Genomic DNA, 72,089 nt, shown 5'->3' with positions numbered 1-72,089 from the left:
TTTGAAGAATGTAGTAACTTTAACATTACCATGGAAAACTGTGTATGCAAATACTACAAATAATAATTCTGCTTTTTAAAGTACTATATTTTCTGGCTTTCTTTAAAGTAAGTTAGTTTCACAGAGAAATGCATTTTTCCAGAGTCCTTTAAAGTTTTAAATTAAGTTTTTGAAGACAGTCTCGACTATAATTTTTGTATTTTTACATGTAATAGTAATGAACTAGATGAGAGGGAATGGGATTACCATTTGCCATCACTACCAGAGCTTGACATCCCTCGATTTGTTTCATGTAAAGTATACCACTCTTCACGAAATATTTCTATTAAATACTAAGTCCAGATTGTTATTGGTCAAAACTTCACTGATGAAACAAGTTGATTAGCAGGATTTAAAAAATAAAACCAGGAACAAAGTCAAATTTCCAAACAGAGGAATTGATCTCTACCAGAAAGGCAGCCTTTCGAGATTTTTACAAAGAATTGGGTATCTGAGGCACTCAGCTTTTTCAGTTTGTTGAGCATAGCAGTGTCTGGTTGGAAGAAATAAAATCTCACCACAACACATTCATGCCTCATGTGGTAACCCCTGAAAAGCTCTGAAAAGTTTCTGCTGACTGTGGCAGTCTGCTGCGTTCAGCCTTGCTGCAGTCTTATGTAGTGGATTGTGTTTTATATCCGAAGACTTGTTTCTCACAAGCTATTTAATACCTACTTTGGCAGCTGCTACACTTGAATTTGTATATTGTTTTGGAGCAGTTGTCATCCAAGTGTGGCCTCTGGTCCAGCAGCAGCAGCAGTGTCACCTGGGAACTTGTCAGAAATGCAAATTCCCAGGCCCCACCCAAAACCTATTGAATCAGAAACTCTGGGGACGGGCCCTCATCATCTGGTTTAACCAGCCCTCCTGGTGATACTGATGCCTACTAGAGTTTGACAACCACCGGCTTACATTTTTAAAGTGCTTTCACTTTGGTATCAGGTAGTAGGGTACCGATTTTGTTTTACAGGGGAATCTAAAGCTTAGGGAAGTTGTTTGATATGCTCAAGTTCACTGTAAGTGACAGAATTTGGACTTGAATCATATTCTTCTTTGCTCCAGGTCTTACTATTTTTTCTATCCCCTGCCCTGCCCCCTCCTTGTCAAAAGTGACTCAAACTGTGAGAACTGGAGGTTGGAGAACAGACCCAAGCTCTTGCTGCACAACTTTGTGATGGTGAATGTTGTCTGGATTTTAGGAGTAACTAGCTTAAGGGGCAAAATTATTTTACTTCCCTTCAGTGCGCAGGTAGGAAATGTGCATTTAGTATAGCTGTGATTCTTGTCAAGTCCAAGGAATCAAGTCACGATCCCGGAGACACCAGCCTGGGGATGCCAGTTCTCTGGGGAGATGCCCACCACACTGGCCATGTTATTTACTTCCATGCACAGGATCTCCTCATTGCAGTGATGACAGAGTATAAGAGGCATTACCGCTCCTGTACTTAACTGGGTGGTAGCAAACACAGTGCAGAGCAGTTAAGATGAGGAGATTTAGTTTATGACATACAATGCTTATTTGGAAAAACTGATCATAATTTGCTTTCTGTGCTGAAGCCACTTCAGAAACAATCCTGAGAAATTCTAATTATGGCTCAGTTTCCCCAATTCTTCTTTCCTTTTGATTAGGGAAACCTTAAACACTAAGGGGAAATGTAATCAAGTTCCTCTCCTTGTAAAGTATCAATTAGTGTAAAAATACTTCAAAAAAAAATCTACATTATGTTCATGTGCCGTTCCCTCACTATTTTGCCTCCATAATACGTATCTTGAAATGTGAAAACCTGCGTTTCTGGAAGAATATTATTTTAGAATAGAAGCAGAGGACCAATTATACTAAAATTTAGGTCAAAAAGTATTTTGTTAGCATTTTAACCAGACTTAGTTTTCTCCAGTTTCCTATTCTGTAACTTCAAACCTAATTTCAGAAAAAAAATTAATACATCTGGAAAAGAAGAACATTTCTTATTCATTCTTTGCAATGTGATATCCAAAATGATAAAATAATTATGATATAATTTAGTATATGACTTTGAATTTTAAAATAATTTCCATCTACATGTTTTTATTTAATTCTCAAAATAAAAGTGTGATTTAGTTTTTAATTATGTCTTATTTGATAAGTGAAGATACTGGAGTTTAGGGGAGTGAGGTGAATTTTCAGACTGAGTTGTTATCCTGTTCGCTTTCTGCCATACTGAACCTACCACAAAGGACACAGTGAGCTGTGCTTATGGGCTGCAACTAATGGGAAATTATACTGGTAAATATATAGGGAAGTTCTTTCCATCTATGATAAAATTTAATTTAAAAATTATAAATAATCTCAGTTTAAAAAAACTATAGTATCTTGTTCCATTTTGTCCTTGAAATAGAGTAATCATTTTGTGGATAACCTTGCTAATGTTAAAAATCCTTGCAGTTTGAAAACTGTGATCATTTACCCAAAGTAAACCCAGTTCATTTGACTACCGGCTGGCCAGTAGGAAACAGAAGTGAGACACTTCAGTTATGAAGAATGGGAAAGCTTGGCAACTTTAATCTGAAGTTCTGAATGTGTGTGCCTGCTGCATTATCTGTGAAATAGATGTTAGTGTTTCTTTTCTCCTATGGGAAAATAAACACAAGTCATTAGTTTTCCTTTCTTATAGGGAGTTGTTGGAGTAGGTGATATTGCCCAAAAATGGCACAAGCATTATTGTTGGTCCCACGTGCTCTTCTACAACCTTGCCACCCCCATCAAGGAATGAGTTCAATTTCCCCTTCTCTTGAAATTAGACAGGCTTTTGTGAGACTCTCCATAAACAAAATGCAGCTGAGTGATCTGAATCAAGAGTGCATGACATCTCAAATGAGGTCATAAGAATGGTAAGGTTTCTTTCTGACTTCCTCCTTCGGGACTCTTGTCTTTGGAAACCAAATACCATGTTCTGAAGAAGCCAAGTATCCTCATGGAAAAGCCATATCTTGGTGTTCAGGCCACAGCTCCAGCTGAGTACCCAGCCAGCAGCCAACATCAACCACTAAATATATGAGTGAAGCAGTCTTCAGGTGATTTCTAGCTCCCTGCCTTCCAGTCACCCTATTTGATTCTAAGTGGATTAAAGATGAGCTGTCCCCACTGGGCCCTGCCTATGTTGCAGACTTATGAGAAAATGGGTGTTAGGATGATTTATTATGTAGTGATAGATAGATGGAAGACTGCATACTCCAGAAAAAATTTACAACAGCATTTCATAGAATTAAAGTAAGAGAAAAAAAAAATCTGTTGCACATATACAAAATACTTCTAAAAGCCAGATCTCATAAACGTCTAAAATTCCATCAGAAAATTATATATTAGACAAAGGAAGGAAAAATTGCCCCCCTTCTTAACATCTTTTTTTTTTTTAACTGTGTACACCAGTGCCCTATAATATCTTAAAGATCTTCACCACTTCCACTTCCAAAGTCCCAATTCCATCAGTCCTTTTTGGATTTCCTACAGGAAATTCTTGTTTGTGGTCTGGGTGAGAAATAGTATTTCCAAGACAACAGTTGATCCCAGGATGCACTTTCTGGAAGTCCAGAACTAAAAATCCTGTACCTAGATCTGAGCTAAAGTGGACTGAGAAGATGACCAAACTGAAACAAAGTTGCCTTTTCAAATGCCACTTAATTGTTTAAACCAATCAACCAAGCAATTTGGCTGGTTAGATGGCTTTATTTTTCTCTTTAATGTGAAAGGTTTATCAGTGGGTGAACATCTACCACAGTAGGGGTTAATGATTGTGAGGATTGAGAGTTAATTTATTTAAAGCACTCAGAACAGTCCCTGCACAGAGTAAACACTATTTGTGTATGTATGTATTATATAATTATGATTGTCAAATCTGTTATTATTTATTTAAATATTAAAGTGATGCTCACTTGTGATTCTCTGCTATGGATCAGGAGAGAATTAAAAAAACAAAGTAGTGCCTTTACTTTTCAGGTAATTAGAAAATAATTCCGTAAGTTCTCAAAGTAAATGAAAAACAGTCTAGGGAGATGGTTTTTCTGAAGTTGTGAAGCCCTGGCTTGCTGTAACCCTGGAGACACTGCTGACAGTAAGTTAGAATTTCTGGAAGTACCACACAGTCTTTGTAGCCAAAGACAGGATACACAGGAACCTTCTAATTTGGGGTAATTCTATTGCTCATTTAACTCCTATGTTGCAATGGCCTGAGAGTCGTGACTCCCTTAATCCCCTCCAAGAATCAGAGAAGCTCTGTACAGAGTTAGAGAACAGACCATTCTGATACCAACTGCTGAATTTGGGGGTTCAAAGACCACCCTTGGGTTTGCTAGTTCACTAGGAGGAGTCACAGAACTCACTGAAAACTGTTACACTCACAGTTACAGTTACAGGGAAAGGATACAGATAAAAATCAGCCAAGGGAAGAGATTCATGGGGCACAACCCAGGAAAGTTCCAAACAAGGATCTTCTGATCATCTTTTCCTTGTGCAGTCATGGGGAGCATTACTCTCCTGGTAATGACGTGTGACAGTACACATGCAGTACTGCCAACCAGGAAAGTTCACCTGTTCCCTAGTTTTTATTGGGATTTCACCATGAAGTTGCCTGCCTGAGTGTCTGACCTTTAGTATCCAGCCTCTCCAGAAGTAGGTGGATACCACATGGCCCAAAGCCTCCTCGTAAGTCACATTGCAGAATTTTAATCAAAACTCCCCAGGTTAACAAAGACACTATTCCTAGAGATCATGTCCCCTGAGAGAAAGGCAAAGGCTAGACCTCTGAGTGATGTTAATCCTTTCCTACATACTCTGAAGTTGAACTCTCTTAAGTGACTGAATATCTGATCCATTTTTTTCCTCTCTCTCCCTGGTAAGGAGAGGAGTTGGTCCTGATCACCTAGGAGATGTCACAAAATATGTGTTTTATTGCTTCCTCTTAAATAGTTGTCACGTTTTGGTGGTAACTTCCAATGTTCTATCAGTAAGGGAATGATGGAAGTGTGCAGCAGCTTGGGTTCAGCTTTTCAGTACATCTTGCAAGGTAAGTGTTCTGGTTCTCATGCAGGAACCTGGAGCCCAACACAGTCATTAAACTGTAGAGTTTTTCTTTGTCATCTGTGTATGACACTAGGCTTGTCCTTAGGCATCAATACTGCTTCTTTTCCTCCCCTGAATATTAGCATCTTCTCTGCTCTACCCACCGCTAGTTTAAGGGGGTACAAATATTGTTTAGAAAATAATATCTATATATGCCAGAATGGATTTGGTGAATAACTTGACTGAAAATTATTAGTATTGAATTCTTTGAACTGAAAGTTTTTGCCTTATCTTGTTCCACTCATTTATTCATTCAGTGTTTATTAATCTCCTGTGACGTGCCAGGTTACTGATATTCACACAAATATAGATTCAATATATCTCCTCCCTACAGTGGGAAACTTTGCAAAAATACACATGGCCTTTCTTCCTTTATTCTCTACTCTCTACTTCCTTGTGTATTCTGTTAGCTTTTTAGGATAGGGTAGGAAGTGCCTGGAAACTGAATGTGTATATACAAAGAGGTCTCTAAATGATTCACTCACCTCCTCTCCAACTACCATTAAGAACTGCTGTCAGAGTTTACAGTGTAAAAGGGGAGAGACAGAGATAAATACATAATTACAACCCCCCAGGTGAAATACTATTAGGGGTATGTTCAAAAATTTACTAAGAATATTACAATGTTTGGCTAACATTGTCAGAGTAAAGAGACAAAATAGAGGAAAGCATGTATTTAATTTTCCAGTAGATGACAAGATTTACAGGAAAACTGACTTAAAAGAGAATTGAAAGAAGAAAAAGACGTATTCACTTATTTTTGAAGTTTACCTATTTTTTTTTTTTGGTTCTCTGACTTGATGGTTGCCAGGCACTTGGTATAGGTCATTTTCATGGTTAAACTGAATGGCAAGTTATTAATAGGGATGGATGTTCTAACCATGGACTGACATAGTTTCAGAGAATAAAATTAGGTGGCTTCACAACAGTAGAAATTTAAATAATGCAATTGTTAATTGTTTAACACCTTTTATAGGCATTTCACTGTAGGCAGAAAAATAAACCTTTTTTTTGTTTCATTAGAAAGAAATCTATATAGATGTAGCCTGGAGAGGATGAAAGTGTCGGTTTTTACATTTAAGGATTTGTGCTTTATGAGCCTTGATATGTTAATGCTTCCTCTGGGGCTCTTGTGGATGAGCACATTGCACAGGTGGCCCATTGAATTTATAGACACAATAACTGAACGGGAGACATGAGAGGCCAGAGCGTTTGTGGCACATGGGCTGCAGCTGGCTTGGCCACTTAACAGCCGACATAAGTTTTATGTGACACAGCCACTTACTGAAACACCGGAGACACTCTTTTTTCCTGGGACCCCAACCCGCTGCTTTTTTCACTCTTCCCTTCCTCCAGCACAGATCGTGGAAAGCCCTGAGAGCTGCTTTGTCAAACTCTGAAATGAGCAAATTAATTTATAATAATTTATGAAGTTCTGGAGCTCCTTGAAACGAACATCTGTTAAATGCGACTTCACTTTGTAACATTCTAAAACTCCATGGATTAAACAGTCAGGGGCTTGGAAACTTGAAAAAGCTAAAGTGCCCATGTCTGAAGAAAGTCTGAAAAAGCCAGAGAACTAGCTTTTGCAAATTAAAATGTTTATCATCTAAATTAAAAATGCCACTTGGGGGTGGGAGATTCTTTGGCCAGAATATCCTCAAGACTATTGGAATATCTGTTGCCAAACACTGTTGAGGATAAAAAAGAAAAATGATTAGACGTACACGCACACCCTCGTCTAAAATTTAAAAGACATAAAATTAGTTGTGGGCACGTACTTCTAGAGACTCCTCTGCCGGTTTAATCTGAGTTAGTGCCGTACTCAACATGGAGGTGCTAGAACAGCACTCTTCAGTAAGGGATATGGGCTCCAATCTAAAGAGAGATGAAAACATGAGAGAAGTGGAAAGAAGCAGAGAAAGAGTAACATACGGAGCAAGTATAACTGAAAAGTAAGGAATAATAGAAAAGAAGCAAAAATACTGTTTTCCTTGTCTTTGCACATTATTTGCAGGCAAGATTATTTTATTAAGATACTAATTTACTTTTTGTTTTTCCTCTATTATTGTTCCCCAGGTCCCAACTTGTCACCAGACTCTGGTGCCCTCGGGAAGTTTGTGTAGAGGGCAAAAGTAGAAGTTATCTGAAACAACCTGTATTTTGGGGTTTTGTTTTCTAGAAGCTTGAACCTTTGAGGAAAGAGCTCGGAGCGGAGCAAGGACATTACTTGAGGCTGGGGTGGGCCTGGAAGCTCCCCAGCTGGGACGCAGAAAGTCCTTAGAGGGCAGTGCCTGCCGGAGGGGCCCTCAAGGCGGGCCCTTGGCCTCTGGTCTCCAGCCTCAGCTGAGATTCTCTTGTGTTATCTGTGGCACAAGTGCAGCAGGTTGCCAGGGCCCCATGTGAGCTCGGACAAGGGATATCTCTGCGTCAGCCAGCTTAGGGAGAAGTCCGAGGGGTCTTCCTGATGCACTAACACTGCATGGGTCTTCTGGGTCATTGCATTGCCTGTATGTGGTAAGGGAGTCCCCACAGTAATAACTGAGGGAAAATTCCCTGCCTTCCTGTGTGATGAGAGCTCGGATGAGTTTTAGTTTTGCGTTCCTTTCTGCTACATTTGGTTTGTGAACTTCGAATCTCCTTCTTTCAATAACTCCCAAGTCCGTCTTACCTTCTTTTGCTGTCTCATTTCTAGCAGAAGAAAATATTCACAGATATTTTAATCTATGTGTGTATGTATATATTCAGTTATTTTTAACCTGCCTTTTCCCACAAAGGATTTTAGACAATTTGTTTAGGAATATTATCAATTCAATCATAATCTCCTTCCCACACTGAACGATGAAATATAGCTAAAAAATCACGGACCAACTGATTTGAAACAAGAGCTAAATTTACATTTATCCATGTGATATTTTCATGAGTCAACATAATACAGCAGTTAATGAACTTGAGCTCTGAGGCCAGACATACCTGAGATTCAATCCCAGCTTTCCTTAATGCTATAATAATGGGCAAGTTAATTTATCTTTTCCTCAAATGTATAGGGTTATACCGAGGATTGACTGTAAATGTGTGGTGGAGCACTTGAACAGTGCCTGGCACAGAGTTGGTTTAATGTTTAATAATGCTAGCTGGGTTGCTTGCCACTGAAGAGCCCTGTTTCAGGAGCTTAGGATATACTCAGGGAAGGCGAATGACTGATATGTTCATAGCAAGTCATGATCCTTGATTCATTTAAGTTAGACTCCAAAAGTAGCAATGATTGCACTAAATTATTAACGTAATTTTTCCAGTTTTCCGTGTTACTTTTTTGTATTTGTGTGTGTGTGTTTGTCCCCATGAATGTCCACATGCACCCACACTCATGTACTTAAAGAACCCAAAGTTCCTTAATCTCAGTGGTTTGATGGATGTTGATGTTATCATGCTGGCCTCATAAGCATTATGCACCAATTTAAGACTAACCAATTCAGACTACATAGAATCCATGACAGGATTAGATAATGCATCATTAGAGTATTTTAATTCAATATGTGACATATGGTGATAGAAATCATTTTTCCTAAGGGGCATCCTGTAAAGGGTGATGCTTACATGTTCTGCAGGGTATTTTTTAAAATATGGTCTTAATTTGAATAATAATATAGCTTTGACTCATTCAGGATATTTATGAGAAAGAGGTATTTTTACTTGAGAACTTATTATAGCTCATAAAAATAGCTAAGAATAGTTGAATATGCACAATAGAGTGAGAAATGTACATTCTTAATTGACAGTTAATTAATCTGATTATATAGTTCACAAAATACAAATAACCAACAGGATTATTTGGTCCTTCCTCACTAAAATTGGGTGGCACTCTTGGCCAGATGGGGCTGGCAATATGAGCTGTTCGTTGACTGGTCTGCATTGGAAGATTTGTTTCCTTAGGTAAGAATTGCATACAAATTGTGGAAAGTAGTTTGGTGTCTCCTCCTGCAAGTGTTTAGAAGTCCTGTCTTTAAGGTTCTCTCTGTTTCCTGTTACCTTCCAGATCTAGGCAAAGGTTGGATCATAAGGGGATTTGCTCTGATGACACATGCTATTGGTGAAACATCTTCTGTTTATCTTGGAAATAATGACTCTTTTTTTGAACCGGTTTGTTTTCTATCTCCTGGAGTTTATGGCAGAGATAGGAGAAACTCAGCATGTTCTAGGTCAGGTTTTTACTGAAAAAAGATTTTTATTTTTTCTTGAAAAAATCATGGAGGGAAAAAAAGGAGAGGGATGCATAGTCACAAAGTAAATTATTTCAGTTGCAGGCCGCCTCGGTGTTTCCTTAATGTACACAGTTTGTGGCAGCAGAGATAGGTAATACATTATTCTGTTAGCGGGAATATCTGATTGCAAAAAATAATTCATTGATTAGCCCTGCTTTAAAAAGAGAGTTTAGTTATTGAGCAGAGTTAAATAATAGATTTTTCTGACTTCTAAGAATTTATCCCCAAACAAGAGCATATGCACGGATTTGACCACATCCTCTTAATTACTATAGCTTTATAGTATGTTTCACTAGCTGATGGAAATCATTATCCCAGTATCATTCTTTTTTATATGTCAATTATTATGTATTTATTCATTCAGAAAATCTGTAACTTGATCAGATTCTACCACCTTTACCGTAAGCAATATTTTAGTTTAAACTAATTAAATATGCAATTAAGTGTAGGAGAATTAAATCTGTCCAATTTTGAGTTTTTCATCTAAGAATACTGAATTATTTTTTAACTTTAAGGAAGTTCATTATATCTAGTGATGTTCAATTTCATGTGGTTTGGGCTTGTTTTTATGCCTATTAAGATAATTTTTTATCTTATGTTAACCATCTACCTAATATATATTAGATGTATAACCCAATCTGCTTAGCTTCAAAATTTTTGATGAGGTTGCCTTTATATATTCAGCAAAATAATTCTTAAAAAAGTGTTAACAGGACAGAGCCATGTACATAAGCCATATGATGTGCTAAATTTAATGGCATGGATTTCTGATCTGTTTAAGAGGTTTAAATAATCATTAACTGTTCAACATAAAAATTATATTTTAATATAGAATTTGACATATTTTTAATGTATATTTAAAAATATTTAAAATATTCAGGAAGTCTGAAGATCTTTATTATCTTCATATCATAATTTTATATGCTAATGAGTTTTATACCATTCGTATATAAAGGTGTTGATTATTGAGGTTAATGATTGGCAGAGTGCCCAATAGACAGATTTTGCTTCCTAATTACAGTGTGAAAACATGCTCTATATTCCTCTGCTTTTTTTCAAAATTTCACCCTCACTCAGAGGCTCTATTTAAATCTCTTCTATGTATCTGTTCCTGCTTGTCCAGTTTGTTCAGTATGTGGCATGGTTGCTGAGGCAATGGATGTCAACCTCTACTACTTATTAAGGACCCCTTAAGCCTTGCCATGAATAAGGGATAAGAAGCCACTCAGTCACTCTGTTATCCTCAGCTTTGAATATGGTCTTCATTAATTGAGCCCTGATAGTGTACCGCTTGCCTTTTTCCCAGCTAACTCTGTGTGGATCCCATGATTACTAGTTTGTAGTCCAAGTACTACCCAAAATGAAATCTCATCCTGAACATCAGGCTGATTTGGGCCCCCCAAAGCAACCCTCCCTGACACTTTATATCTTAGAAGTTGAATTCTGTATTTAACACTTAGTCATGCTGGCTGAGGCATTGCCTCATTCTATATTCTACCCCAGGTCCATGACACTACTTGCCAGGTGGGTATTGCCACTTTCCAGGTTCACATCATTATGACCCTGCCTTCTAGAATGCATCTTGTGTATTGTCAGTTTGAGTGGGGCCCCAGCTCATGATCCTCACCTTAGGCATTTAGTTTGGACTGTTGGTAATGATGCTTGGGTCCAACTCCAAACTCATTTCACTATTCACAAACCAGAATTACCCCAGTTCCAAATACTTGCTTTTTCTTGGCAGCCTACTGTTCAAGCAGCTGCAGACATTTTATCTGAGGCTACGAAGATCATGAAATTTTCATATCTTCCTGGAAAATTCTGGCTTAATTATTAAATTATTTTTTCATGGAGTTTGCAATTCAGTTTTAAAATTCTAAAGGTCAGAAATTAATGCAATATTTTTTCCCCATTTTTGTAGTAACTATTTTTTTTAAGAAAAGATCCAGATACATAATTTGATAAATTCTAGTATATTTGTAGGGTCAGAGCATGTACTATTTGAAATAGGACCTGACATTGTATTCTGAATATTATGCTCATCTTATTTCTAGCATGTAGTGTTTAAAATTTCTTTCTTGGTTAGTATGTATGAATGGTATATGAAATGTATTATTAGAAGCATTTTTTAGATTGTTTAAAATCATTATTATTCTCAGAGCACTTTTGAATGAATTCCTCTGTTGAAAATTTTCTGAAATTCTTAGCATTCGTATATTGTGTCAGGGGAACTTTTCCCACTCTGTGCATAGAATAGTCCTTTCAGTACAGCACCTGAAGGGGTCACTCATGCACAGGACAAATAATACTCTCAGTGGAGTAGACTTGATTTGAATAGTAAAATATCTTTGAGTGGTGGCAGAAACATTTTGTGTCACTTCTGAGGGATAGAGTAGTTGAATTCTTTCTAGAAATAAAGGTTGTTTTCTAAGGAGTGTATTGAAATGTAGGAATTCAAGGGCTATTCTTCTTGTCAATTGTAAAAAGTTTTTATTTCTTTGCCATTTTCCTAGAAGCTTGTTTTAGGAATAGGAGTGAAACACAGAACACATAAGCATTAGCAGGATTAGACTTTCAAAAGCTTTGAAGGAAATGAGGGCACAGTTTTTTGTTTTTTTTTTCAGACTTTACCCTCTGTTTTTTTCATGGAGAAAGGATTTTTTTAGGAGCAGGAGTAGAAAGGGTTGTAATTGCATAGCATATTGGTTTTTTTTTTTCCAAATTTAAATTTAATTGTATTTTTGTTATGCAAAATGCAGTTCAAGAAAGTATCCCCTTGCTTTATGCTTTATTACTGATTTCACTCTAGGCAAGAATATATGAAAACAAGCAGCTCTTGGCAATTAGATATTGCTGTGATAAAATATTTTGTAATGCTGAGATTTTTTTCTCTTTAAAAAATTGGATTGATTAATTTCACACAAAAGGAGATTATCTTAAGAATTCTGTCACTTGTATGATTGTTGTATAAATAATTTATTGTTTAAAAAAATGTGCCTAAAAAGCCTAGCACAGTGAATATATGATAAAAGTTCTCACTGCTTCTGAAATACTTGAAGTCCATCTGTGACTGCAAATTAGGTATAAACTCCAATTTTTCTACACCTTCTCTGAGTAAGTATTTTTATTTCTAAATTTAAATTGAGGATGACATCTTAAAATTGTTTTATAGAGAAAAGTATGGTTACATTTCTAGATGTCTTATGTTTGACACTTGCATGCTTTAAAGCAAACAATACTCATTGATTACCTAGAAAGTTTCTTTATGCTTTGTTAATTTGATAGACCAGGCAATTTATTAGGTGTTTCCTGTTTTTAACTGTAGTCTGATTCTGAAGGAAATGAGCAGTGTCTGTGGCACAGCAGATGAGTCTGTGTCTGATGAGAGCCATGTGGGCCAAACTCTCATTTTTCTTAAGTGCTGTCATTTTACAGATGTATGACCTTTTTCTTCTTTCTTCAGAGGAGGAGGGACTGGGGGAAGAAGATAATACACGGGGTTCATTTGAGAAACTCTTGTAGGCAGATACACAAATCATGTCATGTAAACCAGAACAGGCTAAGAAAACTCACATCTCTTTTCCGAAGACAATAACAGATAGGACAGAGAAAGATGGAGTCAAAGATGATTAGGAAAACAGGAATGGTTAATGGATAACAGCAACGTGGCGCCAAGCTGTTCATTCCATGTCATAAAGATATGAAGCCACACAAACAGAGGCCAGGTAAAAGGTCTCTGAATGCATATCCAATCAATGCAGATGTAGATTTGTGCTTTGAGACTATTTGATGGAGAATAATATGAAGCATGGAGAAGTTACTCACAGCAAATTAAGCTGTTCCCTCCTTACCAGGGCTACCTCATGGTTGTGTGGTGTGACCTGTGCGTTCACACAGGACACAGCACGTGGTATAATGCTCTGCTGTTGCCCCACATTTTCATTTTGCAATGGGTCCCACAAAATGTGTGTAGCCAGTCCTGAGCATGCCTAATATATTTTGGACCTGTATTTTTTGTGTTTTTTAGTGTGTGATGCTTTTACTTTTAAATTCTGAAACCACAGATTCACATGGTCCTTGCAACCAAGGGTGGTTTAAATGGTCATCATGGTGGCCAGCAGGGAGCCATCTCTTAGGCACTTTTCATACCTAATATCTGACCTGCCTTTACTTGCTCTAGGCCCAGGGGGCTTATTTAAGCAGGGCCAAATTTAATGGAAAGTTGAAATCATACCTGGAAGACTTTACATCATAACTTTTGTTGAAGTTAGAATGAAGAAAAAATGTATTCTTAGACTGTGTTCCTAAGCAGAAACCCTGTTATGTTCTCTAAGCTTGATCAACTAACACAGGCACACACACACATACATCCATCCATCCATCCAGGAATAAGTTTTGTGATAAATACAAATTATTTTAAAAATCACGATTTTATTTTATAATATGAAAGCAGACAAGATCAAGTTTAATATTTTCATACATATGAAGAGATGCAACTTCATACTATCTCCTTATGAGAATAAATCCCTACTATATGAAGTCTTCATTTGGAATAAATTCTCTGTAATATGATCACACCCTTAAAAAGCGTTCATGGAGAAACTTGTTAGTTTTTACTTCACTCTTGCTAAACTGTTTTCTAATATTGAGCTAGTTTCTTTCTTGTAAGCATTTAAACGAGTTCCTACAGTGAGCCCTGCTGCTATTTGTGAAATCAGTTTCTCATTTTATTTTGGAGTCTTTTTTGTTCAGTTCAGCACTTTGTCCTGTGGATAGGATCTCATGAGATGTGAGCGTAACTGTTGGAAGCCCAGTGAATTATCTCATCTGGGTTTATTTGACTTCATGGGGGGAATTCTCTAATCTGAACTTCTCAGGAGCAGCGTCCACTTCATGTACACCACTAACTGCACTGGGAGCCTTTCCTCATCTTCCTGTCTCTGATGCAAGAGTTAATGTTTATTTTGGGGCAACCACAAAGGAAGAATCTCTTTCATGTTAGTTGATCTTTTTCAAAAAGAATAGAACATGCTATGCAGCTACACAGATTTAAAGAGCTACTCTGATCTCAAGTAAATCGACTTCATGCATCCATCCATCTTAAAGAACATTCAGTCAATCAAAATGCTTTCCTCCACTGTCCAGATGGACCATTAAAAGACAGTTGCCAAGCAATTTCTATTTTAAAAATCAATTTTGTACTAAGTTGAGGTATATGGTAAAAACCTCTAACCTATTACATAGTTTTTAAACAAGACCCTTCCCCCAACCCAAACTGTTAATTATTGCACAGCCAAGGCTGCAATTAAAGGCTGGAGATTTGTCTAGTGAGATAACAGAGGGAGGAAAACAAGGACACAGTCTCTCTATGGGGCAGTTACATCACACTTGATAGCTCTCTCATGGACGCTATTGTGTTTGTTCCTTAGCAGAGTGAATGTCCTAGTCAATAGATATGTAGAAATAAAGAGCAATTGAGATGAACACCTGTCTGATTATTGGAAAAGAATACACCCTATGAAAAACCTGAGAGATTCTCTTCACTTCTGTCCAAACCTCTCAAGCTCAACTCTCTTTAGTTAATTTCTTAGGAAAATGTCATTGACTGGAATATAACTATCTAATCACTTGCTTATTCTAAGATAAGAGACTGTAAATTCACTCAAGATAGACATAGAAATTTTTTTAAGAAACAAGATTTTCTTATGAAACGTAATTTATCCAACAGAATGGGGCCAAGACTATGGAAAGGTATTTAAGAGCAAAGATAATTGTCTTATATGATAGCCTTTTATTTCCATTACAGAACTTTATATTACAAGCTTTAAGGTGCTCTGGTTTGTTTCAGGCATTATTTTGAAGTCTTTTCCATTGCTTATAAAAGATTCGTTCCTGTAATTTTCATCTTTTCTACTTCAATTTTAAAAATCATCTATTGCTGAAAATAAATTTTTTCTCTCTTTACTTTCTCTAAACGAGTCAATTTCTTATAACCATCTGAACCCAAGGCATTTGAAACTGGATGAATCAGTCCTCTAATCCATTTTTCACTTTTTTTTTTCATTTTTCACTTTTCTTTTGAATTGTTCCTCACTCATTTAATCTTTTTTAAGAATCTCCGTATTTATCTTAGGTACATTTACAAGCATCTTTCATCAACACTGTCCACCTTGATACAGGGGTACTGATAAAAATTTATCTAGAAATTAAGTTTTCTGCTTATAATAGTTACTGTATTATAATATAGCTTCTATACTTGCCTTTAGAAATAATATAGTTTCATCCATTTTTTGAAATCTCCATAAATATATATAAAGAACTACAATGGTAGATATATCATGGTGATGTTTTAAATTGAGTCTCAAGTTAGGTGAAGAAGATACTTAACATATTTTTTGATAAATATAACTATCGTAACTGTATACTTATATGGTCTTACAAGTTAAAGGAAACATTTTCCTTGCCATAAAAATTGAAGATAGCCCAAGAAAAGTAAGACCTAGCCACAGAATATGAAATGTTGAGGGGGTAGGGGCTGGGAAAAGTTAGGGCTAACGCTTAGCTTTCTGCTTGTAATATTTCACCATGATTTAGTTATGTTGAGACTCTAAATAATGTTTTCCCTTTTGCTGGTTCACAGTAAATGCAAATAATTTTAAAAAACCAGCCATGGAATGTGAATGAAAGGGTTTATGTGAATCTAAAAACCTTATCTGTGAGCATTACAGTAGAATTGATCCTTCCTGCGATTTTAACCTTTTTAGTTAGATCTGATGTGCATGTGTATAGGTTTATAGCCTGGAAAGACTGGGCTCTCCTTTTAATGTAGAATCATCTTGAGCCATTTCAATATGATTCACTTAATCTTTCATTTATGTAGAATCTTCAGAAAGCCTGTCTGTAGATCCCAGTTTAAGGCTTCAGTTGCTCCCCACACAGAGTCTGAGGGTTAGGAAGCTCAATATTATCATTGTGATAGAGCATAGTCCAGCTCTTCCTTAATAAATGCAATGACATAATCAAGTAGGATGTAGGGAGTTGAATCCTCATTTTGTGAAATAACTACTATGCAGCAATTCTGAATTGAAATAATGTAGGAAACTTTCTGCACTGATCAGCAGTATTTATAATCTATAATTTTTAGGCTCTTTGTGCAGGAAATTAAAAGCAAAGTGCAAATAGTTTGTCTGTTTTGCTTAACCACAGGGTTGTAAAATTTAATACTCAAGCGACATGCAAATTAGAAAATAACATTTTAAACCAGTCAATCAAAAAATCCTGTGATTAAACTATTTGTTTGATAAGCATTCAAAGAGACCCCCCATGTTTTTTCTCTTTGGGGCACAGTTGTTTTCCTCCTTCTCAGGCCTAAGGGGTTTCATTTGCGTTTTATTTGCATTTTATTCTTAATGGGAAAAAAGAGAAAGCAAGGAGATAAGAGAAAGAAAGAAAAAACTGTTCCGGATATCTAGCAGTAACCAATTCCTTGGTGTTAGCCTGTGCTTTTGAATATTTTATCATTTATAAACTGAAAGCACATTATGCTCTGCTTTTCAAACAGGCTTTGTCACATGCCTTTCCTAAACCTTTTAAGACAGAAGGCTTGTGACTGGGATAAAAAATATGCATTCTTTATTTCTACATATCTCCTGTGGTGCTACACTGTGGGATTGGAAGAATAGAGGAGGTTCGAAGGAGGTCTGAAGAGCCTGCTAATTATTTACAGAGGCAAACTGATTTTTAACTTGTGACTTTTTTTGAAAGAAAATATATGTTGATACTATGAAAATATCAAGAGACTGTATGCTTGCTAAATAAGTCCTCTTTCTGACTTCTTAATCATCCTCTGGGCACGCATTTTGAGAGATGCTACTGAGAGATTTGTTGAACCTCATTGAATTAAGGTCAACTCATCAATTCTTAACAGAAATATAAGTTGAAGCTGATTCCTAATAGCTTCTGGAATGTAAAAGAAATGCTGACCTTTAGTCTAGATGTCAGTGGAAGCAGAGTCAAGAGCCAGAGAGTTTTGGTAAGAAATTTATACATTGCTGATAAGAGGTGGAAATTGTCTCTGTGTTTCATATGCTGGAATCCAGAGGTGGTGTTTCTAGTTCTGCTCCTGTAAGACCAGGACTAGTCATTTAACCTTCCTACTTTCTTTTATTTGCTTTGCATGCATAAGAATGTATGTTGGCATATTGCTTTTCTGGAGATAAAACGAAAGCTATATTAATGTGGCATATTAACCAATTGCTGCACATATAATATAAATGATTTCAATTTGCTAAAAGAAAAATCCCAGGTTAACAGCAGGCCTGCTCTGGAAACACAGGGAACACTGAAGAGAAGGGCAGAGCCTGGCTGTGTTTTGAAAAGAGTGGCTGTATGCCATGCAGCTTCCAGACAACTACCCAAGAGCCAGGCAGTGCAGGGATCCTGTAAAACTTCAGCCCTTGAATTCTGTAGCGATAAGGCAGGCTCTCTGGATTAACAACCCTGTCAAGGGTAACTCTCTGAAGTGCTTATTTGTTTAGACGAAGAAGCTCATTCATCATCAGGGAGTGATAGAAACAGGGGCTCTCTGACACTATATCTGAAGGCTACCTGGATGTATGGGCTCTTTTGGCACCATGAAAAGGAAGAGAAGGAGAAAAGACACTGTTGCTATTCAGTTTCAACATAGTATTAACATGAAATGTATTATACATGTTCAAAAATGCCATTTTTTATGATGCCAATTTCATCCCTTTTCATTATAAACCTCTTTGGGGGAAAAATTTATCTTAAGTGAAAATCATAGATGACAAGTGTAGTTACAATGTTAACTAACGTAAAGAAACCCCCAAAGAAAAGAGTAACTCTTCTGTAAAATCTGGAATTAGAATTGCAGCTTGCCATTTATTTACTTTATTATTAAATTCTTTGAAAACTATTTTATCAATCAATTCTTCTAGTCAAGCATGTGGATCTGATATTTATTTGCTAAAATAAAAAGATAAGACCAAATAAAGTGTCTTTTAAAAAATGTTATAGCTGAAATAGTGACTTTAAAAAAGTTGTGGAATAATTTCAGATTTTTTTAAAGTACTCTATAATTTATAATGGTATAAAAATGGAAAAAACTCAAAAGCACATATTATCTGAGGAAATAAATAAGAATAATTGTAAAAATGGAGTGCCTTGAGTATAATTAAAAATAGTGTTACTTGCTAGATAGGTGAAATTTTAGGTACTATATTTATCAGTTATGATTGACAGTTAAATCTAAATTCTATGATTTTGAGTGTACATGTAACTAATAAGGAGATTTCAGTTTTATTTAAAACAGAAATGACATACATATATTGTAATTGTTAATTTGTACTTATATAATATATAATTCACAAATACTGTATAGTGATATATTCCTATATAACAAGTAAGAGTGCATATAGATATATACATTCTAATGTAACTGTGATTTATTGAGAATTATATGCTAATAATTACCTCTTGTTTTATAACATTCCTGCAAGTAGATACTGCAGTCTTAGTTCATATGTGAAGAAAGTACTGTTTAGGAAAGTTGAATAACATGTCCGGGGCCACACAACTAGTATGTGGTAGAAACAGGATTTGAAGGCAGATCCACTTAGATTCAAAGCCCTAGCCATTTACTTGTAGTCACGTTGCCTCCATTTTCATATATTTACATGTATCTATCTGCAGATATCATTCCTATTTCTAATAATGCTGTGTGCAGTGCCTTTCTCTAAGATCTTTTAGCTATCCTACTGGCTACAGAGGGAAAACCAAAGCAATACAGATGCAACAGTTGATACTTGTTGCCCTCTAAGAATCAAACCCGATGTAAAAAAGTATATGTTGGAAGAAAGCAGGCTGATCTCAGAAAAAAAAAATTGTGCCATGGGCAGTGTGCTTCTGGTATCATCCCACTGCTCATTCTGTGTATTCCACTCCTTCTCAACTCTTAGAGCCCCTCACATTCCCTCAGATATGATTTCCCAGGAACTTCCCTCCATTTTGTCTTATTTCTCAGAGTTTTGATGCTTCCTGTGTAACGATGAGTAAAAACAGATTGGGATTAACTTAGTTAACGTGGTAGTTAGCTAACCTGTACCTAATTCTGAGAAATGTAGCACTAATACTAAGAGGAATAAACAATGATATTGACTACCAAAACCATTTACCCACGTACACAGCTTGATAGTGAAGACTGCATCTACCTATCGGCTCCTTCTACGTAATCCACTCCCCCTGCCCTGGAAAAAAAAAGCAGATGTGTGCCTTAACAGGACTACTGTTTCATGAGACTCTTGCCCAGGTTGATGGCTTCGTTGTTCATTCCGGGAACTGCCTTAAAGATCGACATATGGAAGGCATCCTTGCATGGTTAGGTCTGGACAGTTGTAGCCTAATCTTTACCTAAATTTAACCAAACCCCCTAACTGAACACCATAAACCGAGCTTTCAACTCTCAACAGATTTCGACCACAAGGTTAAATTTGCTCCCTTCAAGACACACGCGAAGCTCTGCTGAGGTTGTCTTTTCCCTCACTGAGATAAACAGTAAACTCAGCTCTTTGTCATATTGACAGTTTGTGTTAGTAATATTTGGGGAGCTGGCATTTGAGAATAATAACAACCAGTATTTACACAGCACTTACTATGTGGGTGGGGGGTTCTGGGTGCACATGCGCGCACGCGCACGCACACAAACACACACACACACACACACACACACACACACATATACATCATTTAATCCTCTATGAGGTAGGCATTGATATTATCCTCATATTATACGTGAGGGAACAGGGGCCCAAAGAGGTGTTAAGTAGTTTGTCCAGTTGACACAGCTTCTTAAGTGGCTTTCTAAACTGCCTCTTGTAGTATACCACAGCAAAGAAACATGTCTTTAACAACTGTTAAAGTGAAGCTTATGGGACTATGATAGCAGACTTAGTCAGCTCATTGGCTACACCAACTCTGTCTACAATTACAGAGGATTCTTGTATCTACTAAGAAACTCTGCTGTGCTTACCTCTAACCAAGAGAGGACTCACTCCTGGGAAAATGACTAGAGGCACAGAATCTACAGATATAAAGCTCGCAACTTCATACTCTTGAGCTATGGGTCACATTCACTGCTGTAACATACAAATCGTCACCATGTTTCATTAATGGAAAGGATGGCTCGGTTAATCTTTTCTTGATATTCTGTCAATTCGCTATCAATGAGCTTCTAGGTAAATAATGCTGGTTACATCCCCTCCACCACAGTCTCTCTCCTAACCAGTGTTTGACAGTGCGAGCATTCCCTGCTATCAGAATTCATCAGATTTCTGGATTTGGATAGCAGAGGACACCTGTATGCTTCTTGGTCTTCTCCCTCTCATGAATTAACCTTTCCATCTTTTTGTCTTGACTCTTGCTTTTCATGGTGCTATCCTAATTTTGCATTAGGTTCCTTTAGGTGCTGACTAGGTTGATGTATGTTTTGTGACCTCATCGTGTAGGGAATGAGCCTCTGTTGAATTGCTGTTTGATAAAGTGTTGCCTGAGAATGACACTCCTGGGACCATTTAGTTTTCTGGAAACTAGGAGCAAGGAGTCTTGATACTCTTAAGGAATCAGTACAAAAGAAAACATAGGATAAAGTATAATGCATTTAGATATTTCTTATCCTACATTGTTGTGAAGTAAACTACCTCAATAGGATTTTAATTGTTTCTGTGTTATACATCTGCATATCTTATGTGTATATATTTACAGCCAGATATTCTAATACACAGTAGCATATTCTTCTTTCTAAAATATGCTCAAACTCTTTGTCTTCCTTCATCTACAAATAAAATCTGTAATGTGTTCTGGAGCTCAAAGCTCATGTCTCTACTTGTCACACTCTCCTGCTGTAGTTTCTGGAACAGGGTACCTTGAACATTAATGTGGGTGTGAACCACCAAGAGAACTAGTTAAAATACAGACCCTGATTCAGTGGGTCCAGGGTGAGGCCCAAGAGGCTGCCGTTCTCACCAGCTCACCAGTGATGCTGACAATGCTGACTCCTGAATCACACTCTGGAGCAGAGAGATTCTAGGTTCTGGAGCCTTGTTACACTAGCAGATGACTGTTTGTTCTACTCATCACGCCGCTTAACAGTCTTTGATTTTTCTGCCCACTTGTCTTTGTCTAATGCTCTTGAACGTACACCTCTCTTCTCTGAGATCCATTTTATCTATAGAAATATAAATGAACCTGATAATTTTTTACAGGCACAGCTCCCGTTTAAAAACCTCATCTCAGTGCCCTTGAAGGAGAATCCCTTGCTCTCCAATCTCCTGAGCAAACGCATTTCTTTGCGTCACACCCTTGCGAGAATTCTGAGCACTACGTGTCTCTTTGAGTGTGGCCATGTCACGCGGTGACACAGTGTAAGTCACTGAAGGAACCAGCACAGACTGGAGATGCTGTCCTTGGTTGAGGGGAATAACACTACTTATAAAAGTACTGATTGATAAATGTATCCTAAGTGTTCCTTTTTCTACTAAAGAGAACACTGCAGTCTCAGAATGAACACATCAAGTAATTCTAGCATTTAAGAAATAAGGCGCAAGGCAGAGCATCCTGGCTGTCTGTAAATTAGAAATCATCCTGATTTCATCTGACTTTTCTGAACGTGTGCACTTCTGCAACATGATTTGGGAGTGATTGATTGTTTTAATATTCAGTGACTCCCTAGAGAGGGCTAAATGACACACGAAAGAGTCGTGAAATTTATACTCGTGGCGCCCCTGTGCCTTGGCCACGCGGGCCATGGGCTGCAGGCACTGGAGCTGCGTGGCTGGGGCCGCAGTTAATCCCCGCTCCGAGTGTGGGCCCCTCCGCACCCACCGCGCTGCTCCGGGGACTGATTAAGCCTTCGGGCTCGCAGTAAGGACTTCCTGGCAGGGCTGCCGCTTGCTCTCCCGAAGTAAAAACCTCTGCTCACCTGGTTAAGCTGCCTAATCCTAAATCGGCTTTTAAATTGTCATTTAACAACTCTGAGGCCCTCCAACAGGATTCTGTGCAGATCCCAAGGGAAATGAGGCCTAGGCTAAGTGAAAATGAACCAACAAAAGATTTAAAAATGGACAGCAGTCTTTACCCAAACTGTACTTTAATTTGTCTGAGAATTAAGGTCATACCTCATTTCAAACGATGTGTGACCTTCAAACCTTATACAGTGCTATGTGACTATTTAAAAATCAAGTAATGAAACAAAAACTGCTTTTTACTATTTTCTCTGTCTTTAAAATTTACTGATGACACATTATATCACTTTAAAAATTTTAACTTCTGCTTAAAACTTGGTATTTTCTTGCTTCTTATTTGCTTATTCAGCAGTCAATACACACTTTGGAAATATTTATGTTTTGTTATGAGAAGAACCATGCCCTTTTGAACATATTTTCCTCACTCTTGTAATGACATAAAAATAGTATTAGTGCACCTAGAAGAAGTTCTCAAATTTAAAACGCAAATCTCTCTATAAACCATCAATGTTCTGATTCAGCAGTTCTAGAATGAAGTCAGGAATCTATATTTTTATCAAACCCTCTGGCTCATTTTGATGCGCCCCTAAAACATTCTCTATATTTCTTATTGGAAAATGTTACCCTTTTTTATTTAAAAGTTTCTTATCTGAAATAAAAGAGTAAACCACAATCAAATAAAGCTCAGTGTTGGGGAGGGCATTGTAGTGGTGAAGGAAGGAGTCACCCAAATTGCTGATGAGCCATCACCCCCAGTGGCTCCACCACACAACTGGGACTTGGCAAGAGCAGATCAGTGCAGAAGCATTCAAGGGAAGAGGGCAACTGGGAGTTCTGATGACTGATATTTTAAGGAGGGAATGATTTGAGTGGAGACCACATGGTTTAACTTACAATGAACCTGCAGGTTTTGAAAATTGCATGCTGGATTTCCTCATAAACATACATCAATCTTGGGGAACAGGAGGCTCTGCTCTTTGGTATGCAACCTTTTGGGAATTTTTTCTCATTCAGTATAAATACATAGAAAATATACATTGGAGTTGAGAATTTAAAAATGCAGAGAAATAAAAAAATCTTTCAATAATTTAATAAAAAGCATCTGGGCAAATGTGAGCTCCAGTGACTTTCTATTTAAATTATGAAGCCTTTGAATTTAGTTTTAGGAGGATAGACACAGTGTCCCTTGGTATTCTCTCTCTTTCTTTCTCTCTCTCTCTTTTTTTTTAAACCTGCACATCATTTCAGAATAAAGTGGTAGCAATTATTCTCAGGGACCCAAGCAAACAGTAGCCCTGAACAGGAAGATTGACGCATGGTATAGGGAGAAATTGGGCTTGCCGGCTGAAGCTCACTCTTAAGCACTTGTCTTTTCCAATACAGAATTATACAGAGAAAAAAAGAAATATGAACACCCAGTGATATAAAAGTATTTTTTGTTCTTCTTTTTGGAATTAATAAAATACACAAAATCTCTGGTTTGTCTTATAGGAAGTTTAGCAAGTTTCTGGGATTAAATGGCTTTCCTCTTCTGCGAAGGGTCTGATGTAAACCCTTGTACCAAGGCTTAAAGTCTTAAGGCTGTTAGAAGTTTCCATCAGTCAGTCTGTATGTCAGTGGATAAAATCACTTGCTGATCTAACCTATTTATTGCTCTCTGGAAAAATGCGTCAAACTACACAAATATTTTTTAATGATGAAGGAGGACTGGGGAAATAAAGGCTCCTCAGATGATAAAATTTGTTTTCTAAATGACAGCATTTTGGAGTAACGTTACCACAATGCTTTTCTCAGTAATTCTAAGTTTTATATTTGATAAAGCCGTAAAAAAGAGATCAGTTGTCTTTGGTAATCTATCTTTAGTTATTTCCAAGTACTGAGGTATCTCTCATTTCCATGGTTAGAAAAGTTTGTGTTTAATGTGTATTCTTCTTGAAATAGTTGATTTTGAACATTCAAAAACAGATGAATTAAGTGAAAGGACATAAAATTTGTTTTACTTTTTCTCTCTTTGTTCTCTTTTGGCTTGTTTGATACACATTTTAAATACTTGAAATATCTGCATTTCATGGATACCGTATATTATGTCTAGAGGGATGTGTGCACTCTGTTAGTCAGCAATTATTTGACACTGCATACTGAACTGTGTACTATGCTCAGTGAAATGTTAGCAAAGGGGCAGACAAGTGTAGAACACAAATAAAATGCCTAATCTGGCCTTGTCCTTGGCCTTGACCTTCCAGGGGTTTCTGTAGTATATTTGAAAACATATGATTATAGATCATAATAAGCTTGGTGGAAGGCATACAAGTATACATACACTTTGCATGCTGGTGAATTTCTAATAGGCTGCTCTTATAGTTCGTGTCACGAAGTTCACCAGAAGAATTTGCTAATGATTTAACAATGTTGTTGGAATTACTGGGTTACTTTTCAGTCTAGTTAGACTGGCAAACTTTCTGTGAAGCATTATAATCAACATGATTACATTTAGTTCCAATAATGGGGTTCCCAAAAGACTGGTCAGCTTCTCTTTATTATCTTGTTTTTACTATTGCTTCCAAAGTTATAGTACCTTTATTCAGGTATTCTCAGGAGCCAGTTATGACAATAGAAAATTAATTAATATCTATCTAAGCTGAATTTTGACATTTTCCTTCAGTTTGGACAACTGTGTCTCAGAACTGATTTAGTCTGTGTCTGCAGGACCAGGCAGATAAATGCTAATATTATTCACATTTCCCACTGTTATATATCTAAGTTTTTGACTTGAAAGCATATTAAAATAATGTATGATTGTGTACTTTAGAATAATGCAAGTTTTTGTGTATGAGCAAAAGATAAAAACAAAAAATAACAAACTTGGCTTTTCAAGTGAAATTTATTGATTAGAAGAAATTCCATCACTTTTGAAATACAAAACAGAAAGATGGTGGCTTTTGTATGTCTAAAATTTTCGTAAGCCAAACCCTGAGAATAATTCAGTTACTATGAGTTTCAGTCTGGAACTTCAGGAAATGCTTCGACTCTGATTGGCCCACTCGGTGTTATAAAAGTGGCCAGCACTTCTTAGGAGAGAGGCTCATTCATATGTAGCATCTGGTTCAACATTTGCTTCATTATAGTAGTTTTTTTTCCTTTTAAACCTGGTATTAATTTCCTGCTGCTAGTTTTCTATCTCAGTTTAGAAGATCTTGGGGCTTGGGATATTGTATCTGCCTTCTTCCTTCCCTCCTCTCAAACCTCCAACCCAGATGTTGAAAAACATGTTATTTGAATATAGGAAAGCTTATTTGCTTTTTCTTTAAAAGGAGCTTTGGTAAAAATGTAAAGTCTAGAGGAAAAAAAATAAAACCTTATTCAAATTTATCAAAAGTTTTAAATATTAGATAAGTACTGAAATCGCCTTAAAGCTTAAAAAAAAATTAAACACTAAACTAAATGTTAGCCCAGATTCTAAAAAGAGAATAACTCACTATCCTATCACAGTAGGTGAGAGACATATCCTCATTTAGTTTGTAAATAGTGCTTTGACAATGTATCTTTCCATAGATGTCAGTCACTTTAGTCTTAATGACTTGACTTCATGGTCCAGGGGGTCTGGAGTGCATCTCATCTCATCATGTTTATAGTCCAAGAAAACAAGCTAATAAAAGTTAGCTTGGTTAATTTTTTGTAGCTGATACTGTTAGTACAATGTAGAATTTTATATTTTGGAGAGGAGGGCAAAATCATGCTAGATAGAAAACAAATATTAAACTCCCATAGCACAGAAACAAACAAAACAAAACACTGGCTAATCACATAAGAAAATAGCTTCATGAGAGAGCCCTCAGCAGGGATCACCTTGCTTTGCTTTGGGAAAGGTTGGACCACCTTGTTTATGGTAGTATGTCCTTATTAACTTTCTTGAAACTTTCACCTTAACTTTTCCTCAGTACTTTTCATTTTAATCAATAATTTTAAGTGAAATATATTTTTTTGGATAGAGTAGTTACTGAAGATTTAAAAATATATTTGGTTTATGCTAAGCTCCATAAAATACGTGGGAGGGCATGGGATCTTCACTAACATCAAAACCTGAATGTCTTATGACTGAGGAGACCATGCCTAAGATGTTATTCTAGTAAACTAACTGACAAGTATTTTACAGACCAAGCTAGGACTTCATCTGTTTATTGTTATTTACCATAAAATTGGCTTTTGGTTAAAACATCTGAATTATTACAAAGAATATTACAAAAGAAAAACTTTAAAATGCATGGACAATTGCCAAAAAGTATTCTTGTGTGCTTTGGCCGTCTGTATGAAGATACCTTAACTTTGAAATTTCATTCATCATTTTGCCCAATAAAATTTTATTGTAATGCTATGTAGAAGCAGTAGGTGTTATAATATTAAAATTTTCAGCCTAAATGCCATTGATATAATTTTAGTAATCATAAGCTTCCAATGATAAAATGTTCTAGAGATGGTTTCATTTTTTTCCTCCAAAATAATGAGTTAGTAGAGCATTAGGATCTGACCATACATCTTACTACAAGTATAATTCTGGTGAGGAAGGTATCTGATTTCCAGCCTCAATTTTCTTAACTTTGAAAATGAGAGTAATAATAATACGTAATATTTATCAACTGCTTATTCTGTGCCAAATAACTGTTTTAAGTCCTTTATTGACTTTTTGCAACAATACTATGAAGTTGGTATGTTATAATTTCCATTTTACTGATGAGGAAACTGAGGCAAGAAAAGGGAAATAGTTTGTTATGCAGTTAATAAATAGCAGAGCCAGGATTTGAACCCAATAAATACTACTTCAGTTCATGTATTTTAAATCATTTAACCCCTTTGCACTAGGGTTATTCTGAGCATGTATTAAGGATTAGGATAGATACTCCAATAGGTAGTAGATGCTTCATATTTGTATACAGGTTCAGAAAAATCAATCTGTTTCCAAATTTACTTTAGCTTTTTTAAACATAGATTAAAGATTATGACATACAATATGAATCCTGGTGAATTTTAAAGAAGTGTAACAATTGAGATCCTTCCCAGTTAAACTGAATTTCAAGTTTATTTTTATTTGTCTTAATATATTTTAGGTTTTTTGATTCTGAACCTGCATTAAAATGTGTAGAAATAGTCAACAGAAGAAAAAAGGATGTTGAAAAGAAAAAGAAAATATGAATTTATGAACTTAGTTTTGGGTTGCATATAAAGATATTAATTACTTAATTGATGCCAATTTTCATTGGGTTCACATAAAACCAAATAGATGTCAACAGTAGGCGTGCATAGTGATTAATTAATCGATATTAAGATTTTATTTAATAGCTTTTTATTGAGCATGATATGGGTATACCATTTTTGAAGTCTCTGATATGGATACTTCATAATATTTTGCATCTTCATGGAAATAACAATACATTTCACCTTAAATTATTAAACTTCCTCTAATACTGAATTTTATTGGGAAGAAATTGCTTGGTACACATAGATGAGACTGATGAATACAAAAATTCTTATTAGTGTGTTCTGCCATTTTTAGAACACCCACATCACCCCACCTCAGTGCGAGAAAATCTGTATCTCAATATGAGATTGAGAAAATGAACAAGGTAAAAAAGCCTTTAATACTTCCTTTTTTGTGAAACCTCATTTTCCCACATGGTGCTCTTTTAAGACAGTTAACTAGTATTATATTCTGCAAACAAATAACTCAAAGAATAAATCCTAATATAAACCATCACCCTACGTGCCTTCTGTTTGATCTTGTCTGACTTCTACTGCCAAAAGTGGATGTATTTTTTTTCTGACATCTATGGATGTTAAATTATAGTAAGGATAAGAAATTTATTTTGAACTGTATATTTAAGGAGAACACCTTATTTAAAATTCAAAATAGGCAAGCACTTACTTATTTGCTTCTTTATTTAAGAATAGTGTTAAGGGAGAAACTGTGTTATATTTTCATCCTCCTTTTCTGATCATTTCCTGCCCTTTCCAGTTCCCAGTGTTCTTGGGGTGCATAGAACTCCATTACTACTTGTGAAGGATTTTTTTTCTATTGTGATAAAATACACATAACAGTGATAAAATACACATAACATAAAATTTATCATTTTAACCATTTTTAAGTGTACATGTCAGTGGCATTAAGTACTTTCACATTGTTGTGTACCTATCACTACTATTTCTGTAACTTTTTCATAACCCCAAACAGAAACTATTTAAATAATAAACTCTCCTGCTCCTCCCTTCCCTTAGATCCCAGTAACCTCTGTTCTATTATCTGTATTTAAGAATTGGCCTATTCTAGATATCTCATGTAAATGGAATTATATAGTATTTTTCTTTTTATGTCTGGCTTATTTCACTTAGCATAATGTTTTCAAGGTTTATCCACACTGTAGCATGTATCAGGATTTCATTCCTTTTTTAAAATTTTATTTTTCATTGAAGTGTAATTGATTTACAATGTTAGTTTCAGGTGTACAGCAAAGCAATTCTGTTATACATATGCATACATATATAAATATATACATATATTTTCAGATTCTTTTCCATTATAGTTTATTAGAAGAAATTGAATATAGTTCCCTGTGTGATATAGTAGGTCCTTGTTGTTTATCTGTTTTATATATAATAGTGTGTACCTGTTAATTCCAAACTCTTAATTTATCCCTCCCCCCTTTCCTTTTTGGTTACCATAGTTTGTTTTCCATGTCTGTGAGTTTATTTCTGGTTTGTAAATGAAATCTGTATCTTTTTTCATATTCCACATATAAGTGATATCATAAGATATTTGTCTTTCTCTGACTTACTTCACTTAATATGATATTCTATAGGTCCATCCATGCTGCTGCAAATGGTATTATTTCATTTTTTATAGCTGAGTAATATTCCATTGTATATATATAACACAACTTTTTATTCAGTCATCTGTTGATGGACATTTAGGCTGTTTCAATGTCTTGGCTATTATAGATAGTACTGCTATGAACATCAGGATACATGTGTCATTTCAAATTATATTTTTTCATTCCTTTTTAAGGGTAAGTAATATTCCATTGTATGTATATACCACATTTTATTATTATTTATTATTATTTATCTGCTCATCTATTTATGTACAACACTTGGGTTGTTTCCACCTTTGGCCATTGTAAATAATGCTGCTATAAACATTGGTATAAAAGTATCTATTTGAATCCCTGCTTTCATTTCTTTTGGCTATTTACCTGGGAGTTAAGTTGCTACATCATATGGAGATTCTGTACATAACTTTTTGAAAAATCACCAAGCTATTTTTCACAGCATTTTATACTTCCACCAACAATGCACAAAGGTATGTTTCTCCACTTCCTCATCAGTACTTATTTTCTGTTTGTTTTTGATGCTAATCATCCTAATGGATGTGAGTGGTATGTCATTGTGGTTTTGATTTGCATTTTCATAATGTTCTTGTGAAGGATTCAAGTGTTTTGACTAAGCTTTAATAAACTTTCCAAGAGCAGCACTGATATTCACCTGTCACAGGTTCTCAAGTTATTGAAAATCAAAAATTTTTCCTTAAAACTTTCATCAGGGCAGGAAGGGCTAAGTATATGGGAGGCAACACAAGGGACATTAAAAATATGATTTATAAGTAAGCAGAGACTGAATTCAAATCCACTCCCTCACTTGCAAGCAGTAAGTTCTTGAGCAAGTTTTTGTATAATGGAAATAATTACTGCTTATGGGAATATTATGAGGCTTACGCAGAACTGTGCAACTATATTTGTTCTCTGCATCATCCCCAGCACTTATAACATTGCCTGGGATATTGTAGGTACTTAATATGTATTTGCTAAATGAATGAGTGAATGATGCTTTAACAGTGCTCAATTAATTATTTCTTACTAGATAAGTTTGAGAAGCATGAGCCCTTCTATGTAAACAAATTTAAATGGCAGATTTCGATTTATTTTTATAATTTTAATTATATCAAGTATATGTAAATATACTTATATGCATACATATAAATATATTATCTCAGATAAATGTATAGCTGAGAAAAAATTGAAATTTACAATGCAATACTAAATTTCAAAACTTTTCAGAGGACAAAATACTGAGCAGCTGAAAAAAAGAACTTTAAAACCTACTTCAGTTCATACTGCTTGGATTTTAAAATGACCTAGGATATTCCTTAACTAATAATTTGGTTGTTTTTTTCAGTAATCTAGGCAAGGTGTATTCTAATGAGTTATAGGCATATTCCACTTTTCAAAAGTTCATTTTATGCCACTTCACTTTTACAAAAGACCTTCATCAGTACCTGTTTTCGATAACAGAAAGAAATATGAAGAAAAGCAAAAATGCATTCAGCCTTTGTTTTGCAATGAGCTGTTAGAGAGGTAGCAGGTACCTTTAGCAATGAGGGTTCCACCACCAGCTCCTTCCCCAAGATCTACTTTCAGCATCTCAGCATCAACCCCCCAGTAGCTTTGACCTGTGTCTGTGAGCTTCTGTGCTTTTTCTCAATTTATTTTGTACATCCCCTAGCAAGATGTGTCCTAAGGTGCTGCTGCTTCACTTTAGGACATTATGGCTTATGAAAGGTTTCATAGGAACACTCTGCTTTTGGATAGCAGGGGAAACCTGTATTCTAGAAATGTTTTGGGAAATTTCTAAGTGAATTGATTCGGGTATTGCTACCTCAGTATGTACTATTCATTCTAAAAAGTGAATTGTTTAAATGTCTGCACATGTAATATATAGAGACAAGCTAAATCGCTACCTTTTCCTGTGATTTTTCAGGTATTTTCAGTGATTCCTTTGGTGTTTGTTTGATTTTACAATTCGTGTTCTTTTAAAGCCACTCAGAGTAAACAGTGTCCTTGTACTGTATCATGAAAATGAGGTAAACTGACCAATATACTACCTTCTTGTGATTTTTAAAAGTTTGTTTAAACAAAACAAATCAGAAACAAAGCTGTATACTCATTTACTTTTTTGACAGATAAAACATTTGGCTCTCATGCAGTTATTTTATACAGCCTCAAGAACACCGTCCTTAACGGATCCTGCTTAAAATTTAAAAAAAATCTCTTGCTAGGTTCCCTGTTATACAGAATTACTAGCAGAATAACCTTTCACCTCAAGTTAAGGGAATTCTTAACAGCTTCTTTTTATGAAGTGCTGATTTCTTCTAAGGGATGATTTCTCCTTGGAAAATTTTCACATTCTGAGATGTGAAATTCTGACTGAGGCTTTCCATTTTTGTTTGAATTATACTTGGAAAATGACCACTGTCTGTATATTCTTTACTCTCCCTCTCTAGATGGCAGCATTTGTTTCATAGACTATCTCCCCTTTTCTTTTTTGGACCACCTTCTTTATGAATGTCTACACCTGGGGAATATAAGTGCTGACTGAAGACTACCAGACTAAGTGACTAAATGAATGACTACGTGGCTTCCTGGTGAAAGTTGAAGTTATTATTCTATGACTCCTGTTTGTATCTTCTCAACAAAGAATTTGTATTTCACCAAAATCAATTCATGCAAACTTAGGAGAAAACATTCCAAATGAAATGAATAAATCCCAAATCTGAAAGCTTTACTTTCCCCCACCCCAGTATGTTCACATGGGATACTGAAATTCTTCCATGTTAGAATAATATTACTGAGATTTTTACCGAACTAGTGATGCCCCAATGCTCCTGAAATGTAAAACAAAAACAAAAACAAAGCAAAAACAAAAAACTTAAGTTTCCTAGCCAAAGTAATAAGTGAGAATATGTATCTCCTTACTATGTGGAAATAGAAATAAAAGCTCCAAACTTATTGAAGTTTGCACATTCCTAATGCCGATTGGTGGTAAGAAATGTGATTACAGAGCATAGGATTTAGAAATAGCTGAAACATGCCACCATTCAAGGTTGCCTCCATGGGCATCTGATCGGTGCAGCCGCATAGAGTCCTGTGCTTAGAAGGGTCCTAAACTTCGTTTAACGCTCTTCTGTAACTGTCTAGAAATTCCCTATCCTTTCTAAACAAGAGGCTTCACATTTTAATTTTGCACTGGGCCCCATAAATTATGTAGCCCTTCCTGCCACATTTTTACTAAGGGCAAGTATCTCAAGTTGACAATACTTTCATAATGAATGATAACAGATAATTCCTATTTAGTCAATGAAGTGTGAAGCAGACCAAATGTTATAGGATAACTAAAAACTCTAGGTAAAACAGAAAGCATTCTTAGGTTTTTAGAATCTTTAAAATCACAATTTTGCAAAATTCATAGCAAGATTTTCTAAATTCCCGTCCATAGAGGAAAAGTAGTAATTGATGGAAAGTGTTCTTTTTTCTTTTGTAAAAAAAAAAACACTAAATATATTTCAACACATCTGTTTCTGTGGTTGCAATGGAATCTATAAATCCAGCAGCACATATAAAATAAGGAAGACAGAGAGAACTAAATTTACTTCATTTATGTTCTTTTGGATAAAACATCTCATAAACTGTTAACATGGCTAGAGTAATGCAGTGAGAATATGGTGCTCTTACAAAAACAAAGACTTTGTGAGAATGAAAAAATCAGAAAGTTGAGACTACACCCCACCCCATCAGCTTCTTAAGTACAAAACAAAAACGTTACTTTATGGCTACTCTGGAAAAAAAAGAATCACATACTCATTTTCATCTTGAAGTAGGATCATAACCCAGAACATCTATTGACAACTTGAACAAAATGGTTGTCTAAACCATTTAAGAAATCTAAGGCATAGGGACCACTGTTAGAGTTGCCAGTTTAAACTTCTGTCTGTGTGATTTCAGCTTACATCACTGACATCTAATTAAATATGTCTTTTAATAGTGGTTGACTTTTTGGACGTTGAATAAGTAAAGAGCGTGTAAGCAACCCAGTTACCCCCATCAATCAAGGAAGAATGCAAATAATGTCCAGCCTCCTGCTTATCCCCACCAGTACGTTCCTAGATACCAGGGCAGAAGTCAGAGTGGTCCTAGAAAGTCATGTGGCCTCTAGGGAAGCTTGACTGCCCAAGACCTTACCAAGAATGCAAAGAAAAGAGGAGGGGAGGGGAGGGAAGAAGAGAGGGGAGATCCAAAAGTAAAAGGAAAATTTTCTATGTACACATAGACTATGGAAGTAGTGGAATTAAGAGAGGATTAGATTTGCAATATTATCGTATAGAAAGGAATTTAAAAATTTTATTCTTAATTCCTAGAGCTGGCTGCCTATACTTCCCTAAGTGAATATAGAGGGTTTCCAAACAAAGGTTGCTGAGTGAGGGGATGTAAGATTCATGCAGTCTCAACCACAATCCTCCGTGTCAGGGACTAGGGTACAATATTCTCATTTTATATTATTGAGTGTCTTTGGCTCTATTTTTAACAGTAAAAATTTTCATTCAGTAAGTCAGTAATATACCCTGAACTTATACCTAAAAATAAGGAGCAATAATTGTGCTTCTCACATACAGTAAGATATATATACATGACTTGTTCAGTGAAAAAATTGTCTCAAGGCTTTTAAATACTCTCAAAATATGAAGTGACTATAAAATTATGAGATTGTAAAAAAGATTCCCAAGGGAGAAAAAGTATCTTTTGCTAAGTAAACAAGAAAAAAGACACTTTCTTAAGAATCTTTCCTGACTACATGTATGGATGGTGGTAAGAGAGTGGTATGAGTCTCTGTCAGTATTGGACTAACTTAAGGAGATAAACAAAAGTTATCTAAACAAACAAGTTATAATTCTATTTGATGATGACATTTATAAGAACAGTCATATTTTTCCCAAGCTGATGGAATATCAAGAAAACATAAACATTGAAATAAGTTGCATATTCTAGATACATGTGAAAAGGAAAGGCATCAGAGGGTAATCAGGCACATATGCATGGCACATAGTTTCCTTCTGAGCTGTAACTCTGTCTCTTTTTTCCCAGTTGGGGAGCTACATCTGTTTCTTCTCCCTCATTTGATATGATCCAGTAAAATCCCAGCCTTGGATCTGCTTGCCCGGAACATCAGTGATTACTTGACTACTCAGCACATAAATCTCACTCCAACCCTTGTTGGGCAGATATTAGTAATGAGATAACTCAGCCTACGGCATCATCCGCCCTTTGCTTCTCTCCACCGGGAGACTCTTTGTAACTTGCCCCTCCAACATCGTCAGAACTGATGTCAATGTTTTCCCAGATCAGCGTGGTGGAGAAATATATACTGTTTAAAGAAAAACAGAAAAGCCTGTGGAGGTTTGCAGTATTTCCAAATATCAGCACTGTGAACACTGAATTCCAAAACATGATGCTCTAAAAGATTCAAACAAACCTGGAAGCCACGTCTCTGTCACATTTCCTCCATTAGTACCTGAATGGACTTTCCCACCTTCAGACCCTTTTTCCCTTTATTTACCATGTCTTCCTATTTCAAAAGGTTTTGCACACTAATAACTCTCTTTAACAGACTAAAACACATGCATAGTTGTATTTCTAAAATTCTATTTTAGTGTTAGAACGTGTGCCAGCCTTGCCAACAGGGCATGAGCACCAGTTATCTGGGGATGAGTTCTCCTGTTGTAAGATCATTGCTTTTTTTGTTGGTGCAGTAGGAGTGAAGATGTTTTTGTTTGTGTTGCTGAACTGACTAAAAAGGATTGAATTAACAGGCTACTGTATACATTAAAAACTCTGTGTAACACTGCTACTGAATATATATATTTAATTGCGATTTATATATGGCATTTTAAACTTGCAGCACAGCTATGGGCATGTCACTTGTGCAGTTCCACAGACTCCACACTTAATGGGGCCTCTCATTTGCTGTTGCTGCCTTGAAATTCTTAATAATTCTCAATAATTTTTGGAAACAGAACCTAGGATTTTCATTCTGGCCTGAGACCCACCAATTATATAGGTGGTCTTGACTTTCAGTAAAAATTTCTTTCGGATCCTAGGCCTTGAGGTACTTTGCTACTGGTAAAGAGAGCTGGTTCATTGCCTATGAGAACATACTGGGGCTCAATAAATTGTTGGTTTAGACAGAGCCTGATCTTAAAAGAAGAATGCAAGTGTCCAATGATTATGAAAGGTTGTTTATAAAGAAAACCATACATGTTTTCCATTGACTTTCATTGTAAAAACAAAAATTTGTTCTTGTGGACCATTCAGTCAGTGGACAAGTTAAAATCCTTTGGTGAGGAAAAGTTTCAATTAAGGAGCTTGCCTTGTTCTTCATCGATGCCCCAGGATCTGCTTGTAGTTTTTCTTACAGACTTCAGTTTGAAATTAAAAATGCAATTAAAAATTGATAAAAAATTAAAATTTAGCATAGATTTGAAGCCCAGCTGCCATACTTTCTGGCAATTTAAGATTGGACTTTTTTTTTTTTTTAAAGCATGCGCACTTAAGTTTTACTTAACCTGGTAGCATTGTATAAGAGAACCAACAGTAGTGTTTACGACCAACTCATGGAAAGTCTGGATTAGGGGCAAGAAATTCTGTTCCAGTAGTGGTTGAGATGGTTAGGAGAAAATTCCACTACTACACAAGATGGAGAAGTAGGAATCAATTGTTGAGGAAAGAACCAAGGATCTAGTTAACAGAGTGCTGTTGCCCCCAGATAGACTGTCCTAATACTGAAGTAGGAAGTTACTAATGTGGGGATTATGAAAAAGCAAAATTTGCTGTGGATTGTAATGTGTTGCTGATGCTTGAAAAACTTCTCTGGAAGCCTCTTGAGCAGATGTGGAAGCTGAAGGGGCATCAGCTGGAACCACAACGTTTATCATCTAATTCCTATGGACTATCCATTTGCCTTTGATGAAATGTAGTACTAGTTTTTTAAAAAGATGATAGGCTATTTAAGGAAGTAAGAGAATATGTTTACATAATTATAATGATGGCATCCTTCTTCCGTTCAGTGAATAGTTTAGGGGGAAATTATGTTTACCTTTATAGTGGTCCTGTGAGTGAGGAATGTAGTCTTTTAGAACCACAGAGGTCATGGACACAGCGATGGATTTAATCTCTGACTACAATGAAGCAAGGCATTTTGACATTTTATTGTAGTAGTAGGAGTCTTTGATGTTACTTTCTGCAGATTGGCACTGTGCATTACTTTATGTCCCCCTGAAATAGCGCTTTTAATACCCCTGCCTCCTTCCACTGCTCTTGCACTGGCTCAAGGCTGAGAAGCAGCAGCCCTGTGCCAGCTCTAATTAAGCCATAAGACACTCCAGGCGGTATATTTCTAGAGATTACTACATGCCTGCCTTAAGTGCATCACTACTAAAGGAAGACTGTCATACTTTACAAAATGCATTCTCTGTAGTGACTTATTGCCATTTGGAAGGGGAACTTTTATAAGCTAGAAAGAAAAGAGAGGAGGAGGGAGGTATTTCCCATTCACTGGATGGCATTCTCTGTGTGTGGCTTTCTTATTCCTTTGAAAGAGGGAAGCGATATTCACCTGAGACCTGTATAGTCAGCAATGAGACATTCTATGTAGATCCAACCAGTGGGCACATACTTGTCTGACTGTCTTCTCACTGCAGTCAGTACACACAAGGGATACGATTTTTAATCTGAGGTATTTTTGCCTGTTGTATGGAAGTTTCCTCACCAGACAATTGTAAAAATGACATTACACCTCTTCTGTTTTGAGGTTAAAAGGACAAGAGATACAAAGTGAAGTTTTTAAATTCTTTCAGGGGGGCAGGAAGGTAATTAGGTTTATTTATTTATTTTAATGGAGGTGCTGAGGATTGAACGCAGGACCTCACGCATGCTAAGCATGTGCTCTACTACTGATCTATACCCTTCCTTACTAAATGAATTTTAATGAATTGGAGACAGTCAAAATGCTTTAGCTTTTGTGTGTCTAAGGGGCATGTGGTACAGAGCGCTGGTTATGAAGTCAGTCTCTCAAGCGAGACTGCTAGGTTTGAATGCCAACCTTGAGACTTTTTAGCTGTATGACCCTGAGAAAGTGACTTTAATTCTCGATTCCTCACTTTTCTTCTCTGTCAGAAGTGTACAAGCGTATCTAACTTTCAGAGTTTGTTTTATGGATTAAGTAGGTTGACATATGTAAGGCAATTAAATAGTATCTGGCACATAGCAAGGCAAAAAGGTACTTCCTCACTTTTTGAAAATATTTATTACATTTAAATTTATCAGTGATCCTCAAAGGATACTGAGCAGGGAATCAGAATGACTCTATCTTACTTTTAACTATATAACTTGGGAAAAGTTGCCATCTCTAGGTTTCAACTTCCATATTTATAAAACAGTCAAAAATTTAGGCAGCCTCTAGGAAGGCCCCCATGATCCTTGTCTCTGGTATTCGTACCCTGTGTAATCCTCTCCCCTTGAATGTGGGCTGGATTGAAATGTTACTTCTGAGATTAGGTCACAGAAGATGGAGGCTTCTATCTGGGAAGCCTTTCCTAGCTCTCTCAGAGCACTGGCTGCCATGTCACAAGGGCACACTCAGGCAGCTTATATAGAGGCTCGTGTGGACCCACGACCATCCGGCAACAGCATGAATGAACCCAACAGTAGATGTCCAGCTCCCAACAAGTTTGAAGGGACTGGAGTCACAGCTGACAGCTTGATTGCAACCTCTGGAAAGATGCTGAATGGGAGGCACCGGCTAAGCTGCACTTGCATTCCTCATTTCAGAGACTGAGATAAGCACTTCTTGTTTTCAGCCACTACATTTTGAGATAATTTGTTATGCAGCAATAGATAACTAATACGGTCAATGAGCTAACATATGTGGAAGGTACTGGACAAGTGCAGAATGTTAATAGAGTTGAGACATTAATATTGCTAATAGCTACCTTAAAGAAACTAATATATGCCAAAAGTACTAATATATTGTATTAGTTTATTGTTTGCTTCATATGTATTTGTATCATTCATTAACAGAACAAAATATCATGAGATTACCTTCTTTATGCCATGCACCACTATAGGATTGGTAATATAACAGCAAAGAAAACAGACAAATACCCCTGTCCTTTGGAAGCTTATATGTAGGTAAATAAATAAAAGATAGGGAATATTAGATTTCTGTAAGTGCTTATGATAATACTTAAGCAAGAGAGGGGTTGGGAGTACTTGTATACAGGTTGGATGTGTGTGTGTTTTAACAGTTTTGAAAATGGCAAGGAAAAGACTCCATGAGAAGGGTATATTTAAGTCAAGATCTAAAAGGGCAGAAGGAGCAAGCCATGAGAATATTGAGGGAAGAATGTTCCAGGCAGAGGCAATTGCAGGTGCTGGGGCCCTGAGGCTGGGGCTTTTCTGGGCCTTTAGGAACATCAGGAGGTGAGGTTAAAGGGGTACAGAGAGTCAGTGCAGGTTCCTGTAGGCCATTTAAAAACACAGGCTTAACTCTGAGTAAGATGGGAAATCACAGAAGGTTCTGAGTAGGTGTTAGCATGATCTGATTATGGTTTTGCAGAATTCTTGGCTGCTGATGGAGGAAAGGCTTGAGAGAAGGGTTGATAAAAGAGGTAGCCAGGAGGCTGGTTATTGACACTAGTTTAAGTGAACTAATAAAACGCGTTTTAATTTTGTGCTAATTGGGAAAAAGATGATCTAAAATTTCCTTTCACTTATAAAATTACTTTGTCAACATTACTAAATTCTCATGAGAAAGGCAGCATGTTTAATATATATTTAAGATAGAAGTAAAAATTGTTATTTTACTCATACTGCTTGATAAGACCTAGCATTAAGGATAATATTATGAATGTACATCTAAATAATTCCTAAACGATTCAGCTAAATATATATATGTATGTGTATGTGTGTATATATATTACATGTGGGAGCACATCTATAGGTGCAAAGAGTGATATATGTGAATGTATGTATACATACATACACATACATGTGTGCACATGCAATGAGAGAGTGTGGAAATGTGACAAAATTTTAGCAACTCTTACATTCAGGTAAGGGTGCTTATTTGCTACTCTTGTAAATTTATAAAATGTTAGAGGAAAGTGCATCAGAATTTCATATTTGTTCAAAATAGATTTCTTTTACTAAATATATAAATATGCCATGATAAAGATTAGAAAGAAAATGGGATTATGACCTTGAGTTCCTCACTTGGGTGTTTATACACTAACTAGAAAAATCTAAACACTATACAGTTAACTCAAACTACGAGCGCTGGGGTCTCTGGCCGTATTCTAGCTGATTATTTTGTAACGCTCATAATTACTTGCAAGAAACCTCATTTACTTGCTAAAATAATGAAATAACTTCAAAAATATGCTAAGGGGGTGTGGGTAGATTTAACATCGTTTGGTGTTGCAAGCAAATGACTCACTTGTCTAATATGTGCACTGCTTAAGAAGCAATTCCATATACATCGTAGACGCAGGTACATTGATTGTCTCAGAAACGCATAGCCAGCCAATCAATGTGGACAATAAGGCTTTGAAAGTTTGATGTATGAAAATTGTTATTGGTCTGCTACCACTAGTTTTATCATAATTCTGTCTATTCTTGTGTTTATCTAGCAAATACAGTGTTGAAGCATTTTTAAAAAATGGTTATTTCAGTTCTGTTGAAAAAAATGAAAGTAAATGGAATAAACAGAAGGTAAAGGACAAAACAAAAAATAGTTATTCTAGGTTACAAAAAAATGCAAGATTTTTATCACAAAATAAATTAAAGCAACATGCTTTTTGCTGTGATAGACTGAAAGTTGTAGTAAGAGTAATCCTTTATTATCTTAAGATATTTTATTTCTCTAACAGTACCACCAAAAAATTATGTTAGATTTCTAAAGACTGTATTAATCATGAGAATAACTTTAGATTTAATTCCCAAGATATTTTTTGGCAGAAGCCAAGCCTAATAGGTATCTACAGCAAATTAAATGTTAATCTTTTAGTAACAAACAAATAAAAAACAAACAGAAACCCAGGCTATTAGTAAATATATATAGGGTCCAACATTTTATGGAATTTATAAAAAAGAAACCGATTCTATTTTAACTCAGCTTATTGCTGAGTACAGTCTTTCAAGTTATATGTTAATGAAAATAGGAAGCAGGCTATTCTTGGGGCTAGTTACTTATTTACTGTGATGCCAGTGTGCTGGAAAAGCTCAAAGGTAAATGATGGGAACCCATAATAGAATTCTATTGCAGTGCAGCACATCACCAGCAACTTAGCAAACTTAAAATCACATCCATTTAGTAGCTCACAATTACACAGTTTGGATGCCTGGGCATGGAGTTCTTGGATTCTTTGCTTAGGGTCTCACTAGGCCAAAATCAAATGTTGGCTGTAGCTGTGCTCCTCATTTGGGCCTCAAGATCTTCTTCCAAGCTCTGTCAGAAGAATTTATTTCCTCATGTCTATAGGATTGAGGTCCCCGTTTCCTTGATGTCTGTCAACTGGGGTGCATTCAGCTCAGAGAGGCTGCCTGCATTCCCTGTCTGATGCACTCTTTATCTTCCAGCCATCAGTGGTTCTTCAGATCCTTTTTGTGCTTTAACTCTCTGATCTCCTCTTCTGCAACTGAAGCTAGAGAAAACTTTCTACTTTTTAAAGGCTCGTGTGATTAGCATAGGCCAACCCAAATAATCTCCCTATTTTAAGTTCAGTTGATCTGGGACCTTAATTACTTTTGCAGAATCCCTTCATAGCAGTGCCTAGATTAGTTTTTCAGTAATTGGGAGAAGGCATGTGTACACTAGGGAGAGCAGGTTCTTGGGGGAGGGTTTTTCTTAGAATTTTGCCAACCACAGAGCTTGATTCTTAAACTATCTTGATTCTAAACATGCCAACTTTCTGTAAATTCTTTTTAATATGTTCATTAATCTGGAATTAATAGCCATGCCTTTGCAACCTCATCCATGATTTTGAATCAACTGTTAAAATGTTACTTCTCTTTCTGTAGGAGAAAAATAATTGGCTTTAAGACATCTTCCTTATTACAAATACACATAGAACTGGCATGCCTATTCAAAGGGAAAAAATTGAAATTAAATCCTGTAGATATTAAAGTTCTTCAGTTACCATGTTTTACAGTGTCCCAGTCGTTTAGATGCCACTTGGAGTTGGAGATGTTGGATGGAGTGGAGATGAACCAGTCTCCGTCTCTAGCGTGAAGGATAGTGGTGAGCTGTGGGAATATGGATAACGTGTGGCAAAGTAAGGGTCATAGAAAGCTTTGCTTAATTTCCTGATGCTACTGCTTTGTGTTATGACAAGAAGTTGTAGAAGATGATGTTTAGTGACTTAAGGTTGAGCCATACTGAAGAGCGACTGACATTTCCATCTTGTGATTTTGGCATCATTTTGCATTTGTTTTTTTCTTTTCTATCCTACTCCCACTTTCCTCATTGAAGCCTCATCACCTAATGATTGGATTACTACTGTAGCCTCTTCCCTCACCCCTGTCTCCCCAGACTTTTCTCATTCAGTTCAACCTACACATGGCTGCTAAATCAATCTTCTTAAAACATGGCTGTCATCACATTAGTCCCTTGATATGGCAGACAGAACTGAGCAGGAGGAGGTAAACTGGGAGACAAGGAGGCCTAGACTCTGACTCTGGCTTGGCCAGTGCCGCTGGGTGACTTTGGATGTGTCCTTCTCCTGGTCTCCATTCCCTTCCAGGCAAAATAAAACTAGCAGAGTCATGAAGTTCCTTCTAGCTCTAAAATCTCATGTACCTGTGATAAAAAATCAATAGTCTTATCAGTGTGTTTATACAAAGTCTGACCTGTGTATCCCTGCCTCCTTCCCCTGCATCTCTTCCTCACCTGAGTGACCCACACATTCTCAGCCCTCCCTCCTTACAGCCATCATAAAACTTGTGGGCAAGGAGGAGTTAATCCTCTGAAATATTGTATGCGCCCAGTGGGTGGGCTCATCTTTGTGGAGCTTTCCCAGGTGTCTTCAGTTTATACACTACAGTTCACACCTTTGGATCTCACACCTTTATCTCAACTTAGCTCCTTCTTATGGTTCAGCTAAATAATGGTGACGGCCATATTAGCTGAAATTTATCAGACACTTATCAGATGTCAAGCACTGCATTAGTGCTTTGCTTTCCTTATCTCATTTATTCATTCCCAACGTACTGTTATTCTTCCTGCTTTACAGATAAGGAAACTGAGGTATAGTGAGGATAAGACATTTTCCAGAGGTTATCCTGCTGGTAGATAGTGGAGTCCTAGTTCCTAACCAGATCTGCCAACTTCTGAATCCATATTCTTAACCACCAAACCACAGAATTAATGATGTTGTTTCTGTTTTGTCTTTTTTATTCTTGTAAAATATTTTAAAGTATATTGAAAGGAATCCTGTCTTGTATTTGTTAAATACCACTCAAACCTATGTGACAGGTACACATAAGTTCTCAGTAAGAAAACAAGTGATTAGTTTAATAGAGTTTAGGCAGCATTTTTTTCAGGGCTGGGCGGTTTCTAATTGGGTTATTAAAAATGTGTTAGATCTATGTCTTGATGAGGAAGGTTGATAATAAATGTTGTTAATTTAAAAATACGGAATATTGTGATAAAAACAATGTGTATATTTAATATTTTTAAAACTTGAAGACAATCTGTTTTTATACTTGTATATTTTAAATTAGAAATTAAAAGAAGCCTATAAATGAATGTGTATATACTTATCAAATTATGTTTAAATTAATACAGAAAGAAGTGAGAAGGCTATATAGTAAATTTTTAACATTGGGTGCTTCTGATGAGTGAGATTGAATGGAAAGAAGAGGTTAACTTTTCTTTATACCTCTTATTGTTTGAATTGATGGGAGGGGCATGTAAGATTTTTCAAATTTGAGAAGAGAAGAGAAAAAATAAAAATTGAAACATGGCTCGTAAATTAGTTTTGATTTCATTTGGGTTTTTTTTAACTAGTAATCTTTTCTGAAAAAAATTCTTTTCGTTTTGTGTTTATCATGCACTTGACTGATTTTTTTAGCAAGTTGAATGTGAATTTTTATTAATATTTATTATGAGAAGAATATTGTGGTAAGTGGAAGAATAAAGAATTCTTTGGCATGTTTCTTCAGCATAGCTTGTCTGAACTTCATAATAACTACGAGGTTGACATTCATTTTTCTGAACTTTACTTCCAAATTCAGTCAAATATCTTCTTAAAAGTGTTGGATACTGAGGCTGCTGTTGATTTATTCATCACATGAAAGATTTGATACTCATCTGTTAATTAATACAAAAGGCTAGTCATATGAAAATATTTCTGGATCCTTTTACCTATCATTTTTCACTAAAAGAATGCCAGAAAACCAATATTTGAAGACAAGAGCTAAAATTTTGAGATGCAATATTCTCGAACATTGGCTGTGAAATCCCTATAATTAGCATGACCCTTGGAGAATGTCATTGGATATTTGATGAAAAAGGGCATGAACTCTGTCCTGCCACCAAGGGGGTCCTGTAATACTACCCAGAATGACGCCTGGGAATTTTAAACTACCAGATAGTTCTTATCTGAGAAACTCGGTGAGAAAGGCATTTGTCCACTCTAATGACTTTTGTTAGCAGATTTATGCCACTTAGATCAATATATTTCCACCTTTCTACCCACTAAACTCTACTTCTCAGATTTAAAAAAAAAGAAAGAAAGAAAAAAAAAGGAATATGTGCCTGGTCTCAATTTTCATAACTGAAAATAACTGAAAAATTTTATAGAAAACCACTCTAGTTCATATTCTTTGTTACAAAATTTTATACATGCCAAGAGATACAAACATGCAAACACACAGAAAACCACTGACTTTCTTTGCAGAATTAATCACATATTTTAAGAAAACAAGTAGAATTAAATGGAAATAATGCTAAAGAATGAGATACTTTATTAAAAACATTTCAATCAGAAGTCATTATTTCCTTATAAACAGCTTTTCTAAATGGTCATTGTTTTAGTAATTATAAGACCATTATTCTTTTTCTTATGTCAGTCTTGATGTAAAGATCAATGGAAAGAATAAATGTCTCTTTTATAAAGATAAATACTTTAGAGAAAGGATGATTTTAAAAAATTGCCTGTTATAACTAAGGGTTTGCTCTTTGATTAAAAGTATCTCTAAAACAAATAACCTGCATGTGTGTGTGTGTGTGTAACTAATGCAATTAATCTTCATGCTAGATTAACTTGATAAAATATTGACCTAATTTGGGATTAAAAGATTACGAGTAACATTTTGCGCTGAAGGCTGCAACATGCCTCATGTCAACGCAGTAATGACAGAATTAACCTCCCAAGCCCTCTTCAATTGGGGCATTTCTGAGCTGCTACTTGAGCAGTGTTTAGATGACCTACAATGATTGGTGCACAAAAGGCCCAGTAATGCTGTTTTCTCAGCCAGCTGAGCTGCCTCTGTGGTTCAGAGTCGTGCAAAGGGAAAAGACATTCTAGAAATGTCCAGCTTCTGGTTTTCAAATAAATATTTTAATTTGCTAGCAAAACAAGTCGTCTGGAAGTACTTAAAACATTTTTGTTTTAAGTACAAACATGACATTTATAAACATGGTATAATTGCTTACAAGTGTGAGACATTTTGCCATTAAATGTAAAGCCTTGAAGGTAGAAAAAAAATTTCCCTGTTACTTCTCTTTTTTCAATTTTGACAATTAATGAAGAATTCCTACTGATGGGTTGTATGGATAGAGATAATGGTGTCTGGCTCCTTTTTCTCATTGGACTAACTATGTATATATAAAATTCCAACCTATACTTAACCTTCAGTTGCCCTTGGCAATTAGGAATGAGGCTGCATAACAAATAAAATACATAGGTGATGAAAATGGATTTTTTAAAAATAAAAACAATTAAGAGAGAGAAAGAAGAGCAGCATTAGTGCAACCTTTAATTATTAAGTAAAACAGAATAAAAACTGGCTAATTAGCCTTACAGTTTTGGATTGGTCATATCTTCTTTTAATAGGGTTCCTGATTATCTGGATCCTGACTTTCCTTATTTGTATAAATACACCAACTATTTGCATGGAAGAGGGATTGGAAAAGCCTCATTCTGTCCACTTGTAAATTAGTTAAACTCTGTATGTGTGAGTATGTGAAAGAAGACAGGCTGGGCCAGCCTTATATGAAAGCATTTAATAGTGATGTTCACAGGGGGCTTGAAGAGTTATAGGGCAAGGCTTTATTATATCAAATGTGAACCAGTTCCTAATCTTTCTACCATTAGAGCTTCCTTCTGGATTTCAGCAATTAAAACCCTTCATGTGGAGGACACATACAGTATGATTTTTCTCATGTTCTATCACACAGTGTGGATCCTCCTTACTGGTATGACTTCCACAGGAGAATTTTGACTCATGTTATGACCAAGCTAAGAAAACCACTGACAGTATTTCTTAGAAGGAGTACATTTTAAAAAGAAATAAATATCCCAGTGCATTTGATGAGTTCTCTATGGAAAACAATATGTTAATTTTGAATATTAAAGAAACGGTAAGGTAGTAATAATAATAAGCCAAATCATGACTCATTCTTTATTGCTTTTTCTAAAAAGTAAAAACTCCCTATGATCAGTTAAGCCTATATATATTAGGCTATGTATACATATGCATTATATATATATACATATAATGACCGTATTGTTAGTTTAATAGATGTGTATATATGTATCTAAAAATACCTCAGAAATATGTATTACCATGGGTTCTGATTCAGTATGGATGGAGGGCCGCAGAGACCACTCTTTCAGCAGCTTCTTGCCTGCTGTTCTTTCTACATCATTACTCATTTCCTTTCCTTGTTCAGTGGTGTTTTCATTCGTGAGTAACTCAAAACCTTTTTGGAGTCTACATGGCTCTGACATTTTATCTCTGCAAATATTTAGCACATTGAACCAGTCTTCATTGTTTTCATATATAGAAACTCAGAATAAAAAGAAAAAATAACAGAAGAAATTGTTGTTTTCTCAGATTCCATCAGTCCAATCTGTTGAATGTGGCATATGTGGCACCTTATACTTAAGATGTTTTTGTAGATGAAAAGACTTTTAGCTACTCTTGTCTTTCAGCAGGTCAGAAACAAATTAAAGGGTAAAAGGATTGTAATATTTCTGTCAATGCATGTAATTGTCTCCACAAAATGATTAGTGCTTATAGTAAAAATAAAAAAAAAGAATAACCAAGCACAAAATTGTAATTTGTACTTGTACAAAGTTCCACTTTTGTACAAAGCATAAAAGTACTAATGTGTGCCAAAGAGAAGAGTAAAAAAATCTGTTTTTCTCCTAATGGAACTGTTTCCCAAATACTATTAATATTATTCAATTTGGCAGAACTTAGCAAAACTTGTTAGATACGTGTTCCATAACATGTGTACTAGTTTCACACAGAAAAGATCAAAAACTGTGCTAAAAGCAAATTGACTTATTCTGTCCTCATTAATTTGAGATGTGTATCACCTATTTAAATCTCTTTAATTTTCTTTAGTTTCCTGGTATGTCATTATCCAAATTCTCATATGATGACTCTGACTACTTTCTCTCCTTTCCTGGATCCTTTTTTTTTTTTTTTTAATATTTCCCTACTTACTCTGTTTTAGGTCCATTTTTATCTCTCTTTGGTGAACTCATTTATTCTCTTTCTTCAACTATCAAATTTAAACCAATAGAATCAATAATTAACCTTGGTTACTCCTGAGGAGTGGGATTATGGAACTTTCTAATCTCTAAAATATTGGATTTTTTGCAAATAGTATTTATTACTTTTAAATTAAAAATTAAAAGTAATGAAAACATTTGTATGTCAGCTTTGAATGACTTAACTAATAGCTGAGATCTTAGATCTTTATCAGCAGAAGCTGGCAGTTCCACTTCTTTATTGTTCCCTCCCTCTGAGTCAAAGTGTAGTGTAAGGTACCTGCTCATTACCACATCTTCTAGGGCCTTCAAAGTGGGTCCATGGTGTTCCCATCAATTTACCATCACTACAAAGTTCTCATCATTCTCTTCATCATTTCTGCATTTGTAGAGTCCGCTGCCAATGTCTCAGTTGGGGATTTATTACCTTATACTAACTTACAAGTTATTTCACTGTTATTTATTTTTTGAAATTTGATTTGTAAGTTCTCTAAGGTCTGCAAACTCTAGTGGGAATACTAATGGTAAAACACAAGCTAAATTATTTCTCTTTTCTCAAACAACTTCAATATTTTGCTAGTTCACTTGAGTAAAAAGTAAGATCACTGACACATATACAATTTTTAATCTACTTTTAGGTGTATTCCCAAAAGACTTGAAAGCAGGGCTCAAATAGATACTTGTATACCAGTGTTCACAGCAGCATTATTCACAATAGTCAAAAGGTAGAATCAAGCCAAATGACTATCAGCCCATAAGCAAAATGTAGCATGCACATACAATGGAATATCATTCAGCCTAGAAAGGAATACAATTCTGATATATGTTACAAAATGAATTAAACTTGAAAACATTTTGTTAAGTGAAGTAAGTCAGATGCAATGGACAAATATCATACAATTCCATTTATATGAAATATCTAGAATAGTCAAATTCATAGAGGCAGAGAGAGTGGTTACCAAGGTCTAAGGCAAGGGGGAGAAATGGAGAGTTATTATTTAATGGGTACAGAGTTTCAGTTTGGTAATAATAAAAAACGTACTGGCGATATATAGTGGTAAAGATTGCACAACAATGTGAATGTACTTAATACCACTGAATGTACATTTGAAAATGGTTAAAATGGCATATTTTATGTAATATATATTTTACCACAATAAAAATGCCCTGGAAAAAATATTTTTAAAAGTGAAAAAAAATCACATAAGCAGCTACTTGTCAAGTATCTGCATATGACTCTCAAATTGTGTCTCCATATCTGAATTATGATTTGATCATTCCTTTTTCTTCTATATCTTCTGGAAAATCCTAAGTTTTCAAACCTGCTTGTAGGAAGAAGTAGAACCAAAAGGAAAATAGAAGTATGGGTTAAAAAAGTAAAGGGTGGCAGTGCAGTAATTGAAGTTCAAAATGTGTGTGTTATCGTCTCTGTGGAGCACCGGGCTAGGTGTTTTCATTCATTCATCCACTTAGTTTAGTGTGCCTGTCCTGTTTCAGGTTCTAGGGTCCAGCAGAAAATGAGACAGACTAGATCTCTAACCTAATGGATCATTTCGGGTACTAGTAAGTGCTATGAGGGACGATAAAGCAGGAGATGGTGATTGTGTGTGTGTGTGTGCTTGTGTTGTTAAGATAGGATGGTGACAGAGAAAGAGGTAGAAAAAAAGAATCATGATTGCTTGTGTAACTTAATCTCTGTACTATATACTGCTTCTGTAGTTTCTGATGATGATGGTGATCAACCTTAAAATCCAGTGAGGACGACACTAAGGGGGATCACACATGCACATGCACACCCACACACATACACACACAGGTTTTCTCTTTACTTGGGTCTTTGAGAACATGGCTTTGATTACGTACCTTTACAAGAGTGCTAAGACTCATATATCAATTCATATATATGCATTGAATTATTTCAGCTTCTTATATCTGTTATGTTGTTGCTCTGCCAAGTCATTTTGGGGAATATTGGCAAGAAGAAAAAGAATATTTCCTCACAGTGTATGTGTATGTTTTCCTAAGTAGGTCCCCTTCTTTTATGATTTATTCTATGAGATATTTATTTCTATTGTGTTTTGTTGTATGTTAGAGCCTGTGTTTATTGAATTTATTGTGGTTAGAGTATATTACTTTTCTTAAAACTCTATATACCTCACAACACTTTCTTTGTATTTAAAATACAGTGTTTTCTCAGTGAATATTTCTCAGATTGAACTGAATCCATGATTTTAAAGCTTAGTTTTGCATATTACGGATAGTTGGAATTTCATGGTTGAGTTTTTATTGTTAAGATATCCTAATATTTTTCTTCCTTTGGAATTGTTATCATTATAAAAGATAGTACTTTTGGAGTGTGCCACACCTCCAGAGGTTTAAAAGCTAAAAGATACGTCCTGTGGAAAGCTTGTTGACTTCCTGCTCATTTGTTATTATTAACAAACAGAGCTGGCCCCTAACTTGCAAGTTGCTGAGGTGCCCAGTCTCCGGAGTTTTTCAGATTCATCTCATTCTGCCTTGGTAAAATCATGAATCTTTTTCAAAGGTGAGTGCAGGGATGGATTTGGATGTTAGATTCTCACATTTTTATTTTTGTATTTCAGAAGACGTTCCCAAGAAGGCTCTGAAAACACTTCTGGTCAAAGAATAAATCACTTCACAAGTACATGTTTTGATGGTGACTTCTTCCTTCAGTTATGTCCCCTTAAAAGTTTATTCAGGGACTAAATAGTTTTATTTATTGAATTGGAAAGGAAAATATTTTGAGATCACTCATATTTTCCATGTAACTGTTTCAAAATCTCTATGGCAAAAAATTTGGAAGGTATTTCTGGATGCATTCATCAAACTTCATATTTTATAACTATTTTGAAAGTCAAAATGTTTTCTTCTAATACCACCAATTAGAACAAAAAAAATTCCTATTCCTTGAATGCCAACATTCCCCAGCATTTTGCCCTTAGCCTTGCCTTCTCCATGGGCCATCTCACATGCTGCACAACTTTTAAAATTTTATACTATTTGTGTGAATAGTGCCCATTTTCTTGTTTTATGTGGCTCCCCTTAGTCCATAGGTTCCTTCTCTTCTGTCTGTCTTTCCCCCAGGCTGGACTCTGTGACTGGTTTCCCAAATTAGTCTCTTACCAACATCCTTAATTCTTGTGTATGCCTATTCATCAACTTCCTACAAAATCCCAATCCTAGATTGTTGCCACAATTCACTTTCTCTGCTCCCATATCCAGGCAGATGAGCCTACCTAACAATAATCACATAAACTTGGACATTGATAATCACGAAAATACGGCCCCCAATTTGACCAGTCATTGTAACATTCTCCCCATTTTAATATCTTTTCTCAATCTTTTCAATGAAAATTTAAATGTTTGTCACATTTCTCATGTGATCTGTTCAGCCTTTTCCTCTTGTCAGCTGATGACCTGTTGGTTTATTGAGAAAATTGTGCCCATCACAACTGTGCTGCAAACTCTCACTATAAGTTGTCCTTCTTTATCTATAGAAGCTGTTTACATCCAGACCAATCTTAAAAATTTTCCCCTAATGTCAGGAGATGTATCCATTACCCCATCCTTTAATTCCATAATCTCCCCATTTCATTGGATCTTACTCCACTTTTCATAGCCCCAACCCTGAAAACTTCAAACTCACCCTTTGTAAAGATACCTTCTTATGAGCCTCTATAGGGATGCTCAAATCTCTTCCAGTCTAGTAAAATTTCCCTTAACTCTGGGGCCCCTGTAGTTATTACTCTTTTTTTTTCTTCTCCTTTTTCATCTAACCTTTACAAAAGAGAAGTCTTCACTTTCTTATTTTAATTTTTCAGTTCTCTGAAATGTGAATTTTTTTTCCCATAACCACCATATTGAAACTTCTTTTTACTAAGGTAACACTTACATACTTCAGTTTTCCAAACCAAATAATCATTTTTCATCCTTATATTACTGGAGTGGACACTGGACATGAAAAAATATATATATAATTATTGAATTGCCTTGACTTTTAGTTGGATTTTATTTTGTGCTAGAAAATTCACAACATATTAAATATCTCTACAATTTGATGTTCTTATTTAGATTTGCAAAGATGCAAAACAATAAAATTTGTAAAGATACAAAACAATTGATCATCTACAACAAGAACTACAAAACTAATCAGTCCAGGAAAACTACCATAATGTGGACTCCATAGAATTTCAGGAGAAGCTATTGTCATTTTTGAAAAGAAGAGTAATCAAATAGTGTAATGCTTTTGATCCATTAGGCAATAGTGATCTGGTTTAACGAGCTAAGAGACTCTAAATGCATCATGATTTTGGTCCCTCTTTGCAACCCTTATTTACTGAAGTATAGTCAATTATAATGTGTCAATCTCTGGTGTACAGCATAATGTCTCAGTCATGCATATACATACATATATTCATTTTCATATTCTTTTCCATTAAAGGTTATTACAAGGTATTGAATATAGTTCCCTGTGCTATACAGAAGAAATTTGTTTTTTTTTTTGTCTATTTTTATATATAGTTGTTAACATTTGCAAATCTCAAACTTCCAGATTTATCCCTTCCCACCCCTTTTCTCCCGGTAACCATAAGATTGTTTACTATGTCTGCAAGTCTGTTCCTGTTTTGTAGAGGAGTTCATTAGTGTCTTTTTTTCTTTCTTTCTTTCTTTTTTTAAGATTCCACATATGAGTGATATCATATGGTATTTTTCTTTCTCTTTCTGGCTTATTTCACTTAGAATGACGATCTCCAGGTCCATCCATGTTGTTACAAATGGCATTATTTTATTCTTTTTTATGGTTAAGTAGTATTCCATTGTATAAATATACCACAACTACTTTATCCAGTCATCTGTCAATGGCATGTAGGTTGTTTCCATGTCTTGGCTATTATAAACAGTGCTGCTATGAACATTGGGGTGCATGTATCTTTTTGAATTAGAGTTCCCTCTGGCTATATGCCCAGGAGTGTGATTGCTGGATCATATGGTAAATCTATTTTCAGTTTTTTGAGGAATCTACATACTGTTTTCCATAATGGCTGCATCAAACTACATTCCTGCCAGCAGTGTAGGGTGGTTCCCTTTTCTCCACACCCTTTCCAGCATTTATTGTTTATGAACTTTAAATTATGGCCATTCTGACTGGTGTGAGGTGATACCTCATTGTAGTTTTGATTTGCATTTCTCTGATAATTACTTCTCACCCTTTTATCTTTTTTCATTTAATGCTTATAATTTATTCAAGCCTATATCATATATGGGTTGTCAGTCTTGGACAAGACAATTCTTGATCTAAAATATTTGGTACCCTTTTTACCTTTGAGAAAATGGGAAAAGCCAAAGACCTGGGCAAAATTCTACACCATAGGTGGCTTCATAGGAATAACTTAATTGCCATCGACATAATCTCTGTAAAACCTCTTCTTCCTCAGCTAGTCTTTTAACGTATTTAAAATTGTAAATATTTGGAATTTTTATATGACTTTAAACCATAGCCCAATTGTTTGTTTTCATACTGACTCATCTATGTACATAATATGAGCGGCAGTTAAATAATTCTCTTATTCTATAAACATATTTTGTGGATGATATTTTTCGTAAGATTCTTTTATATTTGAAAATATTTTCTAAGTTGTTAAATTATTCATAGAATTATTTTTATTACTGCTTCACTATTTAAAATGAAGTGTATTTTATCTTCTATTATTGCTTATATTTCTTCAGAAACAAGAAAAAGCCAAAGTCTCTCTACTTTCACAACTAAATTCATGACACGCTTGTCCTGAGATTAGAAAAAAACATCCAATGCTGTGGAACTTTCCACACAAGGTGCTGTGGCACAGAGCCCTGTTGCCCTTGGTTTAAAGCTGTGAAGAGAAATTGATATTTTCAGCTCTGGGGAAACAGGGTGGACTCCCAGCCGATGGCAGCTTTCTCTGTTAAACCTGTGCTCAAAGAAATATGATCATTTTCTTTATGTACTACAATATGAAAATAATCAAGAAGAACTACTTGATAGATGGTAAAGCAGAACTTATCTTGAGGACACTTGTGGGGAAAAAACAAAATCCTGAAATTTCTTTATGCAGCTGTTTGTACAGAGTAGTGAAATAAAGATTACTTTTTTTGAAACCAAGCTTTCAAAGTTGTTTTAATGGTTACTAACTAGTAATAAAAATGTATATTTACATGGGCAAGTAGTTTTTAATGTTCATTGTTAAAAGTGAGAATAATTATATCAACAGTTGCCTTTTTTTGAATAATACATTGTTTTATGATGGTCTGTAGTTGAACTTAAGTAACACAGGTTTGAAAGTATGTTTATACACATAGACTGATTTAATTGACTCTAATTTAAAAAAAAAAACTCACATAACCAGGTCCACAGAGTGCTTTTTATTTATCATATTGAAAAATAACCATTTGAGTCTATGTTTTTTAGTCATTATTATTCTTTTATGCTTTATGTATTAATACTACCTAATACAACAATATTATGCAAAATAAAATTTCTAACAGGCATCTTTTTCTTTGCTTCATGTGGGTCAAAGTGAATTCAATATTTTTTGCATCAAATATGCTTTTATTGACTTATTTATCTATTTATTAACTATATTTTGACTGCCTACTGTGGGACAGATAAAGTAAGATGTCAGAACAATGGAAATTTAAGGTGGAATTTTTCTGAAGCTCAAAATGTTGATTTGGGATTGTGGATTCCTTCTTTTTGTAATGACATTCACCAAAGTACCCAGCCTGAGTTTATCCTGAGGAATTGGGACTTAATTTATATTGTTTCTTACGGAGAAGAAAGCAAGCTCTTCTATTTAGAAAAAGAGAGAATTTGCCATTGAAATCATAGAGGAGAGCACAAGAATCCTGCTATGTTACTGTTGGAGTCTATGGATACTAGCTCCTTGTGCCCACAAAACTTCATTTTTGAAATTATTGTAAGTAATAATGATAATTTAGCCATAAGCCAAAATATCTGAACACCCTAATTTTTGCTATCTTAGAAACACTTAAATATATTTTTTAGTTTCAACTGAGTCTAAGCAGAGAGGTTTTTCCTGACAATAAGGTAATTTTCACTTTAAGAAATGCTGAAGTAAATTATGAGACTTGAAAGAAAAGCAAAACCCAAATTATTTTGGGAACATTAGTTTGTTAGTAAATGGAAATTATGTCACCACAGTTATTTCACAACTGTTCTTTAATAATTTTAGTAACTCCTATGTCAGAAAAATGTAAACCCCTCCTGTAGAGACTGAAATTTGTTTTTGCTAAATGTGCATTCACATCTATTAACTGTCTTAGGTAGTTTTGGAACTGGTGCTCAAGTCCTTTAGGGAAAAAAAAAGACATCCCACAGCACATTTTATCATCATAATAAATAGAATTAATACTGTTATGATTAGTATCATGATTATTTACTTATTTTTTGGCTTTAAATTTCATTAAGTAATACCATTGTCTTAGAAATGTATTACAGAGAGAAGAAAGCAAACACATGTCATTTGGCTGTCTCACCAGTGTCAAAGTTTCCTTTCATCCTGGGGGCAGGGTAGGGGGAAGGTCTGAGCGGAGACAGCAGTGTTAGGAGAATAAAGCTCTGTCTTTCTTTGAGGTGGGGGTATTATTTTATGAGTACAATTTCATATCTATCTTGTCATCTGTCACTAGACAGAAGAGATATAGGATGGTGGCAAACTCATGTTAAAAAGGCTGTCTTGGGACAACAAAGAGAAAAGTTAATGGACATGGATTTACAAATTATTAATGATTTTTCTTGTCATTTCTTGAAAATGAAAGCTATGCCCGCTGCCTCTCCCCAAACAGATTGCATTTTATTTCTCTGCAGTTTGTCCATCAGCCTTCACTCTGACAACATAATCCAGAACTAATCCAGAGCATTCAGTTTTCCTTGTTGGCTCTCAGGCAGCCTGCTTAGACAAATCCTGCTACCTGTCAGCCCTCCTGTGGGTGCCAGACCGACTGCCAGGTTAACCTCTGGGGAAGCAGGAAGACCTGCTGATTTAACCCCAACCTCCCTTCCTGTAATCCACAGTAAATGGGGGGGGGGGTGTGAACAGGCTAACTGTTTTAATCAGGCCTGGATCCCTCGAAATCTGTTTCATACACAGCTTAAAGAACTCAGGTTATGAATATCTCTACTGTAAAATCACATGGCAGTTTCCTCCAAAAAGTGGGCCTTAAAGAAACAGATGGATCAGATACACTGAAAGGTCTCAATCTTCTAAAGCAGCTCTATAAAAATACATACACCACATCCCTGAGCCACTTCATTCCTTGTAATTACTTACTAATTGTCAGAATGAGGTCAAAACTGATTTAGGGGCAAAAAGAAGGAAACACAACCATTTGGTTATTATAAAGACTCACACTTTGCCAATTTCTAATGTGCTTGCCGTAATTTACCTTCTCTTTATCCCGACCTCCCCATTGCATGTCTACGCACACACGTTAATTCTTGTTGCATGACAGTGAATTTGAATATTGTTTACAGATTGGTCTCAAATGATTCCAGTATGAGCAAATAACTAGACAAAGTTTTCAAATAAGTAAACATAAATTAATGTTGCATGGCATTTAAATGACTCATATTAAATTGATCAGGAATAAGAATGGAGCACATTGAAATAAAAAGCCTTTTAAAAATACTCACTTTTTATTCAAAAAGAGTAACAACACGCCACTTTCTCCTTGTTGGAATTCAAGGCACATCAGTCTATCTGCTCCTGCAGCATCAATAATCCACAGCAGGAAAAAACCTCCATGAACACGGCGTTCCAAGGCACACTTAACAGTTCCACTAAGTTAGCCTTCTGAGAAATGTAACAAAACTTGACTCAGCTCTTTCCGTATTAGGAAAATAAGGCATCCAGGTTAATAGGGAAAAGGGACAACTAGATCAGTCCCCAGGGAGAGAAGCCGACCTCTACCGCAAACGAGTGGTGGGAATCACTGGGATTCTAATGAGGGTCTTTACTTTTCCTCCATTTAATTGCAGGCTTTTCTTTAAGAGCAAGAAAGACAAGGTTTGCCCCCTCCTCCCTTATTTCCTCCCACATAGCAGAAGATGACAGATGAGGAAGGTTCATTATGCAAAACAAACACCCAGGGTATGGTTCAGTGAAGTGTGAGGGCACTTGTACACATGTAAACACACACATGCCACTCACGTGATGGTTTCTGACCCAACCAGTTTTTTCTTTTTTTTAATTTATGTGTAGTTGATTTGCAATGTTAGTTTCAGGGGTACAGCAAAGTGATTCAGTTATACATATACATACATATGTATTTTCTTTTCAGATTCTTTTCCATTATATATTATTACAAGAAATTGAATATAGTTCCCTGTGCTATACAGTAGGTCCTTGTTGTTTATCTATTTTATATATAGTAATGACCTAACTAGTTTTGAAATTAAAAATTTTCTTCCTATTCAATCAACATGATGATGGATGTCTTTTTGTATAAATAGTCGTACCTTAAAATTTATGCAGTAAAAATGAAATCAAGCATTTTGGTTTTTTGAATACTCAACAGGTTTTTAAATAAATCCTTTATTTTCTTTCCTACTTAACAGGTAATAAATGTATTTATTTGAAAATGAAGATTTAATTTATTTTCAAACTTTTTTTGGTTTGTTTTTGTTAGCATGCTTTTCATCTCTCTATTTGCATGATCCGTGCTCTTTCTTTCCTTTTACTCCTTTAAATTCCAATTTGTTTTATTGGTGGTGGTAAAGTTTACTAGGGTGTCAGACAGTAATTTATCACTAAACAGCTGACTTCTATAGTTAAGAAGAGAAAAGGGATTAATTGTCAAACAACACCATGTAAGATAAAGCTTGTTTTAAAGCAGAGCAATTCCTTTATATTCTGTTTGATAAGTAGTCAGTTATTAAGCTGAAACTTGGAAATAAAATTTGAAATCAGGAAGACAAATGAAATTGAAAAATGTGGCCACTGGAGTAAAAGTCTTCAAAATCTTACATAAGACTTTATTGATCACTATCAAAAATGTGTTTGAAGGACACCATTATTACAGGAGTGACTCTGAGTTCTGTGATAAGATGCACGGGGTCTATAATCTTAGGATTGTCGAAGGATGGTAATTGAGTCACTCACACAGAGCCAGAGGCCAAGTAATAAGGATTTGGGTAGAAGGAGGTGGGTGGACAGGGTGGGGTTAGAGGAAAGCCAGCTGATCTGGGATACAGCTCTGAGAGGAAGAGAAAGTGGCATAAGAGAGAAGATGGCGTGAACTTTTTGGGAGAAAAGGAGTCTATGTACATGAGTAGGGAAGAGAAGGGAAGTGTAGAACACAAAGAGAAAAAAGAGGCAAGAAAAGAGTCTGTGGCAAGAAATTTACACATGGATATACTACATATAGACATAAATAATCATAGAACTTTTAGAAAATAGTTTTAGTAAGGCAATCTTTGTGCCACATTTAAATCATGTAACAATATGTGTCATTAAGAATTTTAAAGACACATATCTTAACACATACATGTAAAGTACAAGAAAAAACCCTAAATAGTTATACCAAGGCACAGAGGTTAAGAGCATGAACTGTAGAGCTGGGCTGGCTAGGTTTAAAACTCAGCTCTGCCACCCACTAGCTGGGTAAGCAGGGAGGTGCTCATTTTCCATGTTTTACTGTCCTCTAAAATGGGAAATACCTATCCCATCCTGTTACTGTTCAGATTATTTGAAATAATGTATCTCTAGTGTTTAAGGTGGAGCCAGGCCTAGAGAATAAGCTTGATGCAGCGTTGTAATTACTCCAGAGTAAGGATGCACTTAAACCTCATTTAAATTTCCAGGGTTACAACTTTATAGTCAGGAATCATAGGTTGATATTTTGTTAATGAAAATACTGAGTTGTTTAAGGCTCATATTGGATGGTATGTTTAGAATCTTGATACCAGAATTTTATCCAGAGCTTTAGAGCTTTATAAAAGAGCTTTGATCCTTTGGGATACTGAGTAAATTGATTTAAAAACACTCATATACTACTTTGACCTGAGATTTTTCAGGGCTTAAATTGACCTACTTCTTGTTTGTATTTGACTTATTTACTCAGTGAAGAACACACTATTTTCAGAGCGGTTGTAAGAAAAGTGCCAGGATGCATCGTTAAAGCTATATATTAAATAGAAATCCAAAAAAAAAAAAAAAAAAAATCTATAGCCATGCTGAGAGACGCGGCTTCATGGGTTTCTATTTGGTTTTTATGGTATAAAGCAACTTCAGCTTGAGCAGTCATGCTGTTTAAAATACATTGACTGCTATACAATTGATCGATATGTTGTAAACAAATGCTAAAAATGTTAGGTCATTTTTGATCATCTTTCCTTTCCAAAGTACCAGCTGTAAGATGCTATCTGGTTATTGATCATGTTTCTTATCAGCTCTGCACATTATGGTATGTTTGTAGTTGGTACATAATCTAAACAATACTGGCGTAATTCATTGACCTTTGAAATCTAGGTCTAAATGGCAGTAAAACAAGAAGACTGATCACACTTAAAGAAGTCTTTAACTTGGTCTCACTGTCTGGTGAAATTTCAAATGATCACAACCCAGAAAGTAAACTAGATAGTACAATTTACCTGAGGGAAAAATGAATGTTCAAATTGATGGATGACAATAGAATTTGAGCTTTCAAATTTTTAAGTCAATTTTTTTTTCAGAAAAGAACTATATTCATTTATTAGAACTGATGTGAGATCACTCTCTGTCAGAATTTTGCCTCCTCTTTCAGCCAGAGATAATGGAATGACCCTAGAATGGTCTGAATAAAATGTGGCTGATTTCAATTTGGAATGAAATATCTCAAAATCCTAATTTTTTGAAGAATATTCTTTTGTATAGATGTATAGCAAATATTTAACCAGTCTCCTTTTGAAGGATAAGACTGTTTTCAAGTTTTCACTATTTTGACCATTCAGATGCATAATATCTTTGTATCATTTCACACTCATTTCCTTATGATACATTCTTAGGGGTGAAATGAATAGGTTAGCTAGTATCTATGTTTAAACTTTTATATATGTTACTATATGATCTTCTAAAAAGTGTAATATATTAATTCATACTTTAACTTCCTTTTTGCACATGGTTGTTAGCTTCTGTGTTCATTACACTAATTATTTTCATTCTTTTTTACTGTTTTCTAATCTGACAAAGAAAGAGATATATTACTTTAATTTGCACTTGTTTGACTATGAGAGTCAAATTTATTGGCCACTTTATTACTTTTCTGACTGCTCTATTTATTTGCTATTGCCCACTTTTCCAATGAGTTGTGAAACTTCTTCTTATTTATTTGTGAGAGCTTTTTATATAATAAATATATGTCCACTTCACTGACATGTAAATAAATACATTATATAAAAAAATTTAGATAGTACATACAGTTTCACTGTATATTGCAAGTATTTCCCCTGTCTATATTTCATTTGTTACTGTGTTTTTAATTCCTAGGTTTATTGTTTTGTGGCCAGAGAATATGCCCTGTAAAACTTCTGCTTTTTGGATTCTCTTCAGTTTCCCTTGTGACTTAATGTACAATTTTTTAAAATAAATATTTCATGAATACTTAGAAAAAAATATGTTCTCTGTTAGTTATAAATTGAATCCAATACATTAATCTTATGTTATTCAGATAGTCTATATTTTATTCCCTTTTTATTTACTTAATCAGAGAGAGATTGAGTGGTAAATTAAATCCTCCCACTACAATTATATATCTAAAAATCTCCAAAAGATTAAAACATTTCTAACAATATATACATTACACATCTTGATACTGTTAATTACTGAAAGTTTATGACTGTTATGCCTTTATTTAAGAGGGACTGGACTGCTTTTATTGTGAAATAACCCTCTTAAAGCAGATGTAATGTTTTTCTTAAAATGTTTTTCTTTTATTAATATTGTTTGCTAAGTCCTTGTTTAGGGATAAATCTTTTATTTGCTTAGTATTTCTGCATATATCTAAGTAAGGCAACATTTAAGTGGTTTGTAGGTGGCTCTCTTGGTCAGATTTTTGATGTGAGGATGAGAATAATGTTGAAAATTGCATTTGAAACTATCATGTTTTTGTGTGTTAGATAATATTACATAACATACTAGTATTATCTATTTCTTAAGGGATCAAATATTAGGAAGGTTATTTTGGTGTGAAACTATCTGAGGGCATAATCTCTGATATATTTGCAGTTTCTTTCACTTTACTTCTCTCCTTAGGTTCTCTACTTTATGGGTCAGCTTTGAAGTACATACATATTTTAAAGTTATATAAATCTTGAATTGGTTAGTACTGGAATAGAATACTGCCTGAAAAGATCTTTAAAATCTCATCTCTTTGTTGTTATGCATCTTTTCTCATTCTGATATTTGGTTATTTGTATATACTTTTTCTTATTTAATTTACCAGAAGTCTGTCTCTTTTATTGTTAATATATTAGTCTTAATTGCTCTAATGCTAATACCATTTTGGTTTACAATTCAGTATTCTGTCATTTTAAGTATTTTATTTCCTGATTAGGATCTCACACATTGTATTATGAATCCTGAAGTTGGCACTTACCAACTATGTGATTTTGCATAAGGTTCTTAAACTTTGTACAGAGCCAGAGTTTCCCATGTGCAAAATTCAAATTATGGTATCTACCTCAGTAAGTCAGAGTTAAAAGTAGAAACTATTATAAAGTGTTTATTAGAATGTTGGAGCAGGGTGGTTGCCCTAAAAGGAAGCTTCTGTTGGTATAATTAATATTATAAGAAATAATTATAATAGTTAAATGCTTGGTTCATTTATTTTTATTTCATAATGATTACCCTTAAGGCTATGCATTTGTCTTCATTAACTTTTGATTATGTCTCACAAGTCCCAATTTTATTGTTTCCTGAGTTGTTTACTATTAGCTTTTAACAATTATTATTTAACTCAAGAATGATTTAGATAGCTTTTAAAAAATTCCAAGAGGACTCTCTTTCACTTAAAATTTGTTACTAATTTTCCATTTTTGTTGTATTGTCAGATACGGATAATGGTGCTTATGCAGTTTCTAAAGTTGGGGATTTATTGAGATTTTCTTATGGCTCAGTATGTATATCTGTGTATACATATATGTAAATATATAAATATTTATGATATATACACATTATAATACTTTGAAGATGTCCAATGAATATTTGAAGAAAAATTAAATTTAGGCTCTGTAGGATACATATATTATGACCTTGTAATATTATCTATTTTTCTTTGCCCTTTTATATTATTTATGTGTTTGTTTTGTTACATATTTTAAAAGGAATGATAAAGTTTCCCACAAAAGCTGTTTATGACATTTCTTATTATATTTATGAAACTTTCCTTGCCTTACCTCAGAACAGTAAGTTTGCTTCATGTTAAGACAAACTTAGAATTAGGTTGTGATTTTTTTTGTACTGAGGTATAGTTGATTTACAATAATTGTTTTAGTTTAAGGTGTAGAGTGAAGTGGTTCAGTATGTATACAGATATGTGTGTTTTATATATACACATATATATTTCAGGTTATTTTTCCTTACTACAAGATATTGAGTATAATTCCCAGTGCTATACAGTAAATCCTTGTTGCTTATCTATTTTGTCTATAGTAGTTTGTATATATTACCCCTAGGGTAACCATAAGTTTATTTTCTATGTCTGTGAGTTTGTTTCTGTTTTGTATATAGATTCATTTGTATTATTTTTTATATCCCACATATAAGTGACATTATGTAGTATTTGTCTTTCCCTGACTTACTTCACTTAGTATGATATCCTCTCGGGTCCCAAATGGCAATGTTTTATTTTTATGGCTGAGTAGTATTCCATTGCATATATATATACACCACATCTTCTTAAACCAATTGTTTGTTGATGGACACTTGGGTTGTTTCCATGTCTTGGCTATTGTACATAGTCCTGCTATGAACATTTGTGTGCATTTATCTTTACATATTAGAGTTTTTATCTTTTCCAGATATATGCCCAGAAGTAGGATTTCCAGATCATATGGTAGCTCTATTTTTAGTTTTTAAGAAACCTCCATACTGTTTTCCATAATGGTTTTACCAATTTACATTCCCACCAACAATGTAGGAGGGTTCCCTTTCCTCTACACCCTTTCTAGCATTTATTATTTGTAGACTTTTTGATGATGACCATTCTGACTGGTGTGAGGTGATAGCTCATTGTTTCAATTTGCATTTCTCTAATAATTCATGATGCCGAGCATCTTTTCATGTGTTTGTTGTCCATCTGTATGTCTTCTTTGGAGAAATGTCTGTTTAGGTTTTTGTCCATTTTTTTGACTAGGTTGTTTGTTTGTTTATTTGATATTGAGTTGTATCAGCTGTTTGTATATTTTGGATATTAACCGCTTGTTGGTTGCATCATTTGCAAATATTTTCTCTCATTCTGTTGGTCTTTTTGTTTTGTTAATAGTTTCCTTTGTTGTGCATAAGTAAGTTGTGATTTTAAAAGGTAGATTTTATACTTAAAGAAACGTGTTGCACTTTTGACAACCTGTTTAGACTACTTGGACTTATCTCTCTTTATAACAGGGTACTTGATTCATTTTATTTTCAATTTCATGTCCCAATTAAAAATCTAGAAAAATTGGAAAATTTCATTTAATATCCTTTTGCATTAGATTTAAGTAGTGCTACAGACTTTTTTTCTTTTTCTGATATTCTATGAGAATTTGAGAGAGGCTGTGTCAGAGTAAATGAGAGACAAAAGTAAAACAAAACAAACAAAAAAGAAACTTGAAACAGAAGTGAATTTGTTTCTTTTTAAAACTGAAAACCATAACAAAACTCTCCACTAAGAGGTCCTTGTGGACCTAAGGAGAAAAGTGGAAAAGAATATTTTTGCAGCTGTGAAAATTAGTCTCCTTATTTTAATAAAATAGAGCTTTCTCCAAGTCAGTTCTGTTCATATCTTTTATGACCCACACAGAGGCCATACATTTATTTATTAATTATTAATTTATCAAATTATTTATTCATTCATTTAAAAGCATTCCTCTACAAGAAACAAGGTATTATGGGTCATGCACTTAGTGCTGTGGAGATATTTAAAGCATAATATGACAATGATTTTTGTACTTACTGAATTTGCAATATAGTGGAAGGCAACAGATGGTCACAAGTAAATAAGGTTATGGAGAAAATAAAACTTCATTTTGTCGCCTGTGCCCCCCAGTGATATTTTGATGATAATTTGATAAGGAGCCTCTAAAGTCCAGCTATCATCTGAGGCCCAGGCTAAAGAAGAGACAGCCATCTGCCTCGTAGAAGGACAGCTGGCCATTGCATTGACCACTCTGGTTGGCTGAGCACTTGCTGTTCAGGGAAAATGTAAGAAAATACGAATACCTGGGACAGACCAGCTGAGATAGGCACTTGAGGGAAACAGGGAATAGTTAATAGGGATTGAAAATGATTTTAAGATTGTTTGTTGAGGTTGTAGTGTAAAATACTTGTCCTACAAGTTATACATTTCTCTATGAAAATCTCTGTTTCTCATTAATTAATTATTCATTTGCAAATAAATTTGGGGGGAAATGTTAAAAAGAATAGTCTTGCATACAAGTTGGTGCAAGGTGGAAAGAGAAATGGTTCATAGATTTTGGAAACCAAAGAAGAAAAGGAAGACTGATGTTAGTGTAATAGCAAATCAGAATTTTTGATGTGGTGTAACTTAGCCATAAAATTATACCTCCCCCTATAGAAGTTTAGAAGAATGGAAAAATTATTCTCTGCAGTATAGTTAGAAGATCCAAGGAGACAGTGGCATTTGAAATGGGTTTTTTTGGAGAGTGGTGGGATCATTAGGGAGATATGAGGACATTTGCATGGGAAGAAGGAGGTGGGTAGATTTGAAAGACTAGACATCAGTTGTGTTCAGAGAATGGGGAGTATTTCAGTTTGTTCAGACCTTAAAGACATTGTAAGGGAGTTGTTAAAAAAAATGATGAATGTGCATAAATGAAAAGACTTAACATGTCCTAAATGTTACATTAATTATCAAACAATATAGTAATATGTTCCTTGGCAAGTTGCCAGACATGTTAAAGGTAATTCTTATGAAAACCTCAAGTCTGTGTTAATCAACAAAATGATTCTAAAATTTATCTAGGTTAGTAAACATATGAACATATATTCAGAAAAATGTAATGACAAAATAAAGATGAATAATTTAAGCATTTTAGTAGTGATGTTAAGACTAGGCAGATCAATGTAGTAGGATTCCTTGAAATGGCCTGAGTGGGTTAAAGAAACCATTGGAGTTGAATTGTGAAGGGAAGAATTATTTGATAGATAGTATTATCAAGATGTCCATTTTGAGAAAAAGATAACCTAAGCCCTAACATTTCATATCTTGTATAAAAAAAAAACCAGACCAAGTCAAAGTAAAGAATATAGAAACACTTAAAATGAATAGAATATAATAACTACCGAACTTTTATTTTGGGGAGAAAGACTGGCAAATTTTCAGAGCAACTGAAGTCATCACAGATTTGAATGTCTATGGTTGATGTAAATAGGATTGATACAGACAAATAGGGTGTAAATAAATAGGATTAAATCAATAGGAATTTGAAGGAAGGAGTGTCCGTTTTGGATTGAAGCAGTTGAGAAAACCATGTCAGGACCAGAATTGGTCCTTTGGGAAGGAGAGGATTTGTTTAGAATAGGGGGCATGGGCAGGAGGGTGAGGGTGTGTGAAGTGACCTGGAGCCGTGGAAGACATTTGCATGGCAGAGTGGTCCTGCTGGCCTCATGGGAACAGCCGAGAGGCCAGATTAAGGAAGAAGGCTTTGAGAATCAGTCTCAGGAGTGTGCACTGATGGTATGAAACCATTTAGAAGGTGTCATGGGAAATTAGGCAGGACGTAAAGATGGGGAGAAACTTGCTTCATTTTTGTTTTTAATTATTTTCTTTCTATTTGCATACATGATGTTTTGCCTTTTCAATATACATCACTGTAGAGGAAAAGCCAAAACTTTCTTTCCATGAAAATCTCTTTGTGATCCCTTGTTCTGAGTGGGGAAAGTGATATATACTCACAGTAGTTAAATCAACATTAGCTTCGAATGACAGGAGGTGAGCAAGCACTTGGCATAATTGTTTTGTGCGGGTCAGTACCGTCTATTTCTGATTGAATGCATTTTTTAAGTAATGATTCCAGCATTACACAAGATAAGGTTTGTCTTGCTACAGCTTGTAATTTCTAAAATAGCAAGACATTCTCAAGTGTAATGAAATACGGGGTAATACTTCTTGGTGTTTACTACTTTTGACGATTATAGGGCGCTATCTCATCTCCTTTACCTTTCATTGATAATTCTGGCTCTAGTTCTGAGAACTCAACTTGCTCACGACAGTTGTACCGCAACAAAATGGTGAGGGGTGGTGAAATCTTGGATCAATTTTTATAGGGAGATTTGCTAAGTTCTAGAAATGATCAGTAAGATGGTTAGTACAGAGAGCTATGTGTACAAATAAAATAGCTAAACCATTAATTTACATGTATCTTATCATTTAATCTTTAAAACAACCCACAGAGGTAAGTATTCATGTTACATATGCAGAAACTGAGGCTTATAGAGGTTAATTAACTTGCCAGGGGCACAGAACTGGTCAGTGGCAGAGCTAGTACTGGAAACCAGGCGTTGCAGCTCCATATCCTGGGCTCCTCACCACTGAGTTATGCCGCATCAGCCATTCTCTATGTGTTGAATCCTCCTTATTTGTCAAGATTCAGTTAAATCTCACCTTCTCTCTGAAGACTTTTCCAATCCCTCACCTGGATTTACTCACTATGCTCTTTAGGCGCTCAGTAAATTTTACTTGTACCTTGACTGTAACACATGTCATACCACAGTTTAATCCGTCTCATAGTTTTAAAACAAGGATTGTAAATTGCAGACTGAATTGAGCTGATGGACCATTTTGATTTACTGGCACAATGTTTTAAAAATAATTTGTTTTGATTGCCTCTGCAAGGGGCATGCACTCTACAGTTATTTAGAGTTTCTACCATTCCCTAATGTCTTACATTTAGCTAGTTCCTGAATCTGTATTTCCTGCCTGTCCTCTCAAAGGCTTTCACAGCCGAGCTCTGTGACTTGTGTTTTAGTTGACCCTCTGCCTATTCTTCCTTTCACTTCTCTGTCAGCCCTCCCTAAACCTTGCCAGTAGATTAAAACCCCTCTGAAGTCAAAACCTGTGTTTTATTCATCTGTTTATTTCCATCACCACACGCCACAGTGCCTGGTGTATCATGAACATTAAATAAAAGATAATTTTAAAAATGTCTTAGCCTGTTTATCTCAATACTTAGGATTATATAAAACTTCTGGTAAAAATAGAAATGCTCTAATTAAATGTTTCCATGAGATTTTTGAAAGGACATTACTACTATTAATCTTGACATACACTATTTTAAAATGGCTTAAATGACACTTGTAAATCATTCCTTTAGAACTGGCTTTTGTTTAAAAACACATAAACAAATTAAGGAAAACCTTTCCCTTCAGCAAAAATGTGTAAAATGTAGCCAAATGTCTAATAATAATCTCACCAAATAGCTGCTTGTGGAATATTATTTTTTTTCAAAGCACTTTATGAGTCTAGATACAGTCATAATGGTTGCAAGTCATCATTTCCTATCTGACAGCATATTATTTTCCAATCTATAGTAACATTCAACTCAGAAAAGAACCTATGCTAATACCACTTTCTTATCTGTAAATTAAAAATCAAGTCAAATCTTTTAAAAGAGCATGTGATAATTTTCACATTTTTTTTCTTTATTGGAGTCAAAGGCAACATTTTAAATTTGAAAGTTGTTAACATCACCCCAACTCCCTTGTTTTTATATGAGAGGCAAAAATCAGAAAAGGTTATAAGGTTAAATTGTGTATCATCATTTTTTTAGCCCTAGGATCAATATTTACATTTTAACAATAATTCTGTTCTGAAGTAAATGTACTTAGTAGATTAGGTTCATGATCCAGTTGTACTGAGGTAGTTAAACTAAATACTTTTTGAATGAGTTATTTTAAAAAATTATTATTTGGTTCAAATAATAATTTAGTTTTTGGAGAAAAACTGAAATTTTCTAAGATGATGAAGACAATACACTGAAATAGAGGAAATGGAAAATGTTATGCACTACAGTTGAAAATGGACAGTAGAGTTTAATCAGATCTTATCACATATGATGTAGAATCAAGAATTTTTTTGTGTGTTGCCTGATGACCATTTGCAGTTTCTGGTACTACTACCTTTACAGTTCTTAAAAGTGACCTCACTTTTGTGGTGATGTAGCAAAGGTTTTTAGTTCTAAAGGGAGGAATGCAAATTCTTGGACATACTCTTAACAGCTTGGGTTTAAATAAGATCGATTTCACTGCAGTTATTGATAGAAATGAATCATTTTTCTGTAAAATCTTGGGGCAGGCCTTTTAAAAAAATGAAATTAAAGCTGCACAGTGGTTGAATGATTGTCATGCATAGCTGGAAGCAGTAACCAACCACTTCGGCCTTTGAAATATACTGCTATTGGTGTTCATGTGGATAACATTTTAATATTATGCTGAAGCTTAATTATAAAGGATTATTAGCAGATCTTAAGAGGACTGCAATGAAATAGGGTCATGCAGAGTAGAATATTATTAGCTGTCTAATCTTCAAGTCATACCTTCTTCTTAGGTTGGCATCTCTCACAGGGATTTATAAGAGCTACTAGTTTTTTTCCCCTGATATTTTTAGCAAAAAGTCTGTCTCTGCAGCATTTCTTGTTTGAATTTTTTGTTTTCTGGTTATTTGGTTGGATGGATTGCTCCTAGTAGTGGTCTATGATCCTTTGAAGGTGAAGTTCATAATGTGATCCTTAAAAGCTACTTGTGGACTTACTGTATCAGCTAACAAGTATTGTTTGATAAAAGATGAACAAGATACAGGATGAGCACATCCCTATTTTATTTTTTTGGCAAAGATAAAGTGAAATAAATGAGTTTTTTAAAGCATCTTGGGATCCCCATTTAAACTCTTGCAGAATCTCACAGTAAAACTGCAATTAGGCAAAGAATCAGTGCTGCCTGTTATGCTTTTCAACAGATGATAGGAGTAGCCAGGCATAAGCAACTCTGTCTTTTATAATGTGGGATGCAACATTGTCTTAAAATAGTACTTATGTTGACTTTTGTCATGTTAACTGTGGGAACTTTGGGGGAAATACATTTAGGTACTTGAAGACTATAAGTTAAAAGATAAGGCCAGCTGATACTGTGAACCGTGTGCCTGAGAGGTAAATTGCATGGAGAAACTAAACATGACAGGCTTAGATAAAACACTTATTATGATTAATACCAGAAGTAGTAACAAGCTCGTTTCTTTCTGCAGCCCCAGGAAACCTCACTTTACCCTGATAATGTTTATGGCTCCAGCTCACTCACCCAATGCCCCATGCTTTCTTAATGTCAGGCAACTAATCTGTGAAACATCAGGACTTGAGGAATTCTCACTTCTCTGATTTTCATCCTTTCTTTAGAAGATTTACAAATCATTACTGTCAAACTCCCATATCAAGAGCTTAAAGGAGATAGGCCAGGGGCCCAATGTTCACTGAAACAAACCAATATTTAATATCATTTGTTTCTTTCAATATAGTTGGATGTCATATGCTATTGGTTCTTAGAGTGTGTACAGGAAGATAGTAAAGCGGTCTTACCTGAGCTATTGCCAAGAGGAACAAATGAGGTAGACTAGTCGAATAAATATTTGGAAACGTATTTTGGGCAAATATGAGAAGCAGCAAGAGATGTAAGCTCACAGCACAATTAACATCCACAGAAGGCAGACTCATCCGCTTTTATTTATCTCACACATAATGATATCTACATCCTCTCAGAACTCTAGAGTTCTGAAGTTGGGAGAATATGTTAAGGTCTTGTAATCTGACCCACTACAGTTCTACTGCATCCTTGATATTTTTACCTATAAGAAGGTCATTATCACTTGAGGAACCACCTTGGTTTTTCTAAACAACTTTATTCTTAACTAGTTGTAATTAGTGTTGACCCAATGTCTGTCACTTCATAACTTTGGCCTGCTAGTTCTAGTTTGAGTCTTGGCATTGTTCAGAAAAAGTAGAATTCTTCTTTGACAAGGCAATTCTTCAAAATCTATCACAATTTCTCTAAGGCTTGTGATGATCTTTGGACAACTTACTCCTTTAAGAACATGCACCATTGTTTTAGTATCCCACTTAAAATACAGCATTCAAAGTGCAGTGGAAACTGTACTTTACCTAATGAAGTCTAAATTGTACATTACAATGTGTAGTCATTTGTGTAGTCATTTCTTAGTTGATTTATATACAGTCAAGTAGAGAGACATCAAAGAAGCCCAAAGGCTTTTAAAAAAAAGCATATTTTAAGGTCTGCTGCTGCTAAAATAGGCCTCTATTTGAGTTATTGATTTAAAAAAATAATTCTATCTAGGATTTGAAAATTAATCTTTTTAGTATGGTCCAAATATTCCAAACTATTGTGGTCTTATTTAAAGTCTTCCCTCTAAGTTCATAAATTAACAGTCTTTGGTTTTAATTTTAATCTTTGTATAATCCAGTCAAGTATATATTATACTTCTTGGCACATAGCAGGCAGTCAATAAGCCACCTTATTGGTCGGTTTGTATCTTTAGCTTTTAGAAAAGTGCTGATACCTTAACACATGGTAAGCACTCAATAAATACTCGCTGAATAAATGATCAAACACATGAAAAAATGTAAAGTCATTAACATCTTAATGTGGGAATGGAAACTCACAAACAGTGTTACAGGTAGGAGGAGCTAAGCCCTGGAAAGTGGATATGTCCATGTGGGTGTGGTCTCTCCCATTTCCAGTGACTTGAAAGACGGCAGTACAGAGAGACGGCTAACATCAGAAACGTCAAAGAGCAATTGTTGGTGTTTTTCTGTTTCCTTTCGCTCAGTCGTGGCATAGAAGAGGTCTTAACTCTAAACTCTCTTCATGGTTTCCCCTGGCTCAGGAGTAGTAGGCGAATTCCCACTTAGCCGGCAGGGGATGGAAGTTCAGGGAGAGCTGGCAGACATTAGACTGCTTTATTTGGGTTTCACCAGCTTTCCATTTGTACCCTCTTGCTATTCCAGGATCCAGTCCAGGACACCACACTGCATTTAGTCATTATGTCTCTTTAGTCTCCTCTGATCTGTGACCATTTCTGTCTTTATTTTTCATAACCATGAGGAATACTGGTGAGGTAGTTTGTAGAATGTCTTTCAATGTGGATTTGTCTGATATTTTCTTCATGATTACACTGAGATTTTATTCTGTTTTAGTGTAAGCATTTTTCTATGTTTCTTGGCAATTTTATATATATTTGGTACCACCACTTTCCCCACACAGTGGGCCTGTGTCTTCCTCCCTATATATTTTTTCTTTTCTTATTTGCAGTATGTTAAGAAGAATCCAATCAATTAACCAACCAAAAAATAACAGCAAAACAGCATGCAACTCCGTACTCCCCCTTTCACAATTATTTTTTGTTCTTAACATTTCTCAGAAGACTCAGTTCTGTTTGGGTTTCAGCTACTTTGTTATTTGGTATTAAGAGTCTTGGATCATAAGCACCCCCTTCCAAATTATATACACAGTAACTCCTCTGCATGCAGACTGACTTCTTTAGCTGCCTCTAGTATAAAGTTACTTTCATGCCCATATATAGTTTTTGGACTTTTATCTTCCTTGGTCATGTATTGTTTTGGAATTTCTAGTTTTATCTACCTTTTAGTCAATGTAAGAATATCCATTTTAGATCAGAACAAATTATTTACTATAGCCAGCATTTCTTTTTTTTCCAGTTAGATGAGTTCTGAGGTGAGAATTCCTCTTTGCCAACTTTCTTGCCAATTTTATTTTGTTCTCTTGTTCTTCATTATACCCATTTCTTCATTCACCATGAAATGCTGCTGTGGGTATAGTATGTGCTAAGAGCTATCAGGATCCGAAGATGAATCAACCATATGTATATTACTCCTTAAACTTACCTTCTACAAAAGGAGATTAGATATATGCAAAAATAAATGTGATAAATTTAGCATGATGATTACTTTCATCACCAGTATATACAGAGCGTGGTAAAACTTGTAATGGATGTAGAGATAATTGAAAGTTGTGATGGAGGTCACATTTGAAGTTGCTTGGCTGTGAGGTGCTTAGACACAGAAGAAGGGAACTGCATTCCAGTTCAAATTAGCAGCAAAAGAATAATAGGAGAGTGAAACTGTGCCTTTTATTTAGAGAAGAGCAAATTGTTTATTTTGATTGAGTTGTTGAGTGAATAAAAAGATGCAAGAAAACAGTTTGCAAAGATATGTTGGGATCTGATGAAAGGTATGCCCTACTGCTTAGGCTAAGAATTTTGAGTTTTGTATTGATGATATTGGAGAAACACTGGAGATTTTGACCTAGGGAAATGCAGGTCACAATCAGAAGCAATAGTGGATTAGAAAATGGAGACTTTATAGAACTGGGAAAGAGTTGGCATGCTTTGGGGGAAGATAGAAGCCATGAGGCTTATGGTTTAGGTTAGGTTCTTTACGTTAGGTAGCAATGAGGTTCAGAAACAAAGACATGTTCTTGGGTTCTAGAATAAAGGATAGATTCAAAAGATCCAAGAGATTAAGAGGGGAGAGTTATCAACAAATATGCAGCCATTACATAAGAATATGGGTATAATTTTGTTATAGTATTGAAATACTGGCTGATAAATACCTCTTCTTGAGACCTCCAAGTGTCCTCCTTGTTCACTGTTCACAATTCAACAGGTACAAGAGTAACTGCTGAAGCATAGAGGGCTTCTAGGTCCTGACA

The sequence above is a fragment of the Camelus ferus genome, chromosome 2 (genome assembly GCF_009834535.1).
Source record: "Camelus ferus isolate YT-003-E chromosome 2, BCGSAC_Cfer_1.0, whole genome shotgun sequence".
Taxonomy (NCBI): domain Eukaryota; kingdom Metazoa; phylum Chordata; class Mammalia; order Artiodactyla; family Camelidae; genus Camelus; species Camelus ferus.
This window is presented reverse-complemented; position numbering follows the sequence as displayed.